Source organism: Pristiophorus japonicus, chromosome 5 (genome assembly GCF_044704955.1).
Source record: "Pristiophorus japonicus isolate sPriJap1 chromosome 5, sPriJap1.hap1, whole genome shotgun sequence".
NCBI classification, from domain to species: Eukaryota; Metazoa; Chordata; class Chondrichthyes; family Pristiophoridae; genus Pristiophorus; species Pristiophorus japonicus.
Window position 1 is genome coordinate 100,553,014 of NC_091981.1, and position 72,089 is coordinate 100,625,102.

Sequence of the window (72,089 nt, forward strand, 5' to 3'; positions counted from 1 at the left end):
TTTTTAGTCAAAATTAGAAAAACAGCTGGATTTCTTTACTGATCAGAGCGGAACATTTCCTGTAATGACATGTCCAGAAACGTACTGTGCCCCTCGACCCCAATAATTATAGTGAGGCAAGAACTGGGTCAGGCATGTTACAGGGCTCAGTGGTGTTTATTAGGGAGAGACAGAATCTATCACAGCACAGCAGTGATATCACTATATAGAAGATTCCATTGAATACCTGTATAATGATTGCTCCATGAGTGAAGCTAATCTTATAACTCACAGGTGACTTCTATAGACCGGCTTCACAAATCAAACAGAATGTCATGATAAGTCATTTCAATATTTAAACATTATATTTAAATATTATATTTACAGTTTGGCTAGTAGTATTTCTGGGCTCAGATGGATAGTAATTTTCCTGCGACGATGCAAATTAGTATTCATAATATCACCAAGTCATACCCTAGAACCAGGAGAAAGTTTGGGGATTTGTCAGTGATTGGCCACTGAAGAGGCAGCTGGAAGAAGATTCCCTCTGTTCACTATTTATAGTTTATATTTACATTTAAAATTTCACTACATGTAGCAAACAGGGAATTTTCCCCCAGCATCTCCAGTGATAAGGTATATTTATAACAAATGCTGGATGAGACATGGAGAGCTGATTCTGCTTAAATGTGTGCGTGGTGTGTGTGTCTGTGTCAGTGTATGTGTGTGTGTGTGTGGTGTGTGTGGTGTGTGTGTGTGTGGGTGTGTGTGTGTGTGTGTGGTGTGTGTGTGTGTGTGTGTGGTGTGTGGGTGTGTGGTGTCTGTGTCTGTGCCGGTGTGTGTGTGTGTGTGGTGTGTGTGTCTGTGTGTGTGGTGTGTGTGTGTGTCTGTATGCGTGTATCTATGTGTGTGTGTGTCTGTGTGTGTGTGGTGTGTGTGTGTGTGTGTGTCTGTGTGTCTGTGTGTGTAGTGTGTGTGTGTGTCTGTCTGTCTGTGTGTGTGGTGTCTGTGTCTGTCTGTGTGTGTGGTGTCTGTGTCGGTGTGTGTGTGTGGTGTGTGTGTCGGTGTGTGTGTGTGGTGTGTGTTATGTATGTAAACATTACCAATGTGTAAAACTTGCCACCAGGGGGTGCACCTGTGGGACACCCAAGGGTCACCTGCACACCCTGAGCAAGCAGGTATAAAAGGCAGTCTACCACGCTGCCTCCTCACTCTGGAGTTACAATAAAGAGACCAAGGTCACAACAGTTTGAGCTTAAGATATACAGTCTTGTGGAGTTATTCTAAACGTAACAATTGGCGACGAGTAACAAATCACGAACTTTCATGCAGTTATGGCTGCCATTGGTATTTCGAGAGATTTGTTGAGGGTGATGATTTGGAAGCCTTCATTGAGCATCTTGACCAGTACTTCGTGGCCAATGAGCTGGAAAAGGCAGAAACCGTGATCAAGCACAGGGCGATTCTCCTCACCGTTTGCAGGTCCACGATATATGGCCTCATCAAAAATCTGCTGCCATTGACGAAACCAATGGACAAGACATATGAAGAGCTGTGCACACTGATTCGGGAACACCTCAAGTCGAAGGAGAGCATCTTGATGGCCAGGTATCGCTTTTATACGCACCACCGCGCCGAAGGCCAGGACGTGGTGAGCTATGTCGCCAACCTAAGACACCTTGTGGAACCGTGCATATTTTCTCGATTTCAGGGGGAAGTGTTGCGGGACTTGTTCGGAAACGAGGTCATTCTTCGCAAACTGCTGTCTGCCGAATCCCTAGATCTGAGCAAGGCCATCATGATAGCCCAGGCTTTTATGTCCACGAGCGATAACACTAAACAGATATCGTTGCAGCATCGGAACTCACCGGCAAGTACTGTGCATGAAATAACGCCTTCAGCAGGCAGAACTGTAAATGGCAGGGGTTACACGCCCGCAGAGGCCAGACCTAGGATGACTCCGAGTCCGCCGTGGGGCATGAATGCGAATCCATTAGCACCGTGTTGACGCTGCGGGGGTAATCATCGAGCCCATCAATGTCGATTCAAGCACTACGTGTGCAAGGGCTGTGGAACAATGGGGCACCTCCAGCGAATGTGCAGACGTGCTGCGACTCACCACGTGGCAGAGTCGGCAGAAGATGAACGATCCAGCATGGATCACACTGAACGAGTAAGAGAGGCAACTCAACCTGAGGCTGAAGAGGAAGTATATGGGGTACCACACCTTCACCACCAAAAGCCTTCCGATAATGTTAAAAATCAAATTAAACGGTATTCCAGTTTCCATGGAATTGGACACGGGGGCGAGTCAGTCAATTATGAGCCAGAATGCTTTTGAGAAACTGTGGGGCAACAAGGCACAAAGGCCAAAACTAAGTCCGATGCACCCCAAGCTGCGCACTTACACCAAAGAGCTCATACCAGTCATTGGCAGTGTGGCAGTGAAGGTATCGTGCGATGGAGCTATGCATGATTTATCACTATGGATTGTACCAGGCGATGGCCCAACGCTGTTCGGCAGAAGCTGGCTAGGAAAGATCCGATGGAACTGGGACAACATCAAAACATTGTCTTCGGAGGATGACGCCTCGTGCGCCCAAGTGCTAAACAAATTCCCATCATTATTCGAGCCAGGTATCGGCAACTTCACAGGCGCCAAAATGCAGATCAATCGAGTCCCTGATCCTCGACCCATTCATCACAAGGCCTGAGCAGTTCCATACATGATGCGAGAGAAAGTCGAGATCGAGCTGGACAGACTTCAACGAGAGGGGATCATATCACCAGTCGAGTTCAACGAGTGGGCCAGTCTGATTGTTCCGGTGTTGAAGAGCGATTGCACAGTCAGAATCTATGGGGACTACAAGGTAACGATCAACCGAGTCTCGTTACAGGACCAGTACCCACTACCCAAAGTGGATGACCTGTTTGCAATGCCAGCAGGGGGGAAGTCGTTCATCAATCTGGATCTAACCTCTGCTTACATGACACAGGAGCTGGCTGAACCTTCGAAAAAATTGACGTGCATCAACACGCACAGAGGACTGTTCATATACCACAGATGCCCCTTTGGGATTCGTTCAGTGGCGGCCATCTTCCAGAGGAACATGGAGAGTCTGCTGAAATCGGTTCCGTGCACTGTGGTGTTCCAAGACGACATACTGATTACTGGCCACAACACCACCGAACACTTGCACAACCTGGAAGATGTTCTCAAGCGACTGGACAGAGTAGGACTCAGGTTGAAACACTCCAAGTGTGTTTTCCTGGCACCAGAGGTCGAATTTCTGAGGAGAACGATTGAGGCAGACGGCATCAGACCCATGGGCTCCAAGACAGAGGCAATCAAGAATGCACCCTGACCACAGAATGTGACAGAGATACGTTCGTTCCTGGGACTCCTCAACTATTTTGATAACTTTCTTCCGAGGTTGAACACTTTGCCGGAACCATTGCATTTATTGCTAGACAAGGGTGACGACTGGGTTTGGGGTAAAGTTCAAGAGACAGCCTTTAACAAGGCCAGAAACCTGCTATGTTCCATCAAGTTACTTGTAATGTATGACCCGTGTAAACGTTTAGTACTAGCTTGTGATGCATCTTCGAACGGGATCAGTTGTGTGTTACAGCAAGCCAATGGGTCAGGCAAACTGCAACCAGTTGCATATACATCCAGAAGCTTATCTAAGGCTGAAAGAGCCTACAGTATGGTTGAAAAAGAAGCATTGGCATGCATATACGGGGTTAAGAAAATGCACCAATATCTATTTGGGCTACGGGTCGAGCTCGAAACCGACCACAAGCCGCTCATTTCGTTGTTCTCAGAAAGCAAAGGTATTAACACCAATGTTTCATCTCGCATCCAAAGTTGGGCACTAACATTAACTGCATATGATTATGTAATTCGCCACAGACCAGGCACGGAGAACTTTGCGGATACCCTCAGTCGGCTATCATTGCCCACCACCAGGGTGGAAATGGCGCAACCCACAGACTTGCTCCTTGTAATGGATGCTTTTGAGAGTGAGGGGACACCCGTCATGGCTCGCCAGGACCCGGTGCTATCACTAGTAAAAAAGCTGTGTCCTCAATGGGAACTGGTCGGCAGTTCCAGGGGAAATGCAAGACGAAATTAAGCCATTCCACCGACGCAAGGATGAAATGTCCATCCATTCGGACTGCCTCCTATGGGGGAATCATGTAATTTTGCCAAAAAATGGAAGGGAAACGTTTATACGCGACCTTCACAGTACTCACCCAGGCACAGTCATGATGAAGGCTATCGCCAGGTCACACGTTTGGTGGCCCGGGATTGACTCGGATTTGGAGTCATGCATACACCAATGCAACACTTGCTCACAGTTGAGCAATGCACCAAGGGAGGCCCCACTGAGTCTGTGGTCATGGCCATCCAAACCGTGGTCAAGGGTCCACGTAGATTTTGCTGGCCCCTTTCTAGGAAAGATGTTCCTAGTAGCAGTGGACCCTTACTCTAAATGGATTGAATGTACAATAATGTCATCATGCACATCCACTGCCACCATTGAAAGCCTCAGGGCCATGTTCGCCATTCATGGTTTGCCCGACGTCCTTGTTAGTGACAATGGACCAAGCTTCACCAGCTCAGAATTCAACGAGTTTGTGAGCCGCAATGGCATCAAGCATGTCAGTTCTGCACCATTTAAGCCCGCTTCCAATGGTCAAGCGGAACGAGCAGTCCAAACCATCAAGCAGAGCTTGAACCGCCTGATGGATGGTTCCCTGCAGACCCGGCTATCTCGGATTCTGCTCAGCTACCGCACTTGTTTTCCAGGGATCCCCCTGCAGAATTGCTAATGAAGCGAGAACTCAAAACCAGGCTCTCCTTAGTCCACCCGGATCTCAATGATCATATGGAAAGCCGCCATCACCGGCATAACATGTACCACGATTGCGTGGCTGTAACACGCAACATTGAAGTTAATGGCCCTGTGTTTGTTCTTAATTATGGTCATGGTCCCAAATAGGTTGCTAGCATTGTTTTAGCCAAGGAGGGGAATAGAGTGTTTGTTGTCAAACTTTTGAACGGACAAACGTGCAGAAAGCACTTGGATCAGACCAAACTGCGGTTCACTGACAACCAAAAACAGTTTGAAGAGGACATTACCATCAATGATCCACACTCACACACCCAACCAGCAATCTACCTCGTGGTCAACCATGAGGATGAACCCACCATACCCGACAGTCCGATCAGACCAGCCACACCGCAGTGCAGCAATGATCCGACCGACTCACCCATGCCAGGACTTCAACTCAGGCGATCAACCCGGGAATGCAGAGCCCCGAATCGCCTCAACTTGTAAATAACTTGTACATAAGACTTTGGGGGAGGAATGATGTTATGTATGTAAATATTACCAATGTGTAAGACTTGCCACCAGGGGGTGCACCTGTGGGAGACCCAAGGATCACCTGCACACACTGGGCAAGCAGGTATAAAAGGCAGTCCACCATGCTGCCTCCTCACTCTGGAGTTACAATAAAGAGACCAAGGTCACAACAGTTTGACTTTAAGTTATACAGTCTTGTGGAGTTATTCTAAACGTAACAGTGTGTGTGTCTGTGTGTCTGTGTGTGTGTGTGTATGTGTGTGTGTGTGTCTGTGTGTGTGTGGTGTGGTGTGTGTCTGTGTGTGTGGTGTCTGTGTCGGTGTATGTGTGCGGTGTATATGTGTGGTGTGTGTGGTGTGTCTGTGTCTGTGTGTGTGTGGTATGTGTGTGTCTGGTTAATTACCTGAGGTATATTGGGGCCTCTTGAAAAGGAAACACTGTGGATTAATGAAGCCTGAAGTAATTCTGAGTAATTAATTACATAGATGATGTGGATCAAATATTTTAAAAGAGCTAAAAGAGTTTTGATTGCAATATCAAGGTGCCACCTTTTATGTGGCACCTTGCCAAATGGACCTCCAGAAGGCATTTGACAAGGTGCCACATAAAAGGTTACTGCACAAGATAAAAGTTCACGGGGTAATATATTAGCATGGGATAGAGGATTGGCTAACTAATAGAAAACAGAGAGTCGGGATAAATGGTTCATTCTCTGGTTGGCAACCAGTAACCTGTGGGGTACCGCAGGGATCAATGCTGGGACCTTACATATTTACAATCTATATTAACAACTTGGAAGAAGGGACTGAGTGTAACGTAGCCATGTTTGCTGATGATACAAAGATGGGAGGAAAAGCAATGTGTGAGGAGGACACACAAAATCTGCAAAAGGACATAGACAGGCTAAGTGAGTGAGCAAAAATTTGGCAGATGGAGTATAATGGAAAGTGTGAGGTCATGCACTTTGGCAGAAAAAATTCAAAGAGCAAGTTATTATTTAAATGGAGAATGATTGCAAAGTGCTGCAGTACAGCGGGACCTGGGGGTACTTGTGCATGAAACACAAAAGGATAGTATGCAGGTACAGCAAGTGATCAAGAAGGCCAATGGAATCTTGGCCTTTATTGCAAACGGGGTGGAGTATAAAAGTAGGGAATTCTTGCTACAGCTATACAGGGTATTGGTGAGGGCACACCTGGAATACTGCGTGTAGTTTTGGTTTCCATTTTTACAAAAGGATATACTTGCTTTGGAGGCAGTTCAGAGAAAGTTCACTAGATTGATTCCAGAGATGAGAGGGTTGACTTATGAGGAAAGGTTGAGTAGGTTGGGCCTCTACTCATTGGAACTATAGAAGGTTGCTAAGTCCCTATTTTAATCGTAATTTTCCAGTGAACCAAATTGTGCAATTTTGTATAGTAGTTTGATATTGAAACGTATAAGATTATGAGTGGGCTTGACAAGGTGGATGCAGAGAGGATGTTTCCACTGATGAGGGAGACTAGAACTAGAGGGCATGGTCTTAGAATAAGGGGCCGCCCATTTAAAACTGAGATGAGGAGAAATTTCTTCTCTCAGAGTTGTAAATCTGTGCTGCCTCAGAGAGCTGTGGAAGCTGGGACATTGAATAAATTTAAGACAGAAATAGACAGTTTCTTAAACAATAAGGGGATAAGGGGTTATGGGGAGTGGACAGGGAAGTGGAGCTGAGTCCATGATCAGATCAGCCATGATCTTATTGATTGGCAGAGCAGGCTCGAGGGGCCGTATGGCCTACTCCTGCTCCTATTTCTTATGTTCTTATCAGTTCCTTGTTGAATCTGTATTGAATGTAGCACCAGTTCCTACTTTTCTATTGGAAAAATACCTTTAGATGATACTTACTGATGAAACATATGGATGAGATTTACAATACTGTATTAATAGACCAAGGAGGTTTAATAATGGTTTAAAACCAACGCTATGGGTGAAATACGACCTGGGCGTGGATGCAAAACAGGCATTATCACATCCTGTGCCTGTTATACGTCCCATCCAATATTCAGTTCCATGGAATTAGGACGCTGTAGAATTCGGAGAGGAGACCTTGTGTCCTCAGGCCCATCCGGAAATCGTGCCTAAGTTGAGCCTTCTGCACCTGATTTGTGCCAGAGGAGTGTCATTGGGGCAGAAGTAAACCTGTTCGGCAGTTTCTGTATGTCTTTGAAATCTATTTGTGATCAATAGCTTTACTTGATTGTGAAAGTTGGCCTTTTGATCTTTCTTTATCTCAGTTTGGGCTTCAAAGCAAAGACATGGCATCAAGATTTCTTCAGTTAATTTGTGTTTTGCGAGGCAGCGAACGAGCTGGGACTAGTAGAATGCTCCATGAACACACAACCTCAAATATAAACTTCACATCACTTTGGTTCAAAATAAAATTGTGAGATTGGAGAGAACTGCCAGAAAAGTTATCCATTTTAATATTTTGAAATATGAGCTCTAAGTTCTGAAATCTGCTATATGTTTTTTTGCTTCTATTTAATTTTGCTTCTCAATAACTCTGAATTGTACTGTTATATGTCCCTCAGTCAGATAGATCAGGAGCCATCAGTGCTAATCCTTATTATTTCCAGTTTGTAGCTCATTGATAAAAGGGTTCATTGCTCACGCTGTGGCCCACTATCCCAGATTCATGTGCGTGTCTAGGTTATGTTTCAGTTCATGTGGACGGTGTACTGCCTATGGACTAGTAAAATGCTCCATACACACCCAACTTCAACTTTGGACTAGGCATGAAAATGTATCTGCAGTGGCCCTGAAACATAACAGCTTTCACTGTCAGCCCTTGAGCTGAGTTTTTAGAGCAGACTGTTTCCAGCTCCACAAGGAACCTTACCAAGCCAAAAACTCTCCAATCTGGTGAGAATATTTCTTTCATCACTTAAACCTAAAGTGACACAGAAAGTGTTGTGAAAACATTCACCCTGCCATGTAATCTGAAAGAAGGCAACATGGATGACATTTTCAGCTTCAGTACCTGGGTGGAAACCTGCCCCTGCGGGTAGCCTGCACGTTACAGTATCCGCCAGATTTCTGTTCCATTGATTTTAACAGGATGCAAATCGGGCAGGTATTACAATGGGCGAGCAGTCCAATCTGCCAGTTTACCACCCAGGCGCCAGAGTTGCAAATTAACCCCCGGCAGTTATGAAAACAAACATTTTGGGTGAATTTCCTCAGGACTTCTCTCACTCTGCCAATATGACATTGACCGAGGTTCGGGGGAATCCACATTTGGCCGAAGGAGACCTGAGGAAATTCACCTCCGTAGTAAAAGAAAGCTGCACCTATGATGATATCACACCAGTTTTTATTCACCATTCAGAAAGGGAAACATCACTTATTTGTGCCTATTGTGCACAAGTCATATCCTGTGCCTGTGTAGCATTTTAATTTGCGTTACTCGCATTGAGAAGTGAAAACAGCCTGCAACAAGTATAACTTTGTTTCCGACTATAGCCAGCATTTTGTTTTTTTTAATAGATTGTCTTTTGTGTTTCCAGCCGTTTTCATTCTGTGCTACTTAATCCCAAAAGAATGTTATTCTTGAAGATTTTTAGAGGGGAAGGAGGAAGGGGGAGGGGGATTTCAACTCCCCACCCCCACCTTCCCTCCCCTCCTCTGCACAACATATATACATTTTCAGTTTCTGCCTTTTGAGCTAATTTGTTCAGACCTTGACAGAAACTTGGCGTCGGCCAGTCCTGACTCTGTTTCTGTGACAGGCCGGCTGGCAGCTCTCAGCTGGGCTGCAGGATGTACTAATATTTATAGGCCTGTGCAGGTCTCCTGGTCTGTTGAAATAACACCACTTTTGCAGTTGACTGCTGCTCTGTGGCGGGCACTTACAAACAGCCATCAAGGGAGGGGATCGGGGCTAAGTTTTCATGAAAACATTTGAATGTTTAACTTAAAGGGAAAAAAGTCCAAATTAAACTGAGCAGGCTCCTTCAGGCAAAGTATAAATAATGATGTCACTCTTAACAAATATCTCACTTCTGAAGAAAACCTCAAAGGAATTAGTGTGCGTAAAATTGCTGACAAGCATTTATACAAGCTCATGCTAAGTCTGTTGCTTGTCCGCTCTCTGTGTTCTTAAGTTACCGGGACATTATTGATAAGAGAAAATGCTCTCCTAAATTGAAAGTTACTTTGTGGCTGTTTCTCCAGTTACAGTTCTGCAACACCTGAGTCCCAAGAATGTGTGTTTTTACCCATTACGGAGTTTAAAACTGAAACCTGAAACTTATATGAGTTTAATACCAGGGATAGGAATGCTCATTGCTGCAGAAAAGGCAGGCTGATGTGATTCTGCAAATGACAATCCACTGTTTTGTTAAAACTCAGCCAATTCTAGCTTCCTATATTGTTTCCGAAACTTCCTTGTAAATGATTAATAAGCACTTGGTTGTAGCAGTTGCCTTTCGCTGCAATGCCTCTGAAGCCAAGTATCAGCAGTGCCTTTAGAGGCACTGACTACAGCAGCAGCATGCCACAGCCAACTTGTTGCATTTTAAAAAGGAAACTGCCCTTTTCTTTAGTTCCCAAATGGGAAAAGCAAGGCCCAACTGGATACTGTGAGCTTTCACACAGTAACTCTGAGAGAGTCATTTTTCCTACCCTGCAGTTTAATTTTTGTAAACAGTATTCACAAAAAATTCTCAACTCATTTTGTTCCGGTTAGGAGATGCAGCTGATTAAAATTTGTAGATAAACAAAAAGATCCAGTAGGTTCTGCCCTTGACATGTGTAACTCCCAAGGCCATATATGACAACAGTTTGCAGTATTGTGAACAAGGTACGCTTTATTAGACGTGTCAGGTTTGATTATGTATGTGGATCAACTAAACAGTTTCCTATGTAGAAACAGAGACTGTGTTATATATAATGCCATCAGTGATTTCCTGGAACACGATTGGCTGCAGGGTGTTCATTAATAGGTCACATATCACACCTCATCACGAGTTATGACTTTCTCTTTTTAAATATTTAGCTGATCCAAGCCTCAGTGCTACAAATTGATGGATTGCAGGAATCATTTAAGCAATTCAATGTATGCTGAAGCTCTTGGTGGCAACATTCTCCTTTAATTGCACAGGTCTTTTCTATGTTACAAATGGAAATTTTCATAAATTTCTTTCACTGTTCTAGCAAGTATTCTAAATTTCACCAGCCTTGGCTCTGCAACCATTTCACTTGTTGAGACACCTTTATTTGGGGTTCATTTAGAGACCAATGTTGACAACTTTTCACAGCCATATTAGAAGTTACTAAGAGTGAATTAGACTGCGTTCCAGCCAGAGTTGGCCATAGGATTTTGAAAATCTCCAGTGAGATGAGTTCTAGTGAATTACAGCCTGCCCCTTTCCACTCATAACTTTTAAACTAAATGAGAGTAGAAAAGTAAAAAGAAAAGAAAGACTTGCATTTATATAGCACCTTTCACAACCACCGCACATCTCAAAGTGCTTTACAGCCAATGAAATAATTTTGGAGTGTGGTCACTGTTGTAATGTGGGAAATGCAGCAGCCAACTTGCGTACAGCAAACTCCTACAAACAGCAATGTGATAATGTCCAGATAATCTGTTTTTGTTATGTTGATTGAGGGGTAAATATTGGCCAGGACACCAGGGATAACTTCCCTGCTCTTCTTCAAAATAGTGCCATGGGATCTTTTACGGCAGACAGGGCCTCGGTTTAATGTCTCATCCGAAAGACAGCAACTCTGACAGTGCAGCACTCCCTCAGCACTGCATTGGAATGTCAGCCTAGATTTATGTGCTCAAGTTCCTGGAGTGGGACCTGAAACAACAACCTTCTGACTGAAAGGCAAGAGTGCTACCAACTGAGCCACAGGAAAAGTATTTGAACATAAGCACCTTGGGATGTTTTACTACATTAAAGGTGCTATAGAACTGCAAGTTGCTGTTGTTTTTTGTTGTTGTAGTTTAGTCAAACCCATTGGCCCTGAAATTCCACCATATGTGCTGTTTTTTTTCCCTGAGCTGAGACTTGGGCCCATCGATCATTTGTAGTGCTAACTCCATCATAACATGTAGGTCAGCTTATTTAAATATCCATTAGCAGTTTAGGAGCACAAATCCTGTTAAAAGCTCAAGTCTGCATGAAGATTGCAGCAGCAGGCTAGGGGAGCCTAAGTGTCTGGCTTCACTAAGTTGACTGCCAGGTGACTGAACTGGATGTCTCGTGTGCGATTTTGTACCATTTTTAAAGAGCGCCTTCCCTGGAGGGTTTGGACGAGGCTCCCTAAGAAGAGAGCAGGGCATGGCAAGAGAAAGGACAGAACTGCACACAATTTTAATCAGGCTGGCCTACAAACTCTCCTGGATGAGACATAGCAAAGGAAAAAGATTATTGAGTGCCCACGGGGGGAAGCTCTGAAGGATGATGGCACTGAGTGCTACCTCTGTCCGTCCCTTGTCTGCCCCCTCCTCCAGAACTGCATATAAGGAACGGCTAAAGTTTAATGACCTGACAAGGGAAAGTAAGCTTTCACACCCACCACCTTTTCTTCCTTGGGAACTGTGTTTATCCTTTAAATTGAATAACTGCACATGTAACCCTTCCAACTACTAGAAGCAATTTGCTTCTTCTAACTTGAACCATCCTTTCATAATTTTAAGCACTTTTACCATATTGCCCCATAACCTGTGTTGGTCTAATGAAAAAAGCCCTAAAGAAAGAATTGTACAATGCCCACTGGCTCACAAGTGTTGTAAAGGAGTTAATTACATACATTAAAAAAGAAAAAATAACTATAAACACAGGTTCTGGCAACAATTTATTTTGCCACAATAATCTGACTCTTTGCTTTAATGAGAAACTAGCAGCATCAGAGGAGATTCACTGCCTGATAACTCAATTCCCCTTACTATAAGCAGCTAGCACTTCCAGTCAACCTCCAAGAGAGAAGAGTGGGTATTGCACAGTTCTGAGCAGCTTGATTAATTTAAACAACATTTTAAAAAATCATTACGGGATGTGCAGCGTCATTAAAATTTGAAATTTATTTTCCCCAGAGCAACCACACGGATGTCTGCAAAATCATTGCACACACAGACAAATATCAGTGTCACCTCACTCTGCAGACATCTGCCCTACCCGGGGTGGGGGGGGCGTTGCTATGTGCAACAGCATCATAAATGCGTTCAAAAAGAATATGTTTACAGTTCAATATACACAGGGGCCGAAATTCAGGTCCGCCAGAAAGCCATCATCTCTCAACTTTTTCAAACCATCACCGCCAAAATTTTTGCGGCGGGCCCCCGATCCAAATTCAGCGAAAAAAAATGCTGTCCTGCGTTAAGGAGCAGCTGTAAAAGACAGTTTGCAGCGATGTGGGTGTCTTGATTGAAGCAGCTTCACCACGGAGAAATTCAGCATTGTGCTAATTTGTAGATAACAAGCCAGCTGCTCCCTGGCCTTCTTAAAGGCCACGGTTTGCAGCTAGGCCCTGAGGAAGGAAGGAGTTGAGTTGCAGGATGGCTGGTGGACCAAGGAGAGCAAACCATCTTACTGATGCAGAGCTGGAGACCCTCATGCAGGGTGTCGAGGACAGGAGGAGACTGATTTATCCCGATGTGGGGAGACCAACTCATGAGGTGTTCACCAATATATGGAGGGAGATTGCAGGGGACGTTTCAGGCACCTCTATTCATAACCGGACTCCGATGCAGTGCAGAAAACGCTTGAACGATATCAACCGTGTTATGAAAGTGAGTACCTGTTCCACCAGCTGCTGACCTTGCATCTGCGAGCCTCTCCTTCAGTCCTATGGATTGGAGGGTAAAATGAGGGAGAGAGAAAACAAGGAAATATAGACTGGTTAGCCTGACATCAGTAATGGGGAAAATGTTGGAATCAATTATTAAAGATGTAATAGCAGGGCATTTGGAAAGCAGTGACAGGATCAGTCCAAGTCAGCATGGATTTATGAAAGGGAAATCATGCTTGACAAATCTTCTAGAATTTTTTGAGGATGTAACTAGTAGAGTGGACAATGAAGAACCAGTGGAGGTGGTGCATTTGGACTTTCAAAAAGCTTTTGACAAGGTCCCACACAAGAGATTGGTGTGCAAAATTAAAGCACATCGTATTGGGGATAATGTATTGACGTGGATAGAGAACTGGTTGGCAGACAGGAAGCAAAGAGTAGCAATAAACGAGTCCTTTTCAGAATGGCAGGCAGGGACTAGTGGGATATCGCAAGGTTCAGTGCTGGGACCCCAGCTATTTACAATATACATTAAGGAATTGAATGTAATATCTCCAAGTTTGCAGATGATACTAAGCTGGGTGGCAGTGTGAGCTGTGAGGAGGATGCTAAGAGGCTGCAGGGTGACTTGGACAGGTTAGGTGAGTGGGCAAATGCATGGCAGATGCAGTATAATGTAGATAAATGTGAGGTTATCCACTTTGGTGGCAAAAACAGGAAGGCAGAATATTATCTGAATGGTGACAGATTAGGAAAAGGGGAGGTGCAACAAGACCTGGGTGTCATGGTACATCAGTCATTGAAAGTTGGCATGCAGGTATAGCAGGCGGTGAAGATGGCAAATGGCATGTTGGCCTTCATAGCGAGAGGATTTGAGTATAGCAGCAGGGAGGTCTTACTGCAGTTGTACAGGGCCTTGGTGAGGCCACACCTTGAATATTATGTACAGTTTTGGTCTCCTAATCTGAGGAAGGACATTCTTGCTATCGAGGGAGTGCAGCGAAGGTTAACCAGGGATGGCAGGACTGACATATGAAGAAAGACTGGATCGGCTAGGCTTATATTCACTGGAATTTAGAAGAATGAGAGGGGATCTCATAGAAACGTTTAAAATTCTGCCGGGATTGGACAGGTTAGATGCAGGAAGAATGTTCCCGATGTTGGGGAAGTCCAGAACCAAGGGTCACAGTCTAAGGATAAAGGGTAAGCCATTTAGGACCAAGATGAGGAGAAACTTCTTCACTCAGAGAATTGTGAACCTGTGGAATTCTCTACCACAGAAAGTTGTTGAGACCAGTTCGTTAGATATATTCAAAAGGGAGTTAGCTGTGGCCCTTACAGCTAAAGGGATCATGTGGTATGGAGAGAAAGCAGGAATCAGGTACTGAAATTGCATGATCAACCATGATCATATTGAATGGTGGTGCAGGCTCGAAGGGCCGAATGGCCTACTCCTGCACCTATTTTCTATGTTTCTATGTTTCTATGTTTCTCTTATTTCCCATCTTCACTGTTTAGTCACTGAAGCAGTATTTCATTGTTGACTCCACTATGTGTATATATGTATCTGTGTGTGTTCTCACAATTAAGGTTCCCTTTCATCTCATACTTACAGCTGCGTGTCAGGGACAAACACTTGTGCATTCATTACTGATGCACCATCATCATCATAGGCAGTCCCTTGGAATCGAGGAAGACTTGCTTCCACTCTAAAAATGAGTTCTTGAGTGACTGAACCTTCCAATACGAGAACCACAGTCCCTGTCACAGGTGGGACAGTCAGTCGTGTGGGTGGGACTGGTTTGTCGCATGCTCTTTTTGCTGCCTGCGCTTGGTTTCTGCATGCTCTCTGCGATGAGACTCAAGGTGCTCAGCGCCCTCCCAGATGCACTTCCTCCACTTAGGTTGGTCTTTGGCCAGGGACTCCCAGGTGTCGGTGGGGATGTTGCACTTAATCAGGGAGGCTTTGAGGGTGTCTTTGAAATGTGTCCTCTGCCCACTTGGGGCACGTTTGCCGTGATGGAGTTCTAAGTAGAGCGCTTACTTTGGAAGTCTTGTGTCTGGCATGTGAACAATGTGGCCCGCCCAATGGAGCTGGTCGAGTGTGGTCAGTGCTTCAATGCTGGGGATGTTGGCCTGATCGAGGAAGCTAACGTTAGTGCGTCTGTCCTCCCAGGGGATTTGCAGGATCTTGCAGAGACATCGTTGGTGGTATTTCTCCAGCGACTTGAGGTGTCTACTGTACATGGTTCATGTCTCTGAGCCATACAGGAGGGTGGGTATTACTACAGCCCTGCAGACCATGAGCTTGGTGGCAGATTTGAGGGTCTGATCTTTGAACACTCTTTTCATCAGGCAGCCGAAAGCTGCACTGGCAGCGGTGTTGAATTTCGTCGCCAATGTCTGCCCTTGTTGATAAGAGGCTCCGGAGGTACTCACCAACCATTCTTTGTTTTGTCGGCCAAACTGGCTCATAATAGAATGGAGCAAAGGAGGACTGGTGGTGGCGAGGCAGACATCTAGATCCTCACACCCTTGGAGGAGAGGGTTGAGGCACTCGTGGGTGAACAAGGTGCCTTCCCTGTGAGCCAGGGTACTGCTGACGCCGATGTGGGTAAGTGAAGGCCCTCCTTTAATGCGATCTCTCCTTGAATGAGCCAGTGCCTACTGTGGCTTTCCTTTTTGAAGTCTGCTAGTTGCAGACTCCATGCATCAATCCCCCACCTCCCCCTCACGACAGCCCTTCTCCCATTTATGCTTGCAGATGAGAGACCGAGTGGCAGCACACCGAGTAGAGTGGGGAGTGAGGAGAGACCTCGCAGACCAGTTGGAGCCAGTGAGACATCACCAGGACCGAGTGCGAGCCCACCCAGCACAGTCGCCAGCGAGGAGAGACCTCACAGACCAGCTGGAGGTCTGCATGAGACCCTTCTCCACATCACAGCAGACATCTCAAGTCGCAGCAGTGATGACATTGAGGGGTCAAGCCCCGGTGACAGTGTTGAGAGCACTTCATCGTTTGGGGATGCGACTGATGAGGAAGAGGAAGAGGAGGACACTGATGACACCAACGCGTCACTGCTTCCACCCACACGTACTAGATCAGATTCTGGGAGTGCTTGATCTGTTATAGTTGACATAGTACAGGATTCTGCACTGGGTGTTGCACTGGGGCAAAACAGCCTGCAGCATGGTAACGGGGCTAGGCAACTTCAGGTGCCATCTCTCTGGGGGGAGGGGGGCGGGGCAAGTCCACACTGGAGTTCTGTCGAGGAGGACTCAGATGATGCCATCAATGTTGCGACTTATGAAAGAAGGGTGGAGGCCATGCATTCCCAGATGTTGGGGGCACTGACAAGGGTGCCAGAGAGGCTGTCGAATGTGGTGAGGAGTGTGGAGAAGTCCGCCTCCCGCATAGTCGACAGCTCTGCGCACACCATGGAGCCCATCATTGCCAGTGTGCAGGCGATGCACTCTATGCACTCTGAGCCATAGGTCATGGAGCATCTTACTGTGGCCATGGAGCATCAAACTGCTGCCATGCCTGCTGGCTTTGAGACTCTGGCTGCTCTCATGCAGTCTCAGCTTGATGCCACCCGGCATCTCAGTGTTGCGTTCGTGGCTGGGTCCATCACAGGCCATGGCGGACCTTCCGATGTCGTGCCACAGCACCGACCTGACCTCCCTCAGCTTGGTGGTGATGGTGGTAATGTGCCGCCCCTGGTGAATGACTCGGGCTCCTTGGACCAGGATCCTGATGATGTTCTCTCTCAGGGTCACAACATTCTAGGCCCAAAGGTGGGCGAGGTCATCCGAGAAGGACATATGTAGCTCCAACACAAGAACCACAGCAGCCTTCCCAGACCCATGAGTCAGCCACACAGGAGACACTTAGGCGTAGTGTTAGGATAAGCATGCTCAAGAGGTGTTATAAGGAGATGCACAAGGGTAAAAAATTATGTTTTTGTGTTAGTTTCTGTTACTGTTTTTTGTTATGTTGTCTTTTTGCACTGACTTTCTTCATGTCATAAATCTTTATTTTTTGCACATATATCTGGCCAGGTATTTCATTTGAGAGTGGGCAATTCTGTGTGAAGGCACTCATTGGGATGGCTATGGAGAATAGGAGCTGAAGGGTCATGTGTGGATGAGATTATGTGAATCGAGCAGCAATCAGGTCTCTGCACCTCCCTTGCAGGGTTGCGATGGCGACGATGCCTCCTGGCTGGGTGGCGACGGGGATCCTTCTCCTCCTGCTCCTCCTCCTCATCAGGTGGTACAGCTGGCTCAATCTCCAGCGGCTGGCCTCTCATGAGGGCCAGATTGTGCAGCATGCAGCAGACCACTGCGAATATGGAAACCCGTTCAGAAGAGTACTGCCATGTGCCACCAGACCGGTCCAGGCAATGGAACCTCTGCTTGAGGATCCCAATGCAGTGCTCGATGATGCACCTGGTGTCAGAATGAGCGTTATTATAGGCATGCTCAATCCTGGGGTTCCGTAGTGGAGTCAGCAGCCAAATGGACAGGGGATATCCCTTGTCGCCAAGCAGCCATCCACAATCCTAATTTGGCCCGGTGAAGATGGCGGGCACACTGGTTTGGCGCAGAATTAATGAATCGTGGCTGCTGCCTGGATACCTGGCATCAACTGCCAGGATCCTATGCTGGGGGGTCACATGCCACCTGCACATTGAGGGAGTGGAATCCCTTCCTATTGATGAAGACTTCGGGATGGTGTTGTGGCACCCTCAGGTCAACGTGTGTGCAGTCGGTGGCACCCTTCACCCTACAATCTGGACAAATCCATCCTGTCACTCGTCCTGCTTTTCCCTGATCATCAGGGAGGAGATATAGTCCATTCTTCTCCTATATAGAGCATCGGTGATCTGGTGGATGGAGTGATGGGCAGAGAATTGTGAGATGTTGGCTATGTCTGCAGTCACAGACTGGAAAGACCCCGTAGCATAAAAGTTCAGAGTTATGGTGACCTTGGTCTCAATGGTCAAAGCTGTCCTGAGCCTTGTGTGAGGCTCCAGATCTTAGTGCAGAACATTGCAGAGCTCCCTCAGTACGTCCTTTCTAAATCTGCGCCTTCGCAAACATTGCTCATCACTGAGCTCCAGGAAGGAGAACTGACGTCGGTAGACCCTTTGATGGTAGGGCCTCCTTCCCCAGGTCTGTGTTGGCCACCTCCCATGGAAGCTGGCTGATCACCTTCTCTCTGTTCCTCTTCATGTTCTGGAGTCTCTGCAGGCTGTTGCTGGGAAGGCTCCTGGTGCAGTATGTGATGTGGGGGGGTCAGCATACCTGACCCTCCTCCTCACGCCATCTCCCTCCTGGCCACCCTCTCTACGTGGAGGTCTGCGTCCATCTGCAGGCCCTTCTGGATGTTGGGCAGCCATGGTTGCTGCTTCCCTTGCCCGCTGCCTCTCTGCACGTTGCTGATGGCGCCACCTTCTCCTGTGTGCCGCCCTGCGGTCTGACAAGGTGGACAAGGTGCCAACACTGAACCCATTCTGTGTAAAGGCTGGACCCTGACAAGCAGGCCTCTTGGAGCACAGAATGAAGCCTACAGGCCTCCACTAATCAGTGGGAGCTAACAGTCCTCAAAACTTTCCCAAAAGTGATGTGCATGACTCAAGCAGCTTAACCAAATGCACACAAAGCAACTGAAAAAGTTTTCACCAAAAATACGGCAAAGTGTACCGACCCAAAAAGCTGGCGGGGGCACCATCCAACAAAAAGCTCACTTTATATAGCTGAATATGGGTGGCATAGCCGCATAGCAGCAGCGCGCACCCTGATGGCGTCACTACGGCTGCAAGCCCCATACCGCAGCGGAAGTCGCCGGCTTGCGGCGGAAGTCCACACCGCCGAAAAACTCCCACGCTGAAAATGCGTCGCGGGAGCCAATCGACCGGAACATGGCGGCCATTCGCTTTTGCCAAATGGTCACCGAAAACCCGTGGTAATGGTCCTTCCTGGGACCTTGAATTTCGGCTCCACACAGTACAGAACATTTCTTCCTCAGAATTAGAGAGGTGAGGAAAGTAACTAACTACTTTCCTCAAGCAACATTATGCATTTCTCTGTTAACCTGTAAAAAGTTAGACTGCACTTTATGCTGACAGTATGGGAGCCACCAATGCAGCAGGTCCCCCACAGGTTTTGTGGGTGCCTATGTGTCTGGCCTAATTTCTGGTGCACCTATCCTGAACACAAGCCTGAATTGGTTTGCCTCTGAGGGTGGTATACATGTAAATACCGTTGCTCACTCACATCTCCTCATTTACCCAATGAAAGCTTGTACTTACATGGCATTCTGAGAACACAATTGAAGGAAGATCAAATAAAATGAGTCAAGTTCTAATTTTTCCAGGAAGTAAAATCTGGCATCAAATATTTAGAATCATAGAATCATAGAAATTTACAGCACGGAAGGAGGCCATTTCAGCCCATCGTGTCCATGCCGATCAACAAAGAGCTATCCAGTATAATCCCACTTTCCAGCTCTTGGTCTGTAGCCCTGTAGGTTACGGCACTTCAAGTGCACATCCAAGTACTTTTTAAATGTGGTGATGGTTTCTGCCTCTATCACCCTTTCAGGCAGTGAGTTCGAGAGCCCCCACTACCATCTGGGTGAAGAAATTTCCCCTCAAATCTCCTCTAAACCTTCTACTAATTACTTTAAATTTATGTCCCCTGGTTGTTGATCCCTCTGCTAAGAGAAATCGGTCTCTCCTATCCATTCTATCTAGGCCCTTCATAATTTTATACACCTCAATAAGGTCTCCCCTTAGCCTCCTCTGTTCTAAAGAAAACAACCCCAGCCTGTCCAATCTTTCCTCATAGCTAAAATTCTCCATGTCCAGGCAACATCCTCGTAAATCTCCTCATTATCTTCTCTAGTGCAGTCAAATAGTTCCTGTAATGTGATGACCAGAACTGCATGCAGAACTCTAACTGTGGTCTAACTAGTGGTTTAAACAATTCAAGTATAACATCCCGGTCTTGTATTCTATGCCTCGGCTAATAAAGGCAGGTATTCTGTATGCCTTCTTAACCACGTTATCTACCGAGCCTGCTACCTTCAGGGATCTGTGGACATGTTCCTTTACACTTCTCAGTGCCTTGTTAGCCCTCCCCAAATGCATTACCTCACATTTCTCCTGATTGAATTTAATTTGCCACTGTTCAGCCCACCTGACCAGTTCATTGATATTTTCCTGCAATCTACACATTTCTTCTTCATTATCAACCGATTTTAGTATCATCTGCGAACTTCTTGATCATACCCCCTACATTTAAAGTCCAAATCATTGATAATATACCATAAAAAGCAAGGGACCTAGTACTGAGCCCTGCAGAATCCCATTGGAAACAGCCTTTCGATCACAAAAACTCCAATCAACCATTACCCTTTGCCTCCGGCTTCTGAGCCAATTTAGTTCAGCTATTATAAATAAGGCAAATAGTAAAAGGGTTAGAAAAAGCCTTTGAATAATGAGGTTATCAGAAGTGTAATAAGTCAATAAATGAATGGCAAAGTTTAACAACTGTCAGTCCTCTAAAAGGTTAGAAGGAAAACAGTTGATTCGTGGGATATCTGGGCTGTAGGAATGTGTTGTTGGCAGGCATTGTTGAAGTGTCTTGTAAGTTGCAAAATTAAAAATCAGAGCAGTGCATTGCTAGAACCAGTAATGGAATCACATAGTCACTTAAAAAGAATAATTTAAAAATTGGTCAAATTAGCAGATTATACCAAACTCAGAGTGGCAGTGGGATCAAAAAACAGGCAGCCCTGTTATAGGATAAACTAAATAAAATGTGTGAGTGGGTTAAACAATGGCAGATGAATTGTAATGCAGATAAGTGTAAGGTACTGCAAATAGAAAGGAAAAATAATGGATGACACACATACTCCATGGATGGTTTTGAAATAGCTAAGGATGAAGTTGAAAGTGACCCAGGAGTCTTGGTACATTCAAAACTTAACATGTCCAACCAATGCAGCAGCAATAAACAAAACCAGTAGAATGTTTCATTATATCGACAAAACAGTTGAATATCAAAGTCATTATCAAACAGTATAGTGCTTTGGTAAGACCACCCCTTGCGTATTGGGCCCAGTTTTGATTGTCAAAAAACAAGGGAGTTATTCAAATGCCAGAGGCAGTGCATAGAAGAGCCAGAAGATGAATCCCTAGTGTCAGTTATGAGGAAAGACGGAGTAGAGTTGTACTTTTCACTACAGGAAAGGGGCATTTCATACCAGCACATAAAATAGTAAATGATATGGAAAAAGTTAATCTAGAATATTACTACAAATTAAACAGTGGGAGTAGGACGGAGGAGACATGTTCAAACTAGTAAAAGGTAACTTTAGGACTGATCAGGAGATGGTTCTTCACACAGAGAGAGATCAACAGTTGGAATGAACTTCCAGTCAGAGTGGCAAAAACCCCGGAATCATTAAAAAAAAAATCTATCTGCAACAATAGATGGATGTAGGGTGGTTCCGGAGTGGTGAATTAAGATGGGCTGAATGACCGTCCTCATTTGTAAGTACCTTATGATCTTGTGAAAAACTACAGTTTAAAAACAAAAACTATGTTGTGAATCTGAGTGCTGTTGAAGTTAAAACATTGCTCTGATGACAAAATGGCATAATTATAGCACTGTAAATAAGAATGAAGTTATTGTGCACCACCTTTTTCCTACACATTAGCCAAAAATCCTTATTTATACAGGGGAAAAAACTATTATTTCTGCTTTAAATTTGAAAATATACTTCTTTTATTACATTGCCAACCACGCTTTGTTTAAGTTTTTAATTGTTTTCCCCCACCACTTAACATTTCTATAAAATCTTTTTTTTTAATGCTCCAAGTATAATTAGTGAACTCGATTTCATCACTAAATAGTTCAGCAGATTAACATCCCTTTTGGTCTGCGAATATACTGATTCTAAGAGGGTTTATTATTTCATGTAATTAACACCATGTGGAGTGCGTGATTCTGGCATGAAAATACACTGATCGAAGAGTCTCACTCTGACCTTCCTTTCTGTAAAACTGTAACCAGTTTATGTAATAAGTTGGAGTCTGAGTGTTGTGCTACTCTTGGCTCTATTTTTGAATGTTTACACATAAAATAACTTATTTTTTTTAATAATTAGTCCCTTTTTTGACTCAGTTTTATTCACATAAATAGCCAGAACACAGATCTGGAGCATATTGTAAACACAATCTATTAGTGCAGCGAGGTAAAGTTTTCTTTCTCATTTCAATTCACTCCCTTAAAAGCACACAGAATCCCCAGCTACAGTCTATCCTTTTCATAGTTCACTGAGTACAGTGATAGGCCTCTTGTGTTGAACTTTGAACTTATCAGAGCCAGACATCAACAGGACAGGGTCTGTTGGGACCACACATAAGCGGTGGAGGAGCACACTTTGTACTCTGTGATTATTCCAATGTCAGAGTTCACTCAATCAAACCACTTTGCTGAAAGCATCTTCGTGATTGGAGGCCTCAACAGAGGGGTCTGTTTGCACTGAAATGCTGTTCCACATAGCTGTTCGGCAATTATATTTTATAGGCTGTGGCTGCGAAAATGCGAAAATGGATACTGACTCACCTAATATTAACTGAGTGCATGTCTCAACTTCTATAGTGCCGATGTATCAACATGAGTATGCAATATGATTTTAACTGCACCGACTTATTTTAATTTTTCTTTATCTTTCTTTTAGACGATACTTTAAAGAGCTGTACATGTTTTATTTTAATTTGGTCTACTCTCGTCACAAGAACTTTACTGTAAATTAATCCCTGAACTGAATTGACCTTTCTTAATTCATTCTGCGCTCGACATTTTTCAGCTCGTCTGACATTTGCATCGTGTCGAAATTATAACAAAATAAATGTTTCTTACAAATTGTGTGTCATTGTAACAGTTTAGAAATGATTGTTCATTTCTGATGGTTGGATTGGCTTTGAGCAGGAAGTCTGTGTTATAAAGTTGTTCAGTAATACTCCTTCTGCTGAATTTCAAGGACAAAAATCATTGAGAAGGACTGTTTAAAAAAAAATGTTCAAACCACGCTACAGTATTATAAATCAGATCATGTTAACTGTCCAATCAGGAATGGTTCCTTAATACATCATAATGCACTATTTAAAGGTGTATATAATGTGAAAAATGTCCTCAATGCTCACATCCAACAACCTTGGCAATAAGATTTTAGGTGAAAAATCCACAAGCAGTGGGATAATTAGACAGCTTTAAATTAGTGTACGTAGGAATCTTATGCAAACAAGAGAAGCAGTGCACTACCAAAGGAATTTAAAGCCCTAACAACTTAATTATTTTTATTAGATAAATAACAGATACTCGGATTATTTCCAAGGCAGTAATGCCATTGAGAGGTTGTAAGAGATGTAATAAACCACAAAAACCAAGCTTTATAACCGGCATCTGAACCTTAAAGTGAGAGAACTGCCTTGAAATCATTCTCAGCTATAAATTATTTTTAATAGAACACACTGTGGAATTGGGGGAAGCAATTTTCTGTTTTCATTCCTTCTTTCCCTCCCACAATGGTTGCCATGGTGGACTGTAATAGACAAGATGCTCCACGAAGTTGATAAGAATGCCGTCATCAATGAGGAGGTGATCATTGTGAAGTAAGTGCTAAAAGTTTAAAAATTGATAATCAGCTGTTGATCACTAGAAAATAATCCAGTCACTTTAATACTTAAATCATCAAAAAAATCCCTCCCTTTGAGTGGGTAACTGAATTATAATTATTTTATAATATAATCTCCAAAGTCCATCCTATACAGTGCATCCCTCCCCAGTGGAAGGTTGACAGTACACTATAGGGTCATTGTCTGACCTTTAGTTGCCAGCAGGGAACCTCACCTGTCGGTAGCACAAATCATTCATGTGTATCTGTTACTTAAATGGCTGGAAAATTGTATACAGCGCGAACATACTCGCCTTAATTACCAATATGCGCAAAGTCAGAAAATCACTCCTTATTTGCAGACTAAAGTAAAACTTGCTATGGACGTGTATAGGTAACTTATCCAGTTGCTCGGCATGAAGCAGATTAAATCTGAGAACTCTTCACTGTACAACCACTTTACAAACATCTCTTCACATTGAATCTGCTATTGGATCACGCTTCTTGTTCACGTTTAGGAATCAAATAATTAATTTGTTCCAAAACTGTTATTATAATAGCTGCATTTAACTTTTACAAAAAGCATGGGGGAGAAATTCAGCATTTTAGCACCCCGAGTTAGCGCCTCCAGTTAGCACCTGGCGGAGGCGCTAACGGGGCACTCAGGCAGCAGTGCCCAGGCGGGGCGAATCCCGCGCCACATGGCAAATTCACCGGCCCCATAACGGTGGCAATAACAGCGCCTCGGCACCTTTCGCCATGCAGATTATGACCACCCAATCTGCAAACTTCAGCAGCGCCCCCCACCTTAGCACCTCGCGCCGACAGCACCAGGGAGCGGAGGCATGAACCAGCCGGCTGGCGGTTGGCGGGGCACTACATAAAGGAATGAGCCCCAGCTGTCAAGGAACTTCCATTCCAAAGGTCAATTATGAGTGGCAGAGAGCGCAGGATGTATCTGTAGCCAAATAAAGGCTGATTAGTCCCCGGAGTGTTGCAGGCCATCAAAGGACATTGCATTTCATCCCACAGCATGTCGCCGTTCTGCACTCCCCGAATCATTGGGAGCTGGAAGGCACCTTCACCAATGCTCATTCCCGATTACACAACACCTCATATTTGTTATCGCTTGGAGCCTAACGCCACTCGCCTATGCCATTAGTGCCTGATTTAGTGCTCCCTTGCATTCTTTGAGCGCTGAAACTGAATATAGCGGGCAATGAGATTGATGAGCACCCGGCGCTAAACTTCCAACTTCTCAAAGGTTAGTGCCCCAACCAGGACGTTACCGAATTTCTAGCCCCATATTTTTTAAACCGAAAGCTTGTTTCTTATATTGGAGCTAAAATTCCGGTCGGAGGCTTCCTTCGGACGAACACCTCCGACCCGAAATGTTTTTGCGAATGTACCTGGTGATCCCGGAGGTGCCTTTGATTCCGGTCGGAGCCTTCATTTGCTGCGAAAAAGCTGGAGTCACGTGGGCCTGGACCACCAATCACTGCAGTATTCTCATTGACAATAATGGGAACTCTGTTTTTATGAGTTCCCATTATTATCAATGAGAATAAACCCCTAAAACAAGAAACACAACATAATAAATAAATAAAACACCTCACATATTTAAAATTAATTGAAATTAAAGTTAATTAAATGTTTTAGAAAAAGTATATCTTTTTTGAATTTTTTATTAATGCGTTTTATTACAGTTTAAAATAAACTTACCTTAATGGACAGGGTTTTTAATGTAAAAATGGGTTTTAAAATTTAATTTTTATATGTTTTAAAACTTACGCTGGTGAAAGTAGGCTATGTGCCTGCTTTCACCAAACGTAAGTGTTTGAAAGACATTCGCTGGGCATGAGTTGGGCAAATAGCCCAATCTCACCCGCGCAAATGTCCTTCCCCCGGGGATGCGGAGGATCCGTCAAGACAAACCTTGACAAATCAGAAAAGTTGGTTTTCAGTGCATCCCCGAAAACCAGCTTTTGCGAGGCCTCGCCGGGTCTGTCCGCACTTCATACAGACCTGATGAGGCTGGAATTTTAGCCCCATTATTTTTGAATGGGTGTGAATGTATGTGGTTTCTGATTGCACAGATCTTATTGACATAACCTCGAGGTTAAATGAACCTTGAGTGCAAAAAGTTTTCACAGAGTGTAAATATCTTGTAAGCTAAATCAAGCAGTTTCTGGAAAGTTGTCCGATGTATGTCTCATAGGAGCTTACATTGTGTTTCGATTAGGCTGTGTATGTCGGTGGGGAAGAGAGAGAGCGGGGGAGGGTGGTATAAACACCCATTAAGTGAAATGTATAACAGCAGGATCATGGATGCTCTTGAGCAGCAATTCTATAATTTGATTAGACTCACAATGCCAGACATGACAATGATGTGGATCATAGGAACACTGAGATCCTCTCACAATCTGCTTGAAGTCCCCAAAATATTGTACAAGGCAATAATATTTTAATGACAACCTGACTATTATATCTTTCGTCCAGTGCAATATTTTCATATGAAAATTTTGTACTTGGTGCTTAAAAAAAATAAACAGGACATCTTAAAAAACTAACGGATTGCTTCATTAAATGTTCCCATGAGCAATTTTTTCAAGAGTCCAGTTTTATACCAGGCAACATTCAGCCTTACTGAGGTCCCTGTGCCTGTTTGTACTGTCCTGTCAGAGCTGAGGGTTGCTTGGACAACTTTTGCTATCATCTGTCACGATTTCATTAAACCCATCCCAGACTTAGTCTGTAACCACAAAATTCATTTATCGATTGAATTGTATCTTAAAGAGTTTTTTATTTGAACTTTTTATATTTTTATACTGCTCAGCTTTTCTTTCTTAATCGAACATTAGGGGGGAGAAATCTGCATTGTTTGCACCTCCTGTTAGCAGGGCGTAAACGATTTCTCACCTGGGGCATCGGGCCGCTACCACTCCTGCCGGTAGTGCTCCGGGCCACTGCGCTGGCGATGACAACATCATCACCGTGTGCAGTGACCTGTTTTCACCCCAGAGCGAAAATTCGGTAGCATCCTCTGAGGCTACCGTGGGCGATGTCTGCGCTAGCATCACAGGTCATGAACTGGGCTTCAGTTCGCTCGTGGGGCGACAATTAAAGGGGAGCTGCGGCGCGCACTTTTTAAAAAATGGTCTTTTCCAATTCGCGGGTTACGTGCCACGATGTTGCAACCCAGTACTCCGCTTGTGTGCAGAGCTGCTGTCACAACACCCCATTCCCCAGTGGTGTAGTGATGGCCCCTTCTTCCCATTGCAGAGTCTGCAGCGTGACCTCCCCTTTAAAGGAAGAGGGGGGGCGGGGTCCTGTGCTCCCGCCAGTTCTATCCGGCTTTCCGCATAGTGCTGGAAAATTCCAGTCCTACCTCTGAGAGGAAGTGGAGCATGCGACATTGCACTCCACTTCCTCTTGGGGCGGTAACTCCAATTTAGCTGCCGGGGCAGGAAGTCCCGCCTTGCAGCTGATACCGCCCCCAAACAAGGCGTTACCGAATTTTGCCCCCTAGGTGTTTATACAGTGTAACCTTTGCCTACCCTTTCTCATGTTGAATCTATTGCTCAGTGATAGCCATGTGGTTATCATTGACTCAATGGTAGCATTCTTAGATCTTGAATGTCATTGATTCAAAGCCCACTCCAGAAAGTTCAGCACATAATTTAGGCTGATACTTCAATGCATTAGTGGGGGAGTGCTGCACTGAGAGAGCTGCTGTCTCTTGGATTAGATGTTAAACCAAGGCCCCGTCTGCTCTGTCAGGTGGACATTAAAGATACCATGACACTTTTGAAAAAGAGCTGGGGAGTTCTCTCCGGTGTTCTGGCCAATATTTAGCCCTCAACCAACATCACTATCTGGTCATTTGAATCATTGCTGCTTGTGGGACTTTGCTGTGTGAAAATGGGCTGCCAGTTTCCCTATATTATAAGATTGACAAGACTTCCAAAATACACTTTATTAGCTGTGAAACATTTAGAGATGTCCTGAGTCTGTGAACAGTAGTATATAAATGTAAGCTCTTTCTTTCTTGTTATGTTACCAAGGGATCTTCAATCATGTCTACAAATGTGTTTATAATTATTGTGAGTTGGCAGCTCAGTTATATGCTCTTCTAATGTAGGTACAATATCTATTATTGTGTTGGGTATGCAATAACTCAATAGGCTTAGTACCGTGAACTCAATCAGGTGGGACCTGACTCTACTTTATTAGCTCTCAAAATGAGGATTAACCATGGAGACTTTCTTTATATACAAGGTCTGCACGTGTGTGTCTGTGGCCCAGTGACCTCCGTCAGTCGCTCCCCCTGGTGGCAGGTAAATCCAGGCATACAGACATTACATCATTCCCCTGCAAGATCTTGGTATCAGTCCTATTTACAAATTGAGACAGTCCAGGGCTTTCCGCTCTCTAGTTGATCGTTTCAGTTCAATTCCAGATCTGGGTGAGCTCTCCAAGTCATTCATGACTTGAGGCTGGGTAGCCGTTCTAATGGGAATGGCAGTGTCCATGTCGGGGATTGAAAGTTCATATTCATTGACAACAGCAGGGTCTTCTGATGGCTGAATATGAATCGGTTGGTCATTGATGGTGTCTTCTTCCAGCTGTTCAGGTTCAGCTGTGTGCTGCAATTTCGTGTGATCAATGTGCCTCCTGCATGTTTGCCCATTAGTGAGCCTGACAATAAACACCTTGTTACCCTCCTTGGCCATAACAGTGCCAGTGACCCACTTGGCCATAATTTAGCACAAATACACAAGATCATTAATAGAGATGTTGCGTGACACGGCAGTGTGATCATGATACCACTGCTGTTGTTGATGTCTGTTTTCGATGTGATCGTTAAGATCAGGGTGGACAAGCGAGAGCCTGGTCTTGAGACCTCTCTTCATCAACAGTTCAGCAGGGGGGACCCCGGTAAGCATGTGGGGTCTCGTCCTGTAACTAAGCAGTATGCGTGACAAGCGAGTCTGCAAAGAACCGTGAGTTATGCATTTCAGGCTCTGCTTGATGGTTTGGAAGGTCCGCTCCGCTTGACCAATGGACGTGGGTTTGAATGGTGCTGACCTTACGTGCTTGATACCATTGAGTCTCATAAACTCTTGAAACTCCAAACTCGTGAAGCACAATCCATTGTGGTTCACAACGATGTCAGGCAGACCATGAGTGGCGAACATGGCACGAAGGCTCTCAATGGTGGCTGTGGATGTGCTGGATGACATGATTACACATTCTATCCATTTGGAATACGCATCCACCACCATTGAAAAAATTATGCCCAGCAAAGGACCCCCATAGTCGACGAGGATTCTCGACCATGGTTTGGATAGCCATGACCACAGACTTAGCGGAGATTCCACTGGTGCATTGCTTAACTGCATGCAAGTGTTGCACTGATGCACACATGACTGCAAATCAGAGTCAATGCCAGGCCATCAAACATGAGACCTGGCAATGGCCTTCATCATCACAATACCAGGATGGGTACTGTGTAAATCCTGTACAAATCTCTCCCTGCATAACAACACGATTACCCCATAGCAAACAATCAGATTGAATGGATAGTTTGTCTTTGCGACGGTTGTAAGGTTTGGTCTCATCACACTCTTCCCTGGGAATGGCCGACCAATCACCACTAAAGATACAATGTTTTACAACCAATAAGATCAGATCCTGGCTGGTCCAGGTCTTAACTTGTTGAGCAGTGACAGGCGACCCTTCACTCTCAACGGCATCCATGTCCAACAGTAGGTTTGCGGGCTGTGGCGTTTCCACCTCCGCCGTGCGCAACGGTGAACGGCTCAATGCATCGGCACAATTCTCGGTGCCAGGTCTATGGCGAATGACACAATCATAATCATAGGCAGATAATGTCAGCACCCACCTCTGGATGCGGGACGACGCGTTGGTATTGATACCTTTATGCTCTGAAAATAAAGTTATGAGCGGCTTGTGATCAGTTTCAAGCTTGAAACGAAGCCCAAACAGATACTGGTGCATCTTTTTAACCCGTTATACACAGGCTAAAGCTTCTTTCTGTACCATGCTGTAGGCTCTTTCCACTTTAGACATGCTTCTCAACGCGTAAGCAACAGGTTTAGTTTGCCCGACTCATTGGATTTTTGGAGCACGCAACCAATCCCATGTGATGAAGCGTCACAGGTCAATACAAATGCTTGCATGGGTCATAATGTATCAGTAATTTGTTGGAACAAAGCAGATTTCTAGCCTTTTCAAAGGCCCTGTCTTGAGATACACCCCAAACCCAGTTGTCGCCTTTTCTTAGTAGCATGTGCAGTGGCTTTAATAATGTGCTCAATTTAGGTAAGAAATTACCGAAGTAGTTGAGAAGACTAAGGAATGAACGCAGTTCCGTCACATTCTGGGGTCTGGGTGCATTTTTGATGGCCTATGTTTTCGAGTCCGTAGGCCTGATGCCGTCTGCAGCAATCTTCCTTCCCAGGAATTCGACTTCCAGTGCCATAAAGACACACTTTGAACATTTTAGCCTGAGCCCCACTTTGTCCAGACATTGTAGAACCTCTTCTAGGTTGTGCAGGTGTTCGGCAGTGACACGACCTGTGACCAGAATGTCGACTTGGAACACCATGGTTCTAGGGACGCACTTTAGTAAACTCTCCATGTTTCTCTGAAATATGGCTGCAGCCAAGCGAATTCTGAAAGGACACCTGTTGTAAATGAACAGCCCTTTATGCGTGTTGATGCACGTAACTTTCTTTGATGATTCGACAAGCTACTGTGTCATATAGACCGACATCAGATCCAATTTGGTGAATGACTTTCACCCGGCTAGCGTTGCAAACAGGTCATCATCTTTTGGTAACGGGTACTGATCCTGTTTCAAAACTCTGTTGATCATAACCTTGTAGTCTCCACAAATCCTGACAGTGCCATCACTCTTCAGCACAGGAACAATGGGACAAGCCCATTTGTTAAATTTGACCAGTGAAATGACCCCTTCACGGATTCTGTCCAGTTCGATTTCGACCTCCTCCCTCATCATGTACGGGACCACCCGGGCTTTGTGATGGACGTGTCTTGCATCCGAGTCCAGGTGGATCTGTACCTTGGCTCCCGTGAAGTTGCCGATGCCCGATTCAAACAGTGAGGGAAATTTGCTCAGCCCTTGAGCACAAAAAGCGTCATCCACCGATGACAAAGCTTTAATATCGTTCTAGTTCCACTTTATTTTTTCGAGCCAACTCCTGCCGAACAGCGTTGTACCATTACCTGGAACGATTCACAGCGATAGATCATGAACCGCCCCATCGTATGACACCTTGGCTGCTGCACTGCCAATCACTGGTATGAGCTCTTTGGTATAGGTACACAATTTTGCATTTACTGGACTCAGCTTGGGTTTCACGGCCTTGATGTCCCACAGCCTTTCGAAAGTCCTCCCGTGTCTAATTCCATAGATACCGGCACGCCATTCAATTTTACTTCAATCATTATCGGTGGGCTCTTTGTCAGGAACGAATATACACTATACATTTCCTCCTCGGGTATCTCGGGTTGCATTGCCGGATCCACTCCGGATCGGCCATCATCATCCACGTGGTGTGTCGCAGCACGCTTGCTGAGCTGTGGACACATACGCTGAAGGTGCCCCATTTTCACACAGCCTCTACAAACATACTGCCTGAAATGGCACTGATGAGGCTGATGATTGCCCCCACAACGCCAACAGGGTGAAATCGGATTCATGCCCAACGGCGGACTTCGAGCAGCTACAGGTTTCGCCAACATAGTCGGGTAGGCCCTGCCAGGTGCAGTTCTGCCAACCGACGACACAAGCTGGTGCACGGTACTTGCTATGGAGTTCCGACTCTGCGAGGATATCTGTTGTGTACTATCGACCGTGGTCAGGCAAGCCTGGGCGATCGTGATGGCCCTGCTCAGACCCAGCATCTCCGCAGCCAGCAGCTTCCGCAGGATCACCTCGTGGTTTATGCCTATTACAAAGACGTCGTGCAGCATGTCTTCCAACGTGGTTCCAAACTTACACGGCCCAGCGAGTCGTCTCAGGTCAGCAACAACTTCCGCCACGTCCTGGCCCTCAGAACGAACATGCTTGTAAAAGCATTATCTTGAGATAATAATGCCTTCTTTAGGTTTGAGATGGTCCCGAATCAGAGCACACAATTCCTCATAGGTCTTTTCTGTTGGGCGTGCAGGTGAGAGCAGATTCTTTTTGAGGCCATAGATTTTTGGACCACAAACCATGAGGAAAACCACCCTGCACCTAATTGCGTCAGTGTCTTCATCCATCTTGTTGGTCACGAAGTACAGGTCGAAGCGATCTGTAAAATCCTCCCAGTCTTCTCCCTCCATGAATCGCTCCAGGATTCCAACGGTGCTCATTTTTTTGTGTGTGTGGAAGTTCATATTGTGCCTCGTCGCCAACTGTTGCGCATGCAATAACTCAATAGGCTTAGTACCGTGAACTCAATCAGGTGCGACCTGACTCGACTTTATTAGCTTTCAAAGTGAGGATTAAACATGGAGGCTTTCTTTATATACAAAGTCTGCACGTGTGTATCTGTGGCCCAATGACCTCCGACGGTCGCTGCCCCTGGTGGCAGGTAAACCCAGACATACATACATTACCTCTTGTGTAACTGAGTTTGATACAATTGGGCTGTAGTATCTCTCAAAACATAACAATAAATTCTGCAATATCTGCTCCTATAGTTATCACCTCAATACAGTCTACCTACAATTTTATTTACTGTACACTGACATTTCTATTTTGCCTGTATAGTACTTTTGTTAATACCTGCTGTTACTAGTGACCCTTGAGGTTTCTATTGAAGTAGGAGCCTGATGAGTTACATTTATTGGTAACAGGTGAATTCCAATGTAAAACATCTTGTGGAGACTGAAAATCTAACAGTTGGTCACGTCAGGCAGCCACAGAGTTCCATTGGTGGGTTTGCTCTCCATTTAACTCGCATTATGTTCCTGTTAGGACTGTTAGATAGACACTATATGGAGGCCAAAGTCATCAATCTTTCTGCTATGCTGAATTTGCCAAGACAGAACCATTGAAGTCCATTATCGTCATCAATCACAACTGAAGAGTTTTAGCATTTCAGTTCCAGCTGGTGCTTTTTCACTTTTCTATGAAATGCAAAGATGCAGCTCCCATGCCCCTTGACTCTAACATGATGTCACATCATTTTGACATCACCAAGGTGTCCTCAATAAAGTTTGGCAATTCTAAACAAACAATTCAATCCTGATTGATTGAACGGCCCACTTTCACAACTGATTGAAGATGTCTTTGTATGATTTGATGATACCACTTCACCTTTGTTGGGCAGTAATTACACAAAACTGTTCTGAGCAGAAGAGGACGCCACCATGTAAACTATCCAGGTCGGGCCCTGCTGGTGAGAGAGACAGACGCACTTATTATACACATTCCACAATTCACATTTGTATGAGATATATTTAGGGCTAGAACCAAATGGGCGATATTTCCGGTGTGGGCGGTAAAAAAGGGTTTTCAGATCGCCGGCTTCTCGCCCATTCTCAAACCACCTAGTCTCCACTTTTGAAAATGGGCGTTACCGCAAGCGATATAAAATGGGCGGTAAGCGTTAAATTTTTTTAACCTCCTGCCGTAAAGTGTGGCCGTCCTTTGCAACGGCATGGCAACACTCGATTCCCGCGATTCAGGAGGTCAAGGGGCACCATGACATGCGCAGAAGAGGAGGCAGAGAGAGAGGGAGCTCAGAGGTGCTGAAGGCGTGGCTGGGTGTGGTGTGGCTGCTTTGGAAGGAAGGAGGGAGACTTTAGAGCTTCACAGCATGTAAGCAAAAAAAGTAGATGCTACCCACCACATATCTGACCGAATTTGACCTATAATGGAGAGAGAGGAGGAGGCACTACAATACGCTATGGAGACTGACGCTGGAGAGAGCAGTGAGCTGGGAGAGGAGCACATTGGAGGCCGCAAAAGAACCAGGAAGTTCTCGGACAAGGCAAATGCATCATTCCTGCAGGTGGTCGAGTTACGCTGAGGTGATTTGACACAGGGAGGGCCACCCCAAAGGCATACCAGCAGATATGGACTGAGATAGCAGAGGTGGTCTCGTCGGCGAGCAACGAGATGCGGGAGGGCAACCAATGCTGCAAACGATGGAACGACCTTGTGGGATCCGCAAAAGTAAGTATTACATTGATTTACATGTACTTATGTATTTATATAATTTGATTTGTTAAATTCATGAATGACTATCAGCTGATGTGAGGTCTTGCACTTTAATCGGGAATGTTTTACTCAAAGCCTGCGGTCACAATGTACGTCTTTAGGTAAAGAATGATAATTATCATAATAATCATGATTACATCTGTCGGTTATGTGTTGTATTAGTCTCTGTGACAGTACCTAGCAATGATATCACGCAATGATCTCATGCCATGTCATCCTGACACCTTTTACAGAAGAAGCTATCGACGATGAGGTCCGTGCAGAGGCGAACGGGTGAGGGGCCACCAGTCCCCAGCGACATCACTGACATGGAGGAGCGTGTGCTCGCACTCGTGGGGAAGCACCCCCGGACAGCCACAGATGCATCTGCAGACCCTGAAGTGTTGTCACGTGAGTAAAGCTTACACCATTGCATCATGTAAAGTCTATAGATGCCACACCCACTCATATCCAAACAATCATATATGATAGATGATTTCTAAAATTGTCATAGAAATAATGCTGGCCTAATGAAAATCATTGCAATGCACAATGTGTTGATGGTAAGGATCTGTGATGTCTGTGATGATTTTGATAGCAGTGGTGCTTTTGTCGCGCATTTGCTGTGTGTAGCACTGGACTCACCTTCTCCCTTCTCCTCAAATAATCTCAGCCAGCAGCATGGCCCCAGGCAAGACCACAGAGGCCAGAAGGTGGGGGCGCGAGTCAGGAGTCAGCGGATGATCCTACTACATCTGGTGCTGATTCTCACCCATCAATCCGCTGGGTCTGTTCTCTACGGATGAGAGCGCGGATTTCGAAGAACCTGCATCACCATGCTCCAGAAGCCATTCCACCCCAAGGCCATCTAGTGATCCTCCAGTCATTCCCGCCTCCACTCTGGAGGTACCGGCCCCAAACACCTCACCACAGGGCACCTCATTTGTCCCCAGGATGGCGCCGACCCCGCGGAGGCCTCTTGGACGTGGCAGGTCTGTTCCACGAGCGTGATATGAGAGCGGAGAGATGGTACAGTGGTCCAGGAGGACTGTAGACATTGGTGACCAGCTCATCGAAGTATTGGGGAGCATATCCCGACAGCTGGCCACCATGACCGAGTACATTCCACGCATGGCGGATACCGTGGGTGCGATAGCCAGGAACACTGCTGCCACAGGCCTCCCAGTGGTCCCCGAGCGCGACACTCCACCCCTAGGTTCCGCACCACCACTGCGAATGACAGATTGGAGCAAGGAACAAGATCCTGCTTCTGCCTCAGAGAATGTTGCCCCCTCGGCACCCCCTGCTCCTGTACTCGTGCAACCAACGCATCTGCCTTCATCCCCCCCAATGAGGCATCGCCTGAGTAGCTCCTCGGCCAGCCGCCATGAAGCGAGGAGGGGAAGGGATAGAGGTGGGGAGAATAAGGGGGGGGGAGAGGAAAGTGAGGTGCATGTGTGCAGGTGATGGCTGTCTTATATCTCCATCTGGGTGTATGCAATTTGTTGCAATGTATGGGGGCTGGGGACTACGCTGCTGCTTTGCCTTTGTATTCTGTGTTGCTGGACATGTTGAACATGTGATTTATGTCAATAGTGGAAAAGTGGGGTTTGGGCAGGGTTTGGGTGTTATTGGCTGCGATACTTATGATTTCAGACCAATGTTGGTATTAAATTTTTGTTATTGACCATATCCTTGATGCGCATTGTTTCAGATAGATGGGCCATTACACACTGGCGATTCCTTACCATGAAAGGGTTAAACACAACTTAACATCAATCAACGTAAACTTTAACTGGCACCAAGGTGATGGGCACCATTGATGTCTGAGCTGCACACACACAGCAGTGTGTCAGCGTTGTCACTCACATCAACACTCTTTCAGGCAAATCTTTCAGATATCAGCTCCTCACCTAGGAGTGGGATTTAACAAATGCCAGCCACACCACTTTTTGTGGGCGATATGTATGCGAGGTGATGAAAGTGACAATGGGCGATCTCCGTGGCCGCTTGTTTAGGTAAATATGCTCTTTATGACAAAAAACAGTGGGTGGGCGTTAATATTGAATCTCAACGTTAATGCCATGCAGAAAGTAAAGCTGGGCGATGTTATGTGCGTTGATTTCGCCCATTCTGCTGATTCCACCCAAAAATTGGGCGGACGGTAATATTTTTTCCTGCCGTTAAGCACAAGGGAAAAGTAACGCTCGGGGATAAGTTTCCTAAAAATGTCCGTCAGTTTCCATTTTGTGCCAAAATGGGAGATATATGGGCGTTAAGCATGCAAAAAAAGTGGAGGTTCTAGCCCTTAATGTTTTAGGCCTCCTACCTCAATCTGAAAGCACTCTAAAGTGATATGCAATGGCCCCTCTGATGATGGTGGTGGTTGGAAGTAGATGAGATAAATTAGTAATGAAAAAATATTTCTACCAAACTAGTGCATCGTAATAAATTGCAGTAATGGATGGCTGCCTGTACTATAGCAGGCAATTGGCATCTTAGCCTTCAGTTGACCTGCCTATCTTCAATTTCCTTGTGTAATATAACTGGTCATGCATTATTACTATTCAATTGGTTGAACACTGTTCATTCAAACTCAATTGAGGACAGTCAGGCCCAATTGAGGAAATCCTTGCAAGACATTCTGACATATGATTGGATGTAAACTAAACAGCCTTTTCGCCATGTCAGCAGCAAAGAGTTCTCTGTTATTGTTTGAGAACAGGCAGCAATTTTTGAAAGCCACAAATGACCAGAAAAAAATGCAAGCAGTGAATCTCAGACAACAGAAAGACTTGTGATTCAATAACAGCAATATATTTGCAGGACCATCAATCAGGTTGCCAAGTCTATGCTTAATGCCTTCATACAGTGTAAACAGTTGTTCGTTATTGTTTTATGTTAATAACACATTTCAGCTAACCACTTAAACGATCCAAATAAACTGAGTAAAGAGCATTATTTGAGTGCAAATTCAGACCTTAAGTCTAGAAATGATGCCAATATTAGCCAATGAATACCTAAAGTATTCATGTGACATTTTTCTGTTTGCTATTTTTACGCAGGCAGTCATTGTAATCCATGTATAAACTGAACTAAGTTGTACACCATGAGAACACTGACCACTAGGTGGTGAACTTGTGGGAGACACTCCTAACCTGGACTTTCAGGTATAAAAGGGGAAGCTCCACCCATCTTCATCACTTTAGTGCTGGAATAAAGGTTACTGGTCACAGAGTGACCTTCTCTCAAGTATGGGCGTCGTGTGCATTTGTACTGTATAGTCAGGGTATATCATTGGCGATGAGAAACTGGGATTTAAATCACGTGAGCATGGCCACTAGCAGCACAGATGAGAGGTACTGTGTTGGTGATGATTGGGACGATTTTATTGAGAGACTACAGCAAAGTTTTGTCACTAAGGAATGGCTGGGACAGGATTTGGCCGACAAACGCAGGACTCATCTCCTGACGGTTTGTGGATCCAGAACGTACTCCCTGATGAAGGACCTTCCAGCGCCAGAGAAGCCGGTGGACAAGACTTTAGAAGAGCTCAGTAAGTTGATTGGAGAACACTTTAAACTGGCCAGCAGCATGCACATGGCGAGACATCGGTTTTACACGCACCGGCGGCGAGAAGGGCAAAGCGTTCCAGACTTCATGGCAGACCTCCGGCGACTGGTGAGCCTATGTAAGTTCTAACATGCATGCAGAGCGGAGATGCTGCGAGACTTTTTTATTGAAGGCATCGGGCACGCTGGGGTTTTCAGGAAACTGATTGAGACCAAAAACTTGACCCTGGAAACGGCGGCTTTGATGGTCCAGACATTCATCTCAGGGGAGGAAGAGACCAGAATGATGTTTGACAAAAATCTTGGTTTAAATACAGCAAATGGACAGGGAGTCAACATTGTTAACGCGGCACACAGTTCTCCAGGCAGACAAGGCAATCGGACATGCCCGAGCATGTAGTTGAACCCAAAGGGGGAATTCAACAGAGACAATGGCTAGCTGAACGGCGATTCATGCCATCGCAAGGGACAATGCGGCCAGTAATGGGGCCATCAACACCTGTCAATGGTGTGTTTAAGGACAATTACAGAGACAGTCAGAGACGATCGACTGGTAATGGACCTTTTGTTTCCAACAACGGCTCATGTTGGAGATGTGGAGGCAAACACACAGCCAGAGCTTGCAGGTATCAGCAATATACCTGCAGAAATTGCAACGTCAGCGGTCACCTGGCGCGTATGTGCAGGAAGCCTGCAGCCAGGTCGATGTACGAGGAGGACGGGCCCGATGTAAGCCCTACAAGACCAAATGGACACTGGGGGAAATCGCTGGAAGCTGAAGTTCAACGAGTTCATGTGGAACACATAAACAGTTCATACACCAGGACCCCACCGATAATGATGAAAGTGCTCCTCAATGGCATCCCAGTATCAATGGAGCTAGACACGGGTGCCAGCCAGTCCCTGATGAGTATCAAACAGTTCGACAAGTTGTGGGCGTTCAAGGCCAGGAGGCCAAAATTATTGCCGATTGACGCACAGCTCCGGACAGACACAAAGGAGATCATTCCGGTGCTAGGCAGCGCTACGGTAGTCGTGACCCACAAAGATTCGGAGAACAGATTGCTACTCTGGATTGTCCTGGGGGACAGTTCCGCACTGCTGGGGAGGAGTTGGCTTGCTGTCATGAACTGGAAATGGGGCGATGTCAATGCAATTTCTTCTGTGGAGTGAATATCATGCTCACAGATCCTGGACAAATTTGACTCATTATTTCAACCCGGCATTGGAACTTTTATGGGGACCAAGGTAGTGGTTCACATAAACCCGGACGCCAAGCCAGTACACCACAAGACCAGAGCGATGCCGTACGTGATGCGGGAAAAGATAGAAGGCGAATTGAACCGCCTGCTGAGGGAAGGCATTATCTCGCCAGTCAAATTCAGTAACTGGGCGAGCCCGATTGTGCCGGTGCTCAAGGCGGATGGGTCGGTCAGGATATGTGGTGATTACAGGGCCACCTTCAATCGAGTGTTACTCCAAGACCAGTACCCGCTACCGAGAGCGGAGGACCTCTCTGCGACGCTATCCGGTGGCAAACTTTTTTCAAAATTGGACCTGACCTCAGCTTACATGACCCAGGAGCTGGCAAGTGAGTCGAAGAAGCTGACCACCATCACGACACACAAGGGGCTGTTTGAGTACAACAGATGTCCGTTCGGGATTTGCTCGGCCGCCGCGATCTTTCAACGAAACATGGAAAGCCTCCTCAAGTCGATTCCAGGGACGGTGGTTTTTCAAGACGACATCCTCATCACGGGTTACGATACTGAAGAACACCTCCACAACCTGGAGGAGGTACTACGCAGACTGGACTGGGTAGGTCTGCTACTGAAAAGGGAGAAGTGCGTCTTCCTAGCTCCAGAGGTAGAATTTCTGGGGATGAGGGTAGCGGCAGATGGGATCAGACGTACTGCGTCCAAAATGGAAGTGATCCAGAGAGCACCCAGACCCCGTAACACAACGGAGCTGCGTTCGTTTCTGGGGCTCCTGAACTATTTTGGTAACTTTCTTCCCAAATTGAGCATGCTGTTAGAGCCGCTACACGTGCTCCGATGCAAAGGTTGCGAATGGGTCTGGGGGGACAGCCAGGAAAAGGCTTTTGATAGAGCATGCAATTTGTTATGCTCCAACAATCTGTTAACGCTATATGACCCATGTAAGAAACTTGTTTTAACATGCAATGCGTCGTCCTATGGTGTCGGGTGTGTGTTGCAGAATGTTACTGCCAAGGGTCAGTTACAGCTGGTAGCTTATGCCTCCAGAAGTCTGTCCCAGGCAGAAAGGGGCTACGGGATGGTAGAAAAGGAAGTGCTTGCATGTGTATATGCAGTAAAAAACGTGCACCAGTACCTGTTTGGCAGGAAATTTGAGCTGGAGACAGATCACAAACTCCTTACGTCCCTTTTGGCCGACAACAAGGCCATAAATGCAAATGCATTGGCCCACATACAGAGGTGGGCACTCACGTTAGCCGCCTATGACTATACAATTCGGCACAGGCCGGGCACTGAAAACTGCGCCGATGCACTCATCAGGCTCCCACTAGCCACCACCGAGGGGGCAACTGAGCATGCTGCTGAGATGGTCATGGCTGTTGAAGCTTTCGAAAGCGAAGTCTCACCCGTGACAGCCCGTCAGATCAAAGTCTGGACTAATAGAGACCCGCTACTGTCTTTAGTCAAGAAATGTGTCCTGAATGGGGACTGGGCAGCCACGTAAGGGGCATGCCCTGAGGAATTTAAACCATTTCACAGGCGCAAGGATGAACTCTTGATTCAGGCCGATTGCCTACTATGGGGGAAGCGAGTAGTCATGCCCCAGATGGGCAGAGAGGCGTTCATCCAAGATCTCCACAAGGAGCACCCGGGCATTGTCATGATGAAGGCAATTGCCAGATCACACGTTTGGTGGCCAGGGATAGATGCAGACCTGGAACTTTGTGTTCGCAGGTGCAACACGTGTGCCCAGCTGGGCAATGCGCCCAGGGAAGCCCTCCTTAGCCCCTGGTCCTGGCCCACCAAGCCATGGTCACGCATCTATGTGGACTACGCACGTCCCTTCATGAGAAAAATGTTTTTGGTTGTAGTAGACGCCTACTCCAAATGGATCGAGTGTGACATTCTCAATTCAAGCACATCCTCTGCCACGGTAGAAAGTCTATGGGCAATGTTCGCCGCCCATGGTCTACCGGACGTCTTGGTCAGCGACAATGCCCCGTGCTTTACAAGCATTGAGTTCCAGGACTTCATGGCAGGAAATGGTATCAACCATGTCAGAACGGCACCGTTCAAGCCAACCTCAAATGGCTAGGCGGAACGAGCAGTGCAGATAATCAAACAGGGGATGCTCAGAATCTAAGGGGGTTCCCTACAAAGCCGCTTATCACGCCTCCTGTTGGCCAATAGATCCCGACCACACTCGCTCACAGGGGCTCCACCTGCAGAGCTGCTAATGAAAAGGACGCTCAAAACCAGGTTATCCCTCATACACTCCACCATGAAAGAAATTGTTGAGAGCAGGCGCCAGTCACAATGTGACTGCCATGACGGGAATGCGAGGGCGCGATGTATTGATGTCAATGACCCTGTCTTTGTCCTCAACTAAGCTGCAGGGCCCTAATGGCTCGCAGGCACTGCGATTGCCAAAGAGGGGAATAGTGTTTTGGTAGTTAAACTTCCCAATGGACAAATCTCCCGCAAACACGTGGATCAAACAAAAAGGAGGCTCAGCAACCCCATAGAAGAAGCAGAGGAAGAACACGATGTAGAGTTCACTCCACCACAGGTGACCGAACACGGGAACCAAGTTGAGGAGAGCCCAGTCACTGTGGGCAGTCCGGACAGGCCTGAGGCACCGCAAGCAGCTGATACTCAGGCCAGCGCCCAACTCAGGCGCTCTACAAGAGAGACTTAACCTGTGATTCCAATAAGACTTTGGAGGTGAGGTGATGTCATGTATTCAACTGTCATTGTAATCCATGTATAAACTGACCTAAGTTGTACACCGTGAGAACACTGACCATTAGGTGGTGAACTTGTGGGAGACACTCCTAACCTGGACTTTCAGGTATAAAAGGGAAAGCTCCAACCACCTTCATCACTTCAGTGCTGGAATAAAGGTTACTGGTCACAGAGTGACCTTCTCTCAAGTATGGGCGTCGTGTGCATTTGTACTGTATAGTAAGGACATATCAGTACAGCTTCTTTTACTCCAGCCTAGCGAACCGCAGTAAGCTGTCCTTCTGTAACTGATTAGTTGTGCCTTCGGCCCACGATCCACTTTGGACCTCCCGCACCACTCACGCTGTGCTGCTCCGGCCGCTCCCTGCGTCACAATTTTCTTGCGATTCCCCATCCCGCTCCTCTGGCCGCCCCCAGTAACCACATGATCACCCCCCTCCCTCCTCTATGTGGCCTTGTGCCACAGGTCTACCCGACCGGAGCCAGCCAACCTCTCAATCTGGCTAGCTGTTGGTGGGCCCGAGGAAATCAGGTCCTGCCTTTAATTTTGGCAGGGCCTGCAGAAAACCCGTTCTCCTGGATTTCCCAATTGCATCAGAGCAACCCCCAGCTCCCAACCCGCCTTCCTCATTCAAATTCAGCCCGGCACCAACAGTAATTTCTTGACATTAGGCTTTCCATCTATATTCTTTAGCTGCAGTAGGACTAGTAAAGATTGCAACAGCTATTCAAATACTATCACTGTTGCAGAATATTTGAGACAAAACTCTATTTTCCTGACAATTTTAGCATTCATCAAAATGGAAGAAATTTCACTTGAGTTCAAGATTTCCCTGTACCACAGTCTGATGAATAACACCTGCAATATCACTTCTGTTTCTCATAGTTCATACTTTTGACTTCGAAATGCAGTCAAAAACGCCAAAAAGAGGTTTCAAGCCATTTCTGCGGAGACTGCTGATGACAGAATAAATCCAGAGCAGGAATTCTCATTAATACATGAATGAAATAACATATAGGCTGTGGTATTAAAGATAAACAAATTTAGCCACAAAGATATGACTTAAAAACTGAAGATCTGTATAGTGTATTTGAAGGCAGACATTTTTAATTTAAGTGACTTCAAATGTTAGACAGTGTTGGGAAACTTGTGGTTATCTGAACATAAGAATGATTGTAGACTGTGTCAGGTTTGTACTTTGTACCAGTTTCCTGTTTAGTGCCACTTTCAGCTCACTAGTCAAAGAATGATGGTACGCAGGAAGGGACAGTAATAGGTCTCACTTCAAAATAATTGTTTTTTTTTCCACAGAACACTCAAGAAGAACTATTTTGTAATAACAGACCTAAAAAATTGAATCAACCAATGGGTACTACTGCAATGATTGGAACCTAGTAAATTAATTGTAGGAGGGATTATTAACATATTCTTAATTGAGAAACAAAGGTGAAGGGCCAAGACATCACTGAAAAGAAACATTGAGGTAAATCAGAAAGTAATGATTAAGAATTACAAATTAAGCTTGTTTTTTAAAACCTGAGATTATAGGAGGAAGGGAAGATTGAGAAAGGAAAAGGAAGGAATCAACAATGAATTTAATCGGTATCCGGAATTGAAATTATGAGGTATGATTGAAGAACTTCTCTTTGTTTTCTTTGAAAGTTTCAAGGATGAAGGAAATTCACAAGATTGATTCAGGCAAGCTATTCACCATCGAACATAGCTCAAATGTGAAGAGACGCAACATAAAAATAGGAAACCCAGATGAAGAGGGACATCAGGGAATAAAAAGGGTAATAGATTTATAGAAACGTTAGCAGGTTCGGCAATTGAAGCAGACAGTTAACGATACAATTGCGGGGTGCAAAGGGGTCGGCGCGGGGCGATAAAGGGTCGATGCGCCCGGCGATGACGTCATCAATGACGGGGCACGGCGCAAAGCAGTTTTCGCCATTGGCATCCCGAGGGTAATTCCGGCCACATCGCTCCTGACGCCTGTTCCCGGGCACAAACTACTTACTGCCCTATCAGCGCCAGCCGGAGGTGCTAACGGGCCTTTTCCAAAAGGGGCAATTTCGACTTCCAGATGTCATTGAAATCGAGAGCCCCGATTTTAACTCCAGGTGGATTCCCCTCTCAGGCCTGTTAAAATTACAGTCGGGTCACAATAATGTCATCAGACTGCAACATGCATGTGTAAAAAAGGACCCTGTTGGCTCCCGGCGCGTGTCCTTACTGCCTGCTCAGGAGAGCAGGTTAAAATTGCAGATTTTGCGATTTTGGTGCCTTTCGGACAGGTAAGAGCCAACGCAATTTTAACTGCTGAGAGAGTAGGTTTAAAATCACTCAATCTCCACAGTGAAACATATTCAGGCCACATTATCTGTACCAAACTATCACTGCCAGTGCAAACTAAATCCAACTCGGGGTGAGTTTCATATCAGCATTTATTTGGATACATGTCAATACAGCCTAGTAGCAGTGTCAATGCTGAATTATTCCACTGCACCAAACAAATCCTCCCATGTGGCCTGCCAAATACCTCTTGTACCCCATACCCCCATGACACCATTCTCCCTTATCTACTTCAGTTAAAAAAAAATGAACCCATGAGGACTTATGAAAAAGGTTTCAAGTGTAAGGCTACCCCGTTGAAAACATCTAATATGACTAGGTCAGCTCCAGTAATCTGCCAATGTGGATTTAATATGCTGAGACTGGTTTTCAGTATTAGATCTTATGATAAGATCATTCAGTCAGGATCCTTTTTTCCTTCTTTCATTTCCTTTCCATTTTTTTTTTTATTTCTGAAGAAAATGTATGTCTGCTGCATTAATATCATACAGCAGTCCATCTATTATGCATGTGATACACATGTGATGTTTGTATGTGTAATGTCTGTAGCTCTACACTGTGGATGCCTGTGTTACTGCAACTAGTGCTGTTTAATAAAGAGCAGGTCACCTGACCAGCAGGTCAGAAAATTCCGGAACCTGCAGCCACCTTACAGGTTGTGTGTTGTGTGCTTTCCACACAATGACATTTGCTGACGAGAATGGGATGTAATCGGATAATACAAAGCTGACATTTTTGTTGGTGAAGGATTCAGCCAGCAGACAGAGAGACTTAGAGAGCTTCTCTGTTTTTGGAAGCAGCTACAAAGCTGAGGTAAATTACGAGCACACTTAGTTAAACTGCCAGAGTCAAAATGGCTGCCCCTCTGGGCGTTATAGGGCATTGGGGGAATTTCAACATGACCGTGAAAGTTTCAGAGTATATGTGGATCAACTAGAAATGTTTTTCACTGCAAATATTATCATTGAAATTCCCGGTAATGAAGACCGGTAATAACCGAGTGGTGTTGGAACGAAAAAGAGCTATATTCTTAACTGAGGTCGGGCCCGAATTGTGTGAAACGCTGATAAATTTGCTTGTGCCTGACAAGCCAAAGGATACAAAGCTGAAACAGATTCTAACTAAGTTAGAACAAGATTACAGCCCTGTTCCGTTAGAAATTGCTGAAAGTTATCGTTTCGGAATACGAAATCAGAAGGCCGAAGAAAATATCAGTGAGTACATTGTAGCATTAAAAAAATCTATCTATTCACTGTAATTTCGGAAACTTTCAGAACCGAGCATTGTGAGACCGCTTTGTTTGTGGGATGAAAAATGATGCGATCAGAAGAAAGTTATTGACGACACCTAACTTGACTTTTGATTTAGCTTGTCAGACAGCTAGGTCGATGAGCATGGCCGACCAATATTCCCAAGAATTTCATGCAAATTTCAGTCATCAGACAACCAAGATGAATCACCTGCAGGTTCAAAGTAAAAGGCGGTGGGGGCCCCAAAGTCTCAGAAACTGGAAATGGGAACAGAGCATTAATGTCCTGCTATCGGTGCCTGGGACAACACATTGCTCAAAGTTATCCATATGTGAAGGCAGAGTGTTTGTTCTGTAGGAAAACTCGGCATCTTGCGAAGGCATGCCGATTGAAGGGTAAACTATCTTTCAAAGCTATGAGTAGAAGTCCTCAGAGACTACATAGCATGGAAGAACAACAACAGGACAAGGAGATGTTAGAGTTACACGTCATCAGGAGCACGAGATTACGGACGGCAATTCAAAAAGTATCATAATCCACATAAATGTTGCAGGATTCAAGATACCCATGGAAATCGACACTGGTGCATCCGTGAATGTAGTACCGGAGTCGCTATACCCCAAATTGCGGGATTTTCCATTGGAGAAAGCCAAGATAGAGCTGCGAGGATACTCGAGAGAGAGCAATCCGGTGGTAGGTCGTATCACCGTACCGGTGAAATACAAGGATCAAGTTCAGAGCTTGCCTCTAATAGTAGTGGCAGGAGACAAGCCTGCTTTACTAGGAACAAATTGGTTGGGATCACTGAAGCTGAATTGGAGTGAGATTTTTCGTGTGGAAACGAGATTTGCGTCAAAGGATGATGTCATCAAGAATTATCCGAAGGTGTTCTGCGAAATGGGCAGTCCAATCCAAGGCTTCAAGATGAGTATCAGGGTACTGAAGGACACTAGATCGGTTTACTGCAAGCCACATTCTGTACCATATGCACTCAAGGAGAAAGTTAGCAAGAACTCAAAAGACTAGAGACTGAGAACATTATTTCTAAGATACATCGAAGTAATTGGGCTACACCCATTGTTGTTGTACCTAAGTCCGATAGTAAGATAAGATTGTGTGGTGATTATAAAGTAACTATAAACCAGGTTCTAGAGGGTAACGTCCCCAATACATTGCCAAATATAGGAGATTTGTTCACAACACTGACAGGGGGTCAGATTTTCTCAAAGTTGGATCTTGTTGAATGTTGAATGCCTACTTACAGCTTGAACTAGATGAGGAGTCCAAGTCATGCTTGACTATAAATACTCATCTAGGCCTATATCAATTTAATAGGCTACCATTTGGAATGTCTTCCGCCCTTGCCATATTCCAAGGCGTAATGAACTAGATTTTGCAAGGTATTGAAGGGGGTAGTATGTTATTTAGATGACATACTAATTTCAGCACCAAATAGGCAAATTCATAATAACATATTGAATGAAGTCCTCAAACGGCTAGAGAAGCACAGAATATGAGTGGCTACTCGCAAGTGTGAGTTATTTCAAAACTCAATGGAATACTTAGCATACAGATTAGACAAAGATGGTTTAATCCAACCAAGGAAAAACTGGATGCAATCAGAAATGCACCCACTCCCAAGAAAGTCACTGAACTTCGATCATTTTTGCGTCTTTTGAACTATTATGGGAAGTTCCTACCAAATTTGGCTACAGTATTACATCCACTGAATGAACTATTGAAAAAACAGGTCCATTGGAAGTCGTCAAAAGAATGTGATGCAGCATTCAAGGAGTGTAAAAGCAACTTGGTAGAGAGCACCATATTAGTTCACTATAATGTATCTAAGGAGATTAAGCTAGCATGTGATGCCTCTCCGTATGGAGTTGGGGCAATAATCTCTCATGTATGAAGTAGTGGGGAGGAGAGACCAATTGCTTTTGCTTCACGCACTCTCAGTGCCAGTGAGAGTAATTATGCGCAAATCGAAAGGGAAGCTTTGGCATTAATTTTTGGGGTCAAGAAGTTCCACAAATACTTGTATCGTCATAAGTTTACTCTCGTTACGGACTATAAGTCACAGCTGAAGAGATTGGTAGAGCAACCAAACGTGACCCAGTTATGCCAACGGTGTATGATTATATTGCAAACAGATGGCCAAACCAGGTAACAGACAAAGATATTCATCCATTCTTCATTCGTAGGAATGAATTATCAGTTGATAAAGAATGTATCATGTGGAGCGCAAGAGTGGTTATACCAAATAAATTTAGGTCCAAATTACTAGGAGACCTCCATGACCAGCACCTGGGAATGTGCTTGACCAAGAGTTTTGCACACAGTTACTTATGGTAGCCAGGTCTTAATAAAGATATAGAGTACATCGTGAGTCAGTGTACAATATGTCAATCGGTAAGCAAGCAACCACCATCTGTACCACCATGGAAATGGCCTCCCAATGTGTGGCAAAGGCTCCATATAGATTTTGCTGAGCTAGAAGGACAACAATTGTTCATTGTGATTGATAGCCATTCAAAGTGGGTCAAGTTGTTTCCAATGTAGAAAATAACAACAAGTAAAACATTAGGCATTTTGTGAAGATTATTTTCTTCACTTGGCCTCCCAGAAGAAATTGTTTCGGATAATGGACCACAATTTTGTTCAGAAGAATTTGCACAGTTCACAAGCAAGAATGGTGTGAAACATACCAAGGCTCCACCGTAACACCTTGCTTCGAATGGTGCAGCAGAGCGCACTGTACAAATTGTAAAATGTGCCCTCATCAAACAAATGTTGGATCCAAATCCAAAGAAACGACAGCTGTTATTAGATCACAAATTGGCTAATTTTCTAATAGCATATCGTAATACTCCTCATACAACTACTGGTAGAGCACCAACAGAGTTGTTTCTCAAACGACAGCCATGAACCAGATTCTCATTGTTAAAACCAAACTTGGCACAGTCCGTAGAAGAGACACAGTTAAGACAGAACAGAATCATGATAGAGGTAGAATAAAAGAGAGAAGTGTGAAATTAAACCAGAAGGTGAGAGTGAAGAACCATCACCATAAATGGGTAAAGTGGTTACCAGGAAGTGTGGTGAAGATATGTGGTCCTCGCACATATTTGGTCAAGATGTTTGATAATGGACAGGTTAGGTTTGTTCACATTGATTATATTTTACCCACAGACATGGAAGTAGTTGAAGGTGGGAGTGATTCAATTATTTCTGACTCGTCAGATAGTTTTGATATATCAGTAGCACAGACATAGAAACATAGAAACATAGAAAATAGGTGCAGGATAGGCCATTCAGCCCTTCGAGCCTGCACCACCATTCAATAAGATCATGGCTGATCATGCACCTCAGTACCCCTTTCCTGCTTTCTCTCCATACCCCTTGATCCATTTAGCCGTAAGGGCCATATCTAACTCCCTCTTGAATATATTCAATGAACTGGCATCAACAACCTCTGCAGTAGGGAATTCCACAGGTTAACAAGTCTCTGAGTGAAGAAGTTTCTTCTCATCTCAGTCCTAAATGGCTTACCCCTTATCCTTAGACTATGTCCCCTGGTTCTGGACTTTCCCAACATCGGAAACATTCATACTGCATCTAACCTGTCCAGTTCCGTCAGAATTTTATATGTTTCTATGAGATCCTCTCTCATCTTTCTAAACTCCAGTGAATACGGGCCCAGTCGATACAGTCTCTCCTCAGATGTCAGTCCTGCCATCCCGGGAATCAGTCTGGTGAATCTTCGCTGCACTCCCTCAATAGCAAGAACGTCCTTCCTCAGATTAGGAGACCAAAACTGAACACAATATTCGAGGTGAGGCCTCACCAAGGCCCTGTACAACTGCAGTAAGACCTCCCTGCTCCTATACTCAAATCCCCTAGCTATGAAAGCCAACACACCATCCAACGTTCCTACATCCAACGTACTGGAAACAAATCCAAGAGATAGTCAAAATTTAAGTCTGAGTCCAAGTCAGGAAAACAAACAGTCTGAAGTTAGAGAGAGTTCAAATGGAAATCAAGGGCATCCCTTGGAGGGAAACTTCCCTCAGGATCAGCCTCGAATGTATTTAAGTTCAACACCATGTTTGGAAGGTTCTGTTTGAGAGCGAAGGTATCCTCTTCGAAACAGAAAGCAAGTGGTTAAGTTTGATTTGTAAATATGGCAAAATAAGTCCTGGGTGTCATGGTTCATCAGTCATTGTAAGTTGACGGTAAGCAGGCGGTAAAGAAGGCAAATGGTTTGTTGGCCTTCATAGCTGGGAGATTTGAGTATAGGAGCAGGGATGTCTTACTGCAGTTGTACAGGGCCTTGGTGAGGCCTCACCTGGAGTATTGTGTTCAATTTTGGTCTCCTAATCTGAGGAAGGACGTTCTTGCTATTGAGGGAGTGCAGCGAAGGTTCACCAGACTGATTCCCGGGATGGCAGGACTGACATATGAGGAGAGACAGGATCAACTGTGCCTTTACACATTGGAGTTTAGAAGGATGAGAGGGCATCTCATAGAAACATATACAATTCTGACGGGATGGGACAGGTTTGATGCGGGTAGATTGTTCCCGATGTTGGGGAAGTCCAGAACCAGGGGACACAGTCTTAGGATAAGGGGTAGGCCATTTAGGACTGAGATGAGGAGAAACTTCTTCACTCAGAGAGTTGTTAACCTGTGGAATTCCCTGCCGCAGAGAGTTGTTGATGCCAGTTCATTGGATATATTCAAGAGGGAGTTAGATATGGCCCATACGGCTAAAGGGATCAAGGGATATAGAGAGAAAGCAGGAATCGGGTACTGAGGGAATGATCAGCCATGATTTTATTGAATGGTGGTGCAGGTTCGAAGGGCCGAATGGCCTACTCCTGCACCTATTTTCTATGTTTCTATGTTTTATATCCTTTGTTATGTATAACCATGCAAGTTATGTATGAAGATTGTTTGTTGTAATAACGTCTTCATTAAGGAGGGAAAAGTCTAATGTCTGTAGCTCCACACTGTGTTACTGCAGCTAGTGCTGTTTAATAAAGAGCAGGTCACCTGACCAGCAGTTCAGAAGATTCTGGAACCTGCAGCCATCTTACAGGTTATGTGTTATGTGCTCTCCAAAGATATGACAGTGTGCAACATGTTTCAGTGGCAGTGGCATTGTAGCTAAGGAATAAATTTCGGATGGGGCACAATTTTCCACAAATCAGGACCTTGCCAGGAACTGTGGAATTTGATTAAAATGATGCCAGCAATCTCAGACTCTCTGCTGATGTCCAAACATGATGTCAAAGAGGTTTCCATTAAACATTGCTTTTTGGAGTAGGCTGCCAGGAGTTGGCATTAGCTTCCAGTTCAAACTGCTGAAAGGAAACAAATTCTGGGCTATACATTGTAAATTTCATATTTGAAGAAATCGAATCTGTAGAAGAGCTGGAATATGTTGGTGAGAAATATATCATTAATCATCGTAAAATATACTCTGTATGGAGATCCTGTCTCTGTTTAAATAAGCATTCACATTGCTCTCGGTAACATTGTGGTTAAATGCCTGCCAATCAAACAAAAACCCACAGGAAACTTTCCTGAGTATGTTTACAGAAAAGAAAGTTTCAAAGGATATGGATATAAACAGAGGAGATTAACAATAGAGTAAAGTAGAGAGTTCCTGCATGTTAGAGTTTAGATTGCTAGAAGTCGGTTTATTTGTGTTCATTTGAGAGATAAACATCTGTGTGATTCACTGAAGACAAATTAAAACATCAGGGGTTCCATGCTGGTGCTTTTGTGGTATTTTTCATTAGCTCTCGTTCTGCCATTTCTGCAGTCATAAATAAAAGTTTTGGCTCACTGGCCCAGCTATTCCCATGGCAACATGCGACGATTGGCAGCCTGTGTTGGGGTTCTTGATCCTGGCAATGACGGAAAGGAACAAAGGAGGCAATGCAAAATAAATTGCATACTTGAACTCTACACGCAGTTTACTCAGTCTATGAATTATCACTTTTTTAGAGGGAAAGGTGGGTGTTAGTAAATAGCATTGGGCTCATAGGAATTGATTCGTAACAGTCAAAAAACAGGTGACCTACTTTAATGTGAGGCAGTGCCACCATGTGGTTAGCAAATCTAAAACAGCAGCTTTCATGAAGTGTCTCTGTAGTCTTTGATCAGATGGACTTAATAAAGAAAATAGACAGCCCACAGAGGAGACATCAGTCACCAGTTCCGACAAGCCCGCTATGTTTGTGCCCTGACGCCCAATTCTATTTCCTCTCTCAAAGAAATACAACATGGGAGAACTAGGTGGCACAGTGGGTTAAAGAATGCCATGCTAGACCTGACCTGGGATCTGCTAGATGCTAGCACAAGGTGTCTGAAATAGGAACAGTTCCATTCCCCAGCACTAACATCTGTCGCCTTGATGAATAGAATTTCTTTTTTTTAAATACCACGTGCGTAAAATCAGCTGAGAATCGATGTTACAAAAAATGAAAATTCACAGCTGTTCCAGCATACTGCCATTCGAACTTTGGTGGGAGCATGCAGAATTGCCAGAATCTAGGCTGGGCTCCAGACATGATGGGACCTGACCTAGCCTCAAAGAATCCTGGATGGCCTTCATTCTAAGGAGGCATTAACACTTCCTTCATTGGGAGTTCTCTCACCCTGGGGACTTCAATGGCACCTGGTTTACAGTCTGTGCAGGTATTGACTAACCAAAAGGCAGGTGTGGAGACCACATGGTCGAGGCTGGGATTGTGGCCTGTAACCCCAAAGACTGGACTCAGAATTGTTTTTTTTTAAATTAGTAATGTAAGGGGCCTTTGATGGCAATGAAACTTTGTATTTTGGAGGAAGGGGCCCTGCCACCACCACCCTCACCCCCTCAATAAATGGACCAACTACACTGCACCATCCAGCGTGACAGGATCGGTCCAAGTCAGCAGGATTTATGAAAGGGAAATCATGCTTGATAAATCTTCTAGAATTTTTTGAGGATATAATTAGTAGAGTGGACAAGGGAGAACCAGTGGATGTGGTGTATTTGGACTTTCAAAAAGCTTTTGACAAGGTCCCACACAAGAGATTGGTGTGCAAAATTAAAGCACATGGTATTGGGGGTAACGTATTGACGTGGATGGAGAACTAGTTGGCAGACAGGAAACAGAGAGTCGGGATAAACGGGTCCTTTTCAGAATGGCAGGCAGTGACCAGTGGAGTGCCGCAGGGCTCAGTGCTGGGACCTCAGCTATTTACAATATACATTAAAGATTTAGATGAAGGAATTGAGTGTAATATCTCCAAGTTTGCAGATAACACTAACCTGGGTGGCGGTGTGAGCTGTGAGGAGGATGTTAAGAGGCTGCAGGGTGACTTGGACAGTTTAAGTGAGTGGGAAAATGCATGGCAGATGCAGTATAATGTGGATAAATGTGAGGTTATCCACTTTGGTGGCAAAAACGTGAAGGCAGAATATTATCTGAATGGCGGCAGATTAGTAAAAGGCGAGGTGCAACGAGACCTGGGAGTCATGGTACATCAGTCATTGAAAGTTGACATGCAGATACAGCAGGCGGTTAAGAAGGCAAATGGCATGTTGGCCTTCATAGCTAGGGGATTTGAGTATAGGAGCAGGGACGTCTTACTGCAGTTGTACAGGGCCTTGGTGAGGCCTCACCTGGAATATTGTGTTCAGTTTTGGTCTCCTAATCTGAGGAAGGACATTCTTGCTATTGAGGGAGTGCAGTGAAGGTTCACCAGACTGATTCCAGGGATGGCAGGACTGACATATGAGGAGAGACTGGATCGACTGGGCCTGTATTCACTGGAGTTTAGAAGAATGAGAGGGGATCTCATAGAAACGTATAAAATTCTGACGCGACTGGACAGATTAGATGCAGGAAGAATGTTCCCGATATTGGGGAAGTCCAGAACCAGGGGTCACAGTTTAAGGTTAAGGGGTATGCCATTTAGGACCAAGATGAGAAGAAACTTCTTCACTCAGAGAGTTGTGAACCTGTGGACTTCTCTACCACAGAGAATTGTTGATTCCAGTTCATTAGATATATTCAAGAGGGAGTTAGATATGGCCCTTAAGGCTAAAGGGATCAAGGAGTATGGAGAGAAAGCAGGAAAGGGATACTGAGGTGAATGATCAGCCATGATCTTATTGAATGGTGGTGCAGGCTCGAAGGGCTGAATGGTCTACTCCTGCACCTATTTTCTGTGTTTCTATGTTTCTATTGTTGCAATGGTGGGCACCACAGATGCATCGCTAGTGGCATGGGCACCCACCAATGGTATTCTGTTAATGGCGGGACCACTCCCTGACTCCACGAACTTTGGCTGGGCGCGTCTCAGCACTTATGATGAATTGCACCACCATGTGGATTTTTAGGGCTGAAATATTTAAATGAAAGACAGGACACATATAAAATCAGCTGAGAGCTGGTGATAAAAATGAAACATTTACAAAAATAAATTCAACTCTTATTGTAAATGGCCGAAAAGTCATAAAAATTGTAGGAATACAAAATAAAGTCCTAATACAAGAATATTGAACTTACCATCGAACTGCGTTTATATCCCAGAATCTTTTTGACGCAAAAATGAAAATAGCACTGCATCAGAGCTAACAATTCATAAACCATTAAAGAACAAGATGCAGTGTCCTTTCTCCTTCACAATGTCTTTGGTACGATGTATACATTTTAACACACTAACCAATTTATTTTAAAAGCAGCATGAAGAATCTGCTTTCTTTTTCCTTATATTAACAGTGGCAATAAGATGTAGGTTTGTGTCTGCAGTTCAGCATGTGCTGGGTTGCTGGTCTCAGCTGAATCACCAAGGTGGGGGCAGTGAACCATGGCAACACACTCGTCTCTCACCCCAGATGATACAGTTCCGGTGGAAAGGAAATAAATGTCAACACTTTGTCATGCTGATGTTGTAAATGTTGGGCTGGATAGAAGCCTGTGTTTATATTGTTGAATGTTTCTCTTTGCAGTTGAACCTGAAATAAATAATAATTTATATATATATTCATTAAAAATACAAAAGAGTTATTCTACTGTGATTATGGAGAAGAATTATTTTAATTTTCAAATCAGACCTACAAGCTGTTGAATGAACAAAATGAATCAGTGCTGTCAACAAAAATTGTAACCTTGGAAGCTGGAGTTAATAAATAGATAACATAAATAAGCGGCAGAAATTAGCACTCGATTGTTAACAAAATTGCCATATCCTAACTAATAAAACTGCTATATCATTGGAAGAAATCATTAAAACACTTCATAAAATATTTAAGAAAAGTTATAAATACAGCACTATTACCCATTCATAAATCTGCAACATGATATTGCTGTGTAATAAATAACATTTATGAGACATCTATTAAGATGCTCTTTTTTACTTTGGCATGTTAATACTGTTGTTTCATTTTGCCTTTTTGCAGTTTTAAATTGAATCTGAAATAAGTAACATTTTATATATATCCATTAAAAAGCAAAAAAAACTTAGTAATTCTAATTGTATCAAAAATTTATGATTTATAGTTAAGATCTGTTACAATTCTATATTAATTTGCTATAAACACTGATTTCAGCTTCTATTTTACAGCATTGATTTTTGGTTCATTGTAGATAAAATTAAATAACATCGCACAGAAAAATCAAACTTGCAACCTTCCCCTCTGAAAGCTGCCAGGTCTACTTCTTTGTCCTGAGTTTGTCCTATCCTTCTCTTGTGCCTTGATTTAAAATCGGCCATGATTTCCCAACGTGGTTTCATATTTACACCGTCATACGGGTTGTCAGAAGGCAAAATACTTAAATTTTGTGCCTCAAAGACTCCGTATACAACTGACATGCTCCTCTCAGACCTCCTCTTTAATAAATCAAATTTACACACACACTTAGTATTCCGGTATTAAAATGAGTAATCTCAGCCAAATGTTCATGGAATATCCTTATCCAGCATATGTATTTCACTACGCATACATGCTTATATATCGAGTTCATTGTGTAATTTTAAATCTTTAGCAGCCTCAATTGGTCCCTCACACTGATCTCTCAATTGTCACTCTACATAGACCCTGAACAGTAGGTCCAGGAGAGGCTAGCACTATAATAGGTCATCTGCACACACCTCCAGCAGTTGTAGGGAAACGCACTCTCAAGACAGCACTAGATGAAATGTGATTGATTTGTAGTAAACTGACTACAGGAAAAATGAAAGGTGGGGGATTGTTTTCCCCCGCAATCCCTGCAAATATCCATAATCCATGAGTTAAAAAGTAAGTTAATGACATGACAACTGCAACAAGCGGAACATCAGAGAAAATTAAAAGTCACAAAAACATCCCTGCGGAGCTGGTGTCCATTGCCCCCACATTGTTAGAATGTGCAGTGTGAATGCACACACAGCACTGCTCCCTATCCAATGAGGCTCTTTCTCTGGTATTTCTCTCCAATATTCTGTGATAAAATCTGTGGAGATTAAAATTGATCTTATTAAAAATACTATTGCCTCTGAGGAGGAACAGTTAAAATAAAAACAAAACATAATTTAAATAAAATTACCCCAGTTATGTGTGTATGTTTGATACACTTACAGCTTGATACACTCACAACTAGACCGTCAATATTTAGGAAGGGTGATAGCACAGTGAACTGAGGCTGCGTTGTAGTCATCTCACAGCACAGTGCGAGTGCCTCAGGCTTAGACTCCAGCATCTTTAAGACCTCTGTGATCGGCCAGCTCCAGTTCTGCCACCTGGATGTAGCAGGGCCTCTTCGCCACCACTGGGAATGTGCCCCAGGCAAGCCCAAATACGTTCCCCTATCACCCCTGTGGCATATTGAAACACAACAGGGTCTGTTGGATGAGTGACACATTCCTCTTCTGTCAGCCTCTGAAAGGACTTCATTTACAAGCCCTGAAGTTGTGCTACTTGACTGACAGTTTGCAGAAAAAAAAGTCATTCAGTTCCATTAAGCTCAATAAATCCTGCAGAACAAAACACCTAAAAGAGGCTAAAAAAAAGGCCGCAGAGAGTGGGGGCGTGAGCTCCCGGAAAAAAAAAGCAAATTCTTTTCAGGTTCAAAGACACTATTTCTCATTGCGTTCTGTCTATCAATTACACTGGCATTCCCAGAGGGTACATAGATCGGTTCTCATTGGTGTCATTCATGTGTCAATCAGCCTGGCATGAACACCAAAGGGCCTCATGTTGTGCTACGGAAACTGTCTGTCAGGCAATCAGCAGCTGCTATGACATCATCCGCTGTGTTTTTTCTGGGAACGCTTCAGCAAAAAAAAATGCCAAATCCCAGAACTCTAGTTGAGTCCGTGTTAATATTTTCCTTTAGCCTGACCCTAACTTTTCAAAAAAGAAAACACGTTCCAAACTGTCTGCAGGATGAAGATAAATAATTCCACGTCAGGAGAATGTCTGCCACTGCCTGAAGTAAATCATTACAAAAGTAAGCGTTTTAGGCTGTGCGTATGACAGCGTAGACACAGCATGTCAAGAGAGGGTTGAGAACAGACAATGTAGTCAGCTTTTATCATTTTGTTGAACCATCCATCTAATTAACATTTCACATTTGCTGCATCTTCTCTGGTTGGAATGTATTCCCTTTTCCCGGGCCTGCTGTAGCTGTAGCAGATTGGTAATTGGCCTCCGAATGAAATCTCCTCATTGCCCAAACCCCTCACCCTCAGTTAGATTTTATGCAGCTAACTTAAAGTAGAAGTGCAGGTTTCCTCAAAACATAGTAGTCGTGCAGTTCAAAATGAATACTCCAAAAGGCTTTACAGGTTCAAAGCAATCAGAGAAAATACTCCCAAAAAATGTTTTTAATAGAAATGCAACAGGCTTGCACTGTAAATGAATACATTCTTAAATGTTATCAAATAATAACTGCAATTGTATGATAACTAAAACTTTGAATTTGTGGACATTTTTGTTCTTCAAAGAACTGATGTGGCTAAAGGTTGTCACAAAATATATTTAAGCACCTTTTTGGAACTTGTTGGTCAGTCTTCAAACTCTCATTCCATGGCTTTAAAATGTCAGATGTCACATAAAATGAACATGCCTTTTAACATCAGCCCAATGTCACACAACAATCTGGATCCACAAGAAGAGTGATGCTCTTTTTATGGCTAAATATAATACCTTTCTTTACATATAGTATCTTCTTGCCTCCACTCTACTTTCATTGTCTAAGAGTGTAGAAGGCAAGCAGGTCCCAGGCACAGCCAATGTTCATCTGAATGTTGCCATTAGTAGGGCATGCGGGCGACCCAGGGTAATACACACTTACTCTGAATTCCTGCCTGGAACGATGGGGAAATTGGCCAGCGGTATTTAAATGTGGACTGGGATTATCTTTCCTGCCCAGTGATGAAGAATATAACTTCCTTCCCTCTCCTGATAATGCTATTGAGGTTAAGAACTTGAGCAAGGTATGCGCTACCTTTATAAGGCCACCTTCAGCAAAACAAGCTTGCGTTTCACTAGTGAACAAGAATTGTGATATTACCATTGTCCCAATATCTTACTCCAGTTTATCTTGAACAAAAATGGAATCCATTAATATGGCGACTTCAAACCCAGAAGTGAAAAGAGGATTTTTAAAAATGTTATGTATTTTTATGTATTTTATGCTAAGAAAAAGAGGGATGACATTTTCCTTGTAGCAATTGATTTATTCACACTGTCTACATTTCTATTAATGAGCCCTGGTTATGGATATGCACTGTAATGCCAGGTCTTGTCTGTGTGTTGTCAGACTTTACTGCTGGGAACATGTCAAACTCATGGCCTGATTGATCCAGTGGGGCAACAGGGCATCAAGGCAGGTGAATAATTGGGCAGAGATAGAAACCCACCTAGTGGAAACCTGGTGAAAACCAGGTGGGTGGGTAGTTAAAATCACCCAGTTTACTTACCAGCTGACCAATCATGATTTTAAATTGCTCAAATAAGTAGGCCACATGGACAACCACCCAAGGAGGTGGAATCCTTTTTGACACAAAAGCAAAATACTGCGGAGGCTGGAATGTGAAATAAAAACAGAAAATGCTGGAAATCTCAGCGGGTCAGGCAGCATCTGTAGAGAGAAACAGAGTTAACGTTTCGGGTCTGTGATCCTTTTTAATATGTGCATATTGGGTTACGATGAGGTCATTGGAAGCCAGCGTCAATCTTAACTCGGCGGCCTGAGTGTGAAATGGTAGTGAATTTCCCACCAGGCTAATCTAGTGGATCTGGGCCAGAAAAGGCCCAAAAAGGGTAACTTTTTAAATTTGAATTTTTACTTTCCTTGTGGGGTCAGGAGAAGCAAGAGAGCTCCACCGGGCCCCCACAAGGAAAGCTTAGGTCTCCCCTGGCGTGGACTCCTTCCCCCGCAAATCACCCCCCCACCCGCCCCGATCGCGGGACCCCCAGGGGACCGCCATGGCAGCCAATCTCATCACTTACCTGATCTTACCAGGAGGCTTCTTGGCTATGCGATTTTCCCGCTGACTTCCAGCCTGGAATGCTGGAGAAATCGGCCAGTGGTATTTATATGTGGCCCGGGAGTTAAAATAACTTAAAAACAGAAAATGTTGGAAATATTCAGTAGAAAAACAGAGTTAATGTTTCAGGCCGATGAACTTTCATCAGAATTGGAAAAGGTTAGAGATATAGCCCCGCCGGAAACCTGCCGCACCTACCTTTTTCAAAGTGTTTTTACCGCCGTCTCGGACAAGAACATAATAAGAACATAAGAATTAGGAACAGGAGTAGGCCATCTAGCCCCTCGAGCCTGCTCCGCCATTCAATAAGATCATGGCTGATCTGGCCATGGACTCAGCTCCACTTACCCGCCCACTCCCCGCAATTCCCTTATTAGTTAAAAATCTATCTATCTGTGATTTGAATACATTTAATGAGCTAGCCTCAACTGCTTCCTTGGGCAGAGAATTCCACAGATTCACAACCCTCTGGGAGAAGAAATTCCTTCTCAACTCGGTTTTAAATTGGCTCCTCCGTATTTTGAGGCTGTGCCCCCTAGTTCTAGTCTCCCCTACCAGTGGAAACAACCTCTCTGCCTCTATCTTGTCTATCCCTTTCATGATTTTAAATGTTTCTGTAAGATCACCCCTCATCCTTCTGAACTCCAACGAATAAAGACCCAGTCTACTCAATCTATCATCATAAGGTAACCCCCTCATTTCTAGAATCAGCCTAGTGAATCGTCTCTGTACCCCTTCCAAAGCTTAAGTAAGGTGACCAAAACTGCATGCAGTACTCCAGGTGCGGCCTTACCAATACCCTGTACAATTGCAGCAGGACCTCCCTGCTTTTGTACTCCATCCCTCTCACAATGAAGGCCAACATTCCATTCGCCTTCCTGATTACCTGCTGCACCTGCAAACTAAACTTTTGGGATTCATGCACAAGGACCCCCAGGTCCCTCTGCACCACAGCATGTTGTAATTTCTCCCCATTCAAATAATATTCCCTTTTACTGTTTTTTTTCCCAAGGTGGATGACCTCACACTTTCCGACATTGTATTCCATCTGCCAAACCTTAGCCCATTCGCTTAACCTATCCAAATCTTCTTGCAGCCTCTCTGAGTCCTCTACACAACCCGCTTTCCCACTAATCTTAGTGTCATCTGCAAATTTTATTGCACTACACTCTGTCCCCTCTTCCAGGTCTACTATGTATATTGTAAACAGTTGTGGTCCCAGCACCGATCTCTGTGGCACACCACTAACCACCGATTTCCAACCCGAAAAGGACCCAGTTATCCCGACTCTCTGCTTTCTGTTCGCCAGCCAATTCTCTATCCATGCTAATACATTTCCTCCGACGCCGCGTACCTCTATCTTCTGCAGTAACCTTTTGTGTGGCACCTTATCGAATGCCTTTTGGAAATCTAAATACACCACATCCATCGGTACACCTCTATCCACCATGCTCGTTATATCCTCAAAGAATTCCAGTAAATTAGTTAAACATGATTTCCCCTTCATGAACCCATGCTGCGTCTGCTTGATTGCACTATTCCTATCTAGATGTCCCGCTATTTCTTCCTTAATGATAGTTTCAAGCATTTTCCCCACTACAGATGTTAAACTAACCGGCCTATAGTTACCTGCCTTTTGCCTGCCCCCTTTTTTAAACAGAGGTGTTACATTAGCTGCTTTCCAATCCGCTGGTACCTCCCCAGAGTCCAGAGAATTTTGGTAGATTATAACGAATGCATCTGCTATAACTTCCGCCATCTCTTTTAATACCCTGGGATGCATTTCATCAGGACCAGGGGACTTGTCTACCTTGAGTCCCATTAGCCTGTCCAGTACTACCCCCCTAGTAATAATGATTGTCTCAAGGTCCTCCCTTCCCACATTCCTGTGGCCTGCAATTTTTGGCATGGTTTTTGTGTCTTCCACTGTGAAGACCGAAGCAAAATAATTGTTTAAGGTTTCAGCCATTTCCACATTTCCCATTATTAAATCCCCCTTCTCATCTTCTAAGGGACCAACATTTACTTTAGTCACTCTTTTCCATTTTATATATCTGTAAAAGCTTTTACTATCTGTTTTTATGTTTTGCGCAAGTTTACCTTCGTAATCTATCTTCCCTTTTTTTATTGCTTTTTTAGTCATTCTTTGCTGTTGCTTATAATTTTCCCAAACCTCTAGTTTCTCACTAACCTTGGCCACCTTATACACATTGGTCTTTGATTTGATACTCTCCTTTATTTCCTTGGTTATCCACGGCTGGTTATCCCTTCTCTTGCCACCCTTCTTTTTCACTGGAATATATTTTTGTTGCGCACTATGAAAGAGCTCCTTAAAAGTCCTCCACTGTTCCTCAATTGTGCCACCGTTTAGTCTTTGTTTCCAGTCTACTTTAGCCAACTCTGCCCTCATCCCACTGTAGTCCCCTTTGTTTAAGCATAGTACGCTCATTTGAGACACTACTTCCTCACCCTCAACCTGTATTACAAATTCAACCATACTGTGATCACTCATTCCGAGAGGATCTTTTACTAGGAGATCGTTTATTTTTCCTGTCTCATTACACAGGACCAGATCTAAGATGGCTTGCTCCCTTGTAGGTTCTGTTACATATTGTTCTAAGAAACAATCCCGTATGCATTCTATGAATTCCTCCTCAAGGCTACCCCGTGCGATTTGATTTGACCAATCGATATGTAGGTTAAAATCCCCCATGACTACTGCCATTCCTTTTTCACATGCCTCCATTATTCCCTTGATTATTGCCCACCCCACCGTGAACTTATTATTTGGGGGCCTATAAACTACGACGACCAGTGACTTTTTCCCCTTACTATCTCTAATCTCCACCCACAATGATTCAACATTTTGTTCATTGGAGCCAATATCATCTCTCACAACTGCCCTGATATCATCCTTTATTAACAGAGCTCCCCCACATCCTTCCCTTCTAGTCTATCTTTCTGAATCGTCAGATACCCCTGTATGTTTAATTCCCAGTCTTGGCCACCCTGCAACCATGTTTCTGTAATGGCCACCAAATCATACCCATTTGTAATGATTTGTGCCGTCAACTCATTTACTTTATTTCGAATGCTGCGTGCATTTAGGTAGAGTGTTTTCATCCTAGTTTTTAAACCATGATTTTTAGTTTTGACCCCTCCTGCAGCCCCTTTATATTCAGTGGCCCTTTTTGTTTCTTGCCTTGGGTTTCTCCGCCCTCCACTTTTACTCATCTCCTTTCTGTCTTTTGTTTTTGTCTCCTTTTTGTTTCCCTCTGTCTCCCTGCATTGGTTCCCATCCCCCTGCCATATTAGTTTAACTCCTCCCCAACAGCACTAGCAAACACTCCCCCGAGGACATTGGTTCCGGTCCTGCCCAGGTGCAGACCGTCCGGTTTGTACTGGTCCCACCTCCCCCAGAACCTGTTCCAATGCCCCAGGAATTTGAATCCCTCCCTGCTGCACCACTGCTCAAGCCACGTATTCATCTGCGCTATCCTGCGATTCCTACTCTGACTAGCATGTGGCACTGGTAGCAATCCCGAGATTACTACTTTTGAGGTCCTACTTTTTAATTTAGCTCCTAGCTCCTTAAATTCCTCTAGTAGGACCTCATCCCTTTTTTTTACCTATGTCGTTGGTACCAATGTGCACCAGTGTGTCGCCAAAAGGTCACCTGTTTCCCGAAGTTCAGCTCTTTGTCTTTCTTTTTGAAGCGGCCAGGAAGTCGGTCATAATGGGGGCAGAAGTGCGGCAGTATGTGCTGTTGATGGACGAAAGTGGAGGCCATTGGGCCAAGAGGGGGCCGAACTTGGAGGCATCATAGTCCGCGCGACATGGAAGTCGCCCAACAAAAAAAAATAGCTGCCGCGGCAATGAGTGCTTGCCTTTAATGGCCACCGCGCAGCCATGTCTCACAGACAGAATGCAAGGTGCACCCACAGAAAAAGCTCGATTTTTGTGCCTGAATTTTGCTGGAGGTCGGGGGGGGGTCCCGGTGGTTTGGGCACTGATGATGCACTTAAAGCCACTTGGCAGTGGCAGGATGGAAGTGGAGACCGCCAGAGACCCCCCCATGCTGAATTTTGCTGGCGGTGGCCATTCGACTATAAATCGGCGGCCATTCAATTCCGCCTCCTGGCCGCTGCATTCTGGCGGTAACAGACCTTATTGGGAGCTGAATTTTGGCTTTAGGCAAGTGCAGAGGCAGGGAAAGGGGGAGGTGAGGAAAAAACAAAAGGGGAGGTTTGTGATAGGGTGGAAGGCAGGAGAGATTAAATGACAAAAAATATGATGGTGCAAGACAAAAGAAGATGGTAATGGGACAAGTAAAGAAATAAAAAAATGGATCTAGAAGAGATGTAACTGGGAATGGCAGAATCATCAACAGTTGCCGTCTGAAAAAATGGGGGCAGAGGTTATGATCTGAAATTGTTGAACTCGATGTTGAGTCCAGAAGGCTGCAACTTGCCTAAATGAAAAATGATGTACTGTTTCTCAAGCTTACATTGAGCTTCATTGTAACAATGAAGGAGGCCGAGGACGGAGAGATCAGAGTGGGAGTGGAGCAGAGATTAAAGTGACAGGCGACCGGAAGCTCGGGGTCACGCTTCCGGACTTAATGGAGGTGCTCTGCAAAGCGATCACCCAATCTGCGTTTTGTAGAGGAAACCGTATTGTGAGCAGCGAGTACAATATACTACATTGAAAGATGTACAAGTAAATCACTAGAATTACAGCAGTTTTTGTTTTTATTTCAGATTTCCAGCATCTGCAATATTTTGTTTTAGTTAAAATGACTTAATGCTTCATCTGAGCAGAAAAATCTCAAACAGGTGCAACTGTGCATTCTAAAATTATAAATGCTGATACAATATCAAACTACCAACTATGAAACATCAACAGTTACAACTGTCTGTAGCAATTTGTAACAGGAGTGGTAATATCTCCAGCTGACTACTGCTCTGACTCGCACTGTCAGTCCTGGTCACTGGAACAGACGTACATTCTACATACATTACCTGGCCTCTGCAGGAAAGTGCACGTATATGGAAAAGTGATACTGGAAACAGGATTGGGTATAAATAGGATGCGCTCTCATAGCGAGCTGGCATTCACTGCCGCACATCTGGTTATCTTGGTGAGTTATCTGCTGCCACTCCATGGTTTATATTCTAACATAAGTCGACATTTCAGGACAGGAAGGAAAGAAAAAAAAGCAGAACATTTCAGGTGTAAGAAATTAAACTTTCTCGGTGCCCATCAATTTGTCAGAAGCCAGCGTCCAATCTCAAAATCACACTGATGAGCAGGAACGCAAAGATCCATCTGTTTGCCCACGATATTGCATTCATATTCAGACAAATGCCCAGCAACGTGAAGATTGGGCCACAGGATCTATCTGTTAAACAGGATGCCTACCTCCTGTTGACGTGAACTTTTATCCTGCAGTTCTGGTCTGCCATGGATATCACATGGTGCCACAGTGGTCGGGTATCAGATTCTGTCAGTTATACTGCTGGGGATTTGTTCTAACCCAGTTACCTATGTAAGAATAAGCAGAATAAAACTTGAATTTAAAAATGCTCAGTATATTCCTGGTATTTCACTGACACTTCATGACACTATTAGATTGGCCCTTTCAAAGCTGTAATATATTCCTGAAGGGATGCTCACAGGTGAACAACTATGTATTTTAATACATTTCTGCGTTAGCAACACCATTTCAAAGGATTACAACTGCCAAATAATATAAAAATTATATAAATACATTTATCAAAAAAATATGTAGCAATTTCTCTTTATCCCTTTCACATCCCATAAAGTTAAAATTCTCTGCGTAGGATATTGTGGGAATAAATACGGAAAGGGAAAAATCATAATTAAATAAACCCTTTAAAATAGTCTGATCGCAGAATTCGAACCGACTTCTATTACTCTCCAGGTAATCAAATATTCTAATAACTGTAAATGGGCCTAAGGGGCAGATGTTAATTTTCACTGATGGGCCGTAAACTTGATGATGCAGATTGGCTACACGTTATACACACCACCGCATTTCCCTTCCCATTAACATATAACGGGCAGTCGATCCGCTCCTGCCAGGTTTCTGTCTGGCAGTGAAAGCTAAATTCCACCTAAGAATATAAAGGATGTCTTACAAAGCAGTTTTTTTAAAGTAATATCGAGAGCCAGTAGTTTCAAGATTCAGAAATCCAGTCTGACAGGTTCCAGATAGCTGGCACATCGAGTCTCTGAAGTGATTCGGCCTGTTTCCCAGAGCGAGACATATGCTCACCCACATGGTGGTCTCTATGCAAACATCAGCGTGGGGTACTTTTGTCTGTGTAAGCATGGGCTCGTCATATTCTTGAGCTGTTAGCCTGTCGTGATCAGATAACAAACAGCCTCTCCTTTTACCTTCTCTGTGAAACAGCGCCAGAAGCAAACAATTTGCTGTGCGCAGACCCACCAAAATGAGGGACAAAAGAACAACCAAAGATCTGCCTGCTGGCCCATTATGAATTATATTTTATTTCTGATGCTGTGTTTAAGCAGTATAAAAATTAAATTGCAACTTAAGGGGTGAATTCTTATCTAAGAACATAAGAAATAGGAGCAGGAGTAGGCCATATGGCCCTTCGAGCCTGCTCCGCCATTTAATACTATCATGGCTGATCCGATCACGGACTTCCACTTCCCTGCCTACTCCCCATAACCCCTTATCCCCTTATCGTTTAAGAAACTGTCTATTTCTGTCTTAAATTTATTCAATGTCCCTGCTTCCACAGCTCTCTGAGGCAGCGAATTCCATAGAGTTACAACCCTCTGAGAGAAGAAATTTCTCCTCATCTCAGTTTTAAATGGGCGGCCCCTTATTCTAAGATTATGCCCTCTAGTTCTAGTCTCCCCTATCAGTGGAAGCATCCTCTCTGCATCCATCTTGTCAAGACCCCTCATAATCCGATACGTTTCGATAAGATCACCTCTCATTCTTCTGAATTCCAATGAATAGAGGCCCAATCTACTCAACCTTTCCTCATAATTGCTCTGATTGTTTTAAAGGAACATTGTCTTATTGAGAAAAGATTTAACTAAGCTTATTTTGTTTTGGGAAGGAAAAGCACAAGATGAACTGTTATATATGTAAACTTGTATTTACTCTGTACAGCCACCAGAGGGCTCATCCCCTGGAGTCCCAAGGGATCCCATAATCCCTTGGGAGCACAGGTATATAAGGAGGCCTCACAGGTTGGAGAGGCACTCTGGAGACCTGCAATAAAAGACTACAGTCACATTTTACTTTGAGCTCACAGTGTTCAGTCTGACTCTTTCTCCATACATAACAACTGGCGACGAGATACAGATAGCGAACCCAAAGATGCAGAGGCATCTTGAAGAAATTATCGGAGGGAGATGATTAGAAAACTTTTGTGGAGCGACTCAACCAATACTTCGTGGCCAACGAGCTAGATGGGGAAGAGAGCGCTGCCAAACGAAGGGCGATCCTCCTCACCGTCTGCTCAATCCAGTGAAACCCACAGAGATATCATATGATGATTTGTGCACACTGGTCCGAGAGCATTTGAACTCGAAGGAAAGCGTTCTGATGTCGAGGTACCAGTTCTACACCAACAAAAGGTCTGAAGGCCAGGAAGTGGTGAGTTATGTCGCCGAGCTAAGACGCCTTGCAGGACATTGCGAATTTGAAGGTCATTTGGAGCACATGCTCAGAGACTTTTTCGTACTTGGCATTGGCCACGAAACCATACTTCGCAAACTTTTGACTGTAGAGACCCCAACCTTGAGTAAGGCCATAGCGATAGCCCAGGCGTTCAATGCCACCAGTGACAATACGAAGCAAATCTCTCAGCACACAAATGCTGCTACAAGTACTGTGAATAAAGTGATGTTGTTTTCACAACGTTCAAGTCTGACTCTTTCTCCATACATAACATGAACCATGATGGTTTTCACCATGATGCTGTGACACAGTAGTGACACAATCAAGTGTTACTTTGTATTTGTCATTGTATCTCCTGTTGGCAATCAAATAACTTGAATTTGCCAAACACTTTTTTTGTGAAGACAGTGCCCCTTTAAGGTGTTTACCTATATTACTGACATCAAGACACATGAAACTCATAAGTTTCCATGATCCTCCCCACAAAGCTACTGTTGGTTCTCTGCTTTCTTGCACGATGCACTATGCTGGTTTTAGCAATTTCAAGCTGTTTAAAGGATTGGAGGACTGGTTAAAAAAAACTGCTCGTGATTAATGAATATTGATCGATGTGGAGCAGCCTTTTCAAGTTCTCCAAGCCTGGCAATATTAAAGAATTGAAGTATTCTCTTCTGCTGTCCATGCTGTGTTCACAGAGGAAAAAAATGAAGCAGTACATGCCTGCTGCTGCAAGACCTGGATGACATTCAGGCTTGGGCTGACAGGTGACAAATAACATTCGTGCCACACAAGTGTCAGGCAATGACCATCTTAAACAAGCGAGAGTCTAACCCTCTCCCCATGATATTTAATGACATTACCATCACTGAATCCTCCACCATCAACATCCTGGGGGTCACCATTGGCCAGAAACTTAACTGGACCAGCCACATAAATATTGTGGCTGCAAGAGCAGGTCAGAGACTGGGTATTCTGCAGCGAGTGTCTCACCTTTTGACTCCCCAAAGCCTTTCCACCATTTAGAAGGCACAAGTCAGAAGTGTGATAGAATACTCTCCACTTGCCTGGATGAGTGCAGCTCCAACAACACGCAAGAAGCTCCACACCATCCATGGCAAGGCAGCCGCTTGATTGGTACCCCATCCACCACCTTAAACATTTACTCCCATCACCACCAGCACACCGTGGCTGCAGTGTGTACCATCTATAAGATACACTGCAGTAACTTGCCACAGCTTCTTCGGCAACACCTCCCAAACACGTGACCTCTACCACCTAGAAGGACAAGGGCAGCAGGCGCATGGGAGCACCATCACCTGCAAGTTCCCCTTCAAGTTACACACCATCCAGACATGGAAATATATCGCCAATCTTTCATCATCGCTGGATCAAAGTCCTGGAACTCTCGTCCTAACAGCACTGTGGGGATACCTTCACCACAAGGACTGCAGCGGTTCAAGAAGGCGGCTCACCACCACCTTCTCAAGGGCAATTAGGGATGGGCAATAAATGCTGGACTTGTCAGCGACATCCCGGAATGAATTAAAAACATTTCTTTGAAGCAAAGACTATGGGCTCATAATTGGCCAGGAAATGCTGTTTTTTTGGAGCAACTTGATTTTTCTGGAGTATCTTAAAAATCCCCATTTTGCACATTCAATTTGTACCAGTATAAATGAGTTAGGATTTTTTTCGGTTAGTATAGTTTTTTTCAAAAGGGGACGTTACCAACCACCTACGCCCATTTTGGCCATTTAGGTCACTTTGGACAGCTAAGTTACTCCAAACTAACTTAGGCCAGCGTATGTGGCCACTTGTGGCCACACAGAAAACCCGTGTGGAGAGTTAAGAAATCAGCACAGGTAGGTACATCGGAGGCCAGCAGAACTTAATGACTTGACTGAAGAATGTGAATAGGCTCAAAAAGCTATACAGGACAGCATATGACAAACTTCGCAAAGTTAATTTACTATACAACAGAAGCATTCATGGAAGCTTAAACTACAAAAATAAAAGAAGTAAAGAGACAAAACATACTTACATAATTTTTTTCAAAATATCCAAATAAAAAATAGGAGTACCTGTTGCTCGTAATTCTTATGTTCTGCCATCTGGCTAAGCTCACCCACCATCAGCCCGTCCCGTACAAACAACCCTACCTCCCAAGGTCGGGGATCAGACCTCCCAGGATCAGAACAGCACCTGGGGTCAGAGATCGGACATGTCTAGGGATCAGATCTTCCCTAGAGGTTGGGGATTGGACCGCCCACGGGATCGGAACCCCCTACCCCCATGAGGTCCGTAATCAAACCCACCCTGTGTTTTGGAATTCCTCTCCCCCCCGGATCAAAATTCCCCCACCGCCCCCTCCACCCCACCCCGGGATCAAAACTCCCCCACCCCCCCAAATCAAATCTCCCCCCCTCCCCGCACCCCCCCCCCCCCGCCTCCCCGCCATCCCCGCTGGGTCAACTTAGGCCCCGCACCAACCTGCTTTTTGTGGCCTTCTAGCCCAGGAAGGCAGTGGCTGGCCTGTGCAGGAGACCACTTAGCCTGGGATAGAGGCGGGAAGCATCGGGTCCCATGCTGCAGCGCGCACACAGAGGCTGGGGGCAGGAGCTACTGCACATGCGTGCACACTCTAACGCGCATGTGCAGAGCTGCCGGCACTGTTTCTGGCACAGGGCTCTAGCTCCGTCCCCCAATCAACTGGCCACGCTGTGCCAAGCCCTGGGAGAGGCAACACAGCGGCCAGAATCGGGAAAGATTTTTTCAGCGCCGTTTTCAGCCCACAAAGTCGGCGCATCTCTGCTAAGTGCGCCGAAAAAAGGGGTGGGCCAATTTTGAGCCCTAAATTCTGGAAGGTATTGGGATCTTTCTAAAGATGCACTGAATGAATGAGATGAGGAGTGCAAAAGAACCAGGCTTTGGGGGAGGAGGGAATGGGAACAAAAGAGTGGCATAATGGGTGAGGAAAGGAGAGTACGATGAGGAGGAATAAAGGATGGGGGCCTTGCATGGTTTCTTTTTTGCAGGAGGTCTTATTTTTTTGCATTTGGGGATTCGCATCACTATGTAATCATATACAGCTGATTTTCCATATGTATCAGCTTTCAGCACCAAAAATGTGGACATCCTTGACTTATGTCATTCATCACCATTCTACAGCCATGCAACATCCATGTCATTTTAACTTTTCTCACTCAGAGTTGAGCTAATCTGTGCATTGACCTTTGACAGTCCTCTATTGGCTATCTGAGTCATCCATACAGTTAAAGTCTGCCTCAATTTGTGTATTTATTAAAGTAATTGCTGCACTATACTGCCCCTTGTGCCTTATCCCAAAGGGTTAGTGGTCTGAAGACATTGCTTATATTTGTTTCAATTTTAATGAGTCACATAGTTTCCACGTAAACTATTTTTAACCCAGACGGAGAAGCAAATGGTAAGAAACAAATTATTTCTTATAATTACTATAGTTGGATGCAATATTACAGAAAAAATTATTTTATCGTGAATGAAATTATTACATTTTTCAAACATGAAAAGATTTATGCAGAGATAAAGCGTCACTTTTAAACCATGTGCCAATTGACTCTCCCATTTTAGCCCATGTTTGTTCTCTCCTATAAAATCAGGATGACTCTCTTTAGGCTCTCGTGATTGCTCAAACACTATCTGGTAAATAGCTTAGCAATATTAAGCAGAAAAGTCGATGGTTTACTCCTTAATCTGTGTTGGATTAGCTGATCACAGTAGGGCAGAAATTCAGTAGCTGCAACTGGTGGGAGATCAAGAGAACCTATGGAAATTCTAACTGACAATCTCTAATCGTACATTTACTTTCTATAGCCTCAAACAAACCTGGTTTCACTCATCGGCCTGGCACAGAACCTTTAAACAACATAGCATTACAGCTGGTGACTGCATGATACAAACACACTGTCTGCCTTCATGGCCTGCTGTCTCTCCTTCAGGATAGCGTTAGCTGTGGCTCATGTGGTAGCATTCTTGCCTATGAGTCCGAAGGCTGCTGGTTCATAGTCCCACTCCAGACACTTGAACACAAAATCTAGGCTAACATACCACTGCTGCACTGTTGGAGATGCTGTCTTTTGGATGAGATGTTAAACTGAGGACATAAAGGATTCCATGGCACCAATTTGAAGAAGAGCATAGAAACATAGAAACATAGAAAATAGGTGCAGGAGCAGGCCAGTCGGCCCTTCGAGCCTGCACCGCCATTCAATAAGATCATGGCTGATCATTCCCTCAGTACCCCTTTACTGCTTTCTCTCCATACCCCTTGATCCCCTTAGACATAAGGGCCATATCTAATTCCCTCTTGAATATATCCAATGAACTGGCATCAACAACTCTCTGCAGCAGGGAATTCCATAGGTTAACAACTCTCTGAGCGAAGAAGTTTCTCCTCAACTCAGTCCTAAATGGGCTACCCCTTATCCTAAGACTATGTCCCCTGGTTCTGGACTTCCCCAACATCAGGAACATTCTTCCCGCATCTAATCTGTTAACCTGTCCAGTCCCGTCAGAATCTTATACGTTTCTATGAGATCCCCTCTCATCCTTCTAAACTCCAGTGAATAAAGGCCCAGTTGATCCAGTCTCTCCTCATATGACAGTCCCGCCATCCCTGGAATCAGTCTGGTGAACCTTCGCTGCACTCACTCAATAGCAAGAACATCCTTCCTCAGATTAGGAGAACAAAACTGAACACAATATTCCAGGTGAGGCCTCACTAAGGCTCTGTACAACTGCAGTAAGACCTCCCTGCTTCAATACTCAAATTCCCTAGCTATGAAGGCCAATGTACCATTGGCCTTCTTCACCGCCTGCTGTACCTACATGCCCACTTTCAATGACTGATAAACCATGACACCCAGATGTCGTTGCACCTCCCTTTTTCCTAATCTGCCGCCATTCAGATAATATTCTGCCTTCGTGTTTTTGCCACAAAGATGGATAACCTCACATTTATCCACATTATACTGCATCTGCCATGCATTTGCCCACTCACCTAACCTGTCCATTTCACCCTGCAGTCTCTCAACGTCTTCCTCACTGCTCACACAGCCACCCAGCTTAGTGTCATCTGCAAACTTGGAGATATTACACTCAATTCCTTCATCTAAATCGTTAATGTATATTGTAAAGAGCTGGGGTCCCAGCACTGAGCCCTGCGGCACTTCACTAGTCACTGCCTGCCATTCTGAAAAGGATCCGTTTATCCCGACTCTCTGCTTCCTGTCTGCCAACCAGTTCTCTATCCACGTCAGTACATTACCCCCAATACCATGCGCTTTGATTTTGCACACTAATCTCTTGTGCAGAACCTTGTCAAAAGCCTTTTGAAAGTCCAAATACACCACATCCACTGGTTCTCCCTTGTCCACTCTGCTAGTTACATCCTCAAAAAATTCCAGAAGATAAGTCAAGCATGATTTGGTCCGATCCTGTCACTGCTTTCCAAATGCGCTGCTATTTCATCCTTAATGATTGATTCCAACATTTTCCCCACTACTGATGTCAGGCTAACCAGTCTATAATTACCCGTTTTCTCTCTCCCTCCTTTTTTAAAAAGCGGTGTTACATTAGCTGTCCTCCAGTCCATAGGAACTGATCCAGAGTCGATAGACTGTTGG